Source organism: Schistocerca gregaria, chromosome 2 (genome assembly GCF_023897955.1).
Source record: "Schistocerca gregaria isolate iqSchGreg1 chromosome 2, iqSchGreg1.2, whole genome shotgun sequence".
Taxonomy (NCBI): domain Eukaryota; kingdom Metazoa; phylum Arthropoda; class Insecta; order Orthoptera; family Acrididae; genus Schistocerca; species Schistocerca gregaria.
The window spans coordinates 985243302-985315390 of record NC_064921.1 but is presented as its reverse complement, the minus strand read 5'-3'; the positions used below and the strand labels follow the sequence as shown (position 1 = coordinate 985315390).

General features: G+C 42.5%; 1 protein-coding gene across 1 annotated transcript; it reads left to right on the top strand.

Moving 5' to 3' along the window:
* Positions 1 to 28850: 28850 nt before the first annotated feature.
* On the top strand, positions 28851 to 68632 carry LOC126335467 (leukocyte elastase inhibitor-like). Its single transcript, XM_049998779.1, has 8 exons — positions 28851 to 29102; positions 44721 to 44810; positions 48489 to 48668; positions 51837 to 52044; positions 56565 to 56779; positions 58654 to 58839; positions 60176 to 60314; positions 68239 to 68632. The coding sequence occupies exons 2-8, from the start codon at positions 44733 to 44735 to the stop codon at positions 68382 to 68384; spliced, it is 1152 nt and encodes a 383-aa protein (XP_049854736.1). The 5' UTR covers positions 28851 to 29102; positions 44721 to 44732; the 3' UTR covers positions 68385 to 68632.
* Positions 68633 to 72089: the final 3457 nt, after the last annotated feature.

Genomic DNA, 72089 nt, shown 5'->3' with positions numbered 1-72089 from the left:
TCTATATAAACGATTTGGGGGACAATCTGAGCAGCCGTCTTAGGTTGTTTGCAGATGACGCTGTCGTTTATTGACTAATAAAGTTATCAGAAGATCAAAACAAATTGCAAAAAGATTTAGAAAAGATATCTGAATGGTGCGAAAATTGGCAGTTGACCCTAAATAAGGAGAAGTGTAAGGTCATCCACATGAGTGCTAAAAGAATTAGTTAAACTTCGGTTACACGATAAATCAGACTAATCTGAAGGCCGTAAATTCAACTAAATACCTAGCTATTACAATTACGAACAACTTAAATTGGAAGGAACACATAGAAAATGTGGGGAAGGCTAACCAAAGACTGCGTTTTATTGGCAGGACACTTGGAAAATGTGACAGATCTACTAAGGAGAGTGCGTACGCTACACTTGTCCGTCCTCTTTTAGAATACTGCTGCGCGGTGTGGAATCCTTACCAGATAGTACTGACGGAGTACATCGAAAAAGTTCAAAGAACGGCAGCACGTTTTGTATTATCGCTAAATATGGGAGAGAGTGTCACAAAAATGATACAGGATTTGGGCTGGACATCATTAAAAGATATGGGATTTCGTTGCGACGGAATCTTCTCGCGAAATTCCAATCACCAAAGTTCTCCTTCGAATGCGAAAATGTTTTTTTGACACCGAGCTACATACGGAGGAACGATCAGCACGATAAAATTAGGAATACCAGAGCTCGCACGGAAAGATATAGGTGTTCGTTCTTTCCACATGCTATAAGAGATACGAATAATAGAGAATTGTGAAGGTGGTTCCATGAACCCTCTGCCAGGCACTTAAATGTGATTTGCAGCGTATCCATGTAGATGTAGATGTAGAATGGCCTACGTACGGCAGAATATCGTCCACACCGGTAGAATATCATCCATACCAACCCACAGATACCAAAGACAGATAAATACGCGAACTATCGCTCCATCAGCTTCATAGCTAACGCATCTCAGTTAAAAAGTAGAGGATTTGTTGACACTGAAAAAATGTTCGATCCCCTAAAATATAGCCAGATATTTGAAATGCTCAACAAAATAGGTACACTCTATGGCAAAATACGGGTGATATGTAATACGTAGAACAACAAAAAGTCACCAATACGAATGGAAGGGCAAGAGAAATTACAAGGATTAAAAATGGCAGAGATGCAGTCTTTGTTCTACAACGTTAAACCCGTACATGTAATAAGAAATGACGGAAATAAAAGAAGGATTTCGAAGTGTATGAAGATTCTCGATGGAAAGTTATCAATGATATGATTCCCAGAGGATTATGTTATAGTGGGGAATAGTTACAGACGTGTTGCGTGGAATGAAATCCAACGAACACAGAAAATGGACTCAGAGAGAACAAAGAAAGTCGAAGAAAATGAGGAATGGCAAATTACAAATAAGTGAAGAACCTGAGATCTATACTGAGGGCCATTTGGGAGACAAAGTGAAGGATTTTGGGAACTTGGGAACTTAAATAACCCATTAAGCACAAAACAAGCAGACTAGCATAGGCAATCTCCACTAAAAGATGTTGTTGTTGTTGTTGTGGTCTCCAATCCTGAGACTGGTTTGATGCAGCTCTCCATGCTACTCTATTCTGTGCAAGCTTCTTCACCTCCCAGTGCTTACTGCAACCGACATCCTTCTAAATCTGTTTAGTGTATTCATCTCTTGGTCACCCTCTACGATTTTTGCCCTCCACGCTGCCCTCTAATGCTAAATTGGTGATCCCTTGACACCTCAGAACATGTCCTACCAACCGATCCTTCTTCTAGTCTAGTTGTGCCACAAACTTCTAATCTCCCCAACCCTATTCAATACCTCCTCATTAGTTATGTGATCTACCCATCTAATCTTCAGCATTCTTCTGTAGCACCACATTTCGAAAGCTTCTATTCTCTTCTTGTCCAAACTAGTTGTCGTCCACGTTTCACTTTCATACATGGCTACGCTCCATACAAATACTTTCAGAAACGACTTCCTGACATTTAAGTCTATACTCGATGTTAAAATATTTCTCTCCTTCAGAAACACTTTCCTTGCCATAGCCAGTCTACATTTTATCTCCTTTCCACTTCGACCATCATCAGTTATTTTGCTCCCCAAATGGCAAAACTCCTTTACTACTTTGAGTGTCTCATTTCCTAATCTAATTCCCTTAGCATCACCCAACTTAATTCGACTACATTCCATTATCCTCGTTTTGCTTTTGTGGATGTTCATCTTATACCCTCCTTTCATGACACTGTCCATTCCGTTCAACTACTCTTCCAAGTCATTTGCTACTCGCATTCGGGAGGACGACGTTTCAATCCCGTCTCCGGCCATCTTGATTTAGGTTTTCCGTGATTTCCCTAAATCGCTTCAGGCAAATGCCGGGATGGTTCCTTTGTAAGAGCACGGCCGATTTCCTTCCCAATCCTTCCCTAACCCGAGCTTGCGCTCCGTCTCTAATGACCTCGTTGTCGACGGGACGTTAAACACTAACCACCACCACCACCACCACCACCACGACCAAGTCCTTTGCTCTCTCTGACAGAATTACAATGTCATCGGCAAACCTCAAAGTTTTTATTTCTTCTCCATGGATTTCAATACCTACTCCGAATTTTTCTTTTGTTTCCTTCACTGCTTGTTCAATATACAGATTGAATAACATCGGGGATAGCCTACAACCCTGTTTCACTCCCTTCCCAACCACTACTTCCCTTTCATGCCCCTCGACTGTTATAACTGCCGTCTGGTTTCTGTACAAATTGTAAATAGCCCTTCGCTTCCTGTATTTTGTCCCTGCCAACTTCAGAATTTGAAAGAGAGTATACCAGTCAACATTGTCAAAAGCTTTCTCCAAGTCTAGAAATGCTAGAAACGTAGGTTTGCCTTTCCTTAATCTAGCACCTAAGATAAGTCGTAGGGTCAGTATCGCCTCACGTGTTCCAATATTTCTACGGAATCCAAACTGATCTTCCCCGAGGTCGGCTTCTACCAGTTTTTCCATTCGTCTGTAAAGAATTCGCGTTAGTATTTTGCATCCGTAATTTTCACATCTGTCAGCACCTGCTTTCATTGGGATTGGAATTATTATATTCTTCTTGAAGTCTGAGTGTATTTCGCCTGTCTCCTACATCTTGGTCACCAGATGGTAGAGTTTTAATAGGACTAGCTCTCCCAAGGCTGTCAGTAGTTCAAATGGAATTTTGTCTACTCCTGGGGCCTTGTTTCGACTCAGGTCTTCCAGTGCTCTGTCAAACTCTTCACGCAGTATCATATCTGCCATTTCATCTTCATCTTCATCTTCATCTACATCCTCTTCTGTTTCCATAATTTTGTCCTAAAGTACATCACCCTTTTATATACCCTCTATATACTCCTTCCACCTTTCTGCTTTCCCTCCTTTGCTTAGAACTGGGTTTCCACCTGAGCTCTTGATGTTCATACAAGTGGTTCTCTTATCTCCAAAGGTCTCTTTAATTTTCCTGCAGGCAGTATCTATCTTGCCCCTTGTGAGATAAGCCTCTACACCCTTACATTTGTCCTCTAGCCATCCCTGCTTAGCCATTTTGCACTTCCTGTCGATCTAATGTTTGAGACGTTTGTATTCCTTTTTGCCTGCTTCATTCACTGCATTTTTATATTTTATCCTTTCATCAATTAAATTCAATATTTCTTCTGTTACCGAAGGATTTCTAATAGCCCTAGTCTTTTTACCTACTAGATCCTCTGCTGCCTTCAGTACTTCATCTCTCAAAACTACCCATTCTTCTTCTACTGTATTTCTTTCCCTCATTCCTGTCAATTGTTCCCTTATGCTCTCCCTGAAACTCTGTTCAACCTCTGGTTTAGTGAGTTTATCCAGGTCCCATCTCCTTAAAATCCCACCTTTTTGTAGTTTCTTCAGTTTTAATCTACAGTTCATAACCAATAGAGTGTGGTCAGAGTCCACATCTGCCACTGGAAATGTCTTACAATTTAAAACCTGGTTCCTAAATCTCTGTCTTACCATTATATAATCTGTCTGAAACCGGTTAGTATCTCCAGACTTCTTCCATGTATACAACCTTCTTTTGTGATTCTTGAACCAAGTGTTAGGTATGATTAAGTTGTGCTCTGTGCAAAATTCTACCAGGCGGCTTCCTCTTTCATTTCTAGCCTCATATTCACCTACTGCGTTTCCTTCTCTCCCTTTTCCTATTACCGAAATCCAGTCACCCATGGCTATTAAATTTTCGTCTCCCTTCACTATCTGAATAATTTCTTTTATCTCATCATACATTCTACATCTACATCTATATCCATACTCCGCAAGCCACCTGCCGGTGTGTGGCAGAGGGTACCCTGAGTACCTCTATGGGTTCTCCCTTCTATTCCAGTCTCGTATTGTTCGTGGAAAGAAGGATTGTCGGTATGCTTTTGTGTGGGCTCTAATCTCTCTAATCTTATCCTCATGGTCTCTTCGCGAGATATACGTAGGAGGAAGCAATATACTGCTCGACTCTTCGGTGAAGGTATGTTCTCGAAACTTTAACAAAAGCCCATACCGAGCTACTGAGCGTCTCTCCTACAGGGTCTTCCACTGGAGTTTATCTATCATCTCCGTACCGTGTTCGCGATTACTAAATGATCCCGTAACGAAATGCGCTGCTCTCCGTTGGATCCTCTCTATCTCTTCTATCAACCCTATCTGGTACAGATCCCACACTGCTGAGCAGTATTCAAGCAGTGGGCGAACAAGCGTACTGTAACCTACTTCCTTTGTTTTCGGATTGCATTTCCTTAGGATTCTTCCAATGAATCTCAGTCTGGCATCTGCTTTACCGACGATCAACTTTATATGATCATTCCATTTTAAATCACTCCTAAAGCGTACTCCCAGATAATTTATGGAATTAACTGCTTCCAGTTGCTGACCTGCTATTTTGTAGCTAAATGATAAGGGACCTATCTTTCTATGTATTCGCATCACATTACACTTCTCTACATTGAGATTCAATTGCCATTCCGTGCACCATGCGTCAATTCGCTGCAGATCCTCCTGCATTTCAGTACAATTTGTCATTGTTGCAACCTCTCGATACACCACAGCATCATCTGCAAAAAGCCTCAGTGAACTTCCGATGTCATCCACAAGGTCATTTATGTATATTGTGAATAGCAACGGTCCTATGACACTCCCCTGCGGCACACCTGAAATCACTCTTACTTCGGAGGACTTCTCTTCATTGAGAATGACATGCTGTGTTCTGTTATCTAGGAACTCTTCAATCCAATCACACAATTAGTCTGATAGTCCATATGCTCTTACATTGTTCATTAAACGACTCTTCAATCCAATTACACAATTAGTCTGAAAGTCCATATGCTCTTACTTTGTGTTCCCTGCCGCCGTTGGATAAGCAGCTGCAGCAGCAAGTCGTATAACCCTAGCTTACTTATTTGTTAGATAGTTTAATTAATTTCTTTGCGTGTTTTTGGGTACTTTCATTGTTTAATTCATATATTTCGGGCGTATTATAGTATTTGACAGTGGTAGCATCGCGCTTTAGTGTTTACTTGGTAGATTCTTATTTAAATTGCGTGTGAGTTTCGTATAGTAGGTGCAATTTCGAGTTTTAGTTACTGTAATCGTAAATTCAGCAGATTGTAGCGCAGTCGTTAGGCATTTGTACAGGTTAGTTGATACATTCTTTGCGTGTTTCGCTTGCGTTATCTAGGCACGGACTCGTGTTTCAGTAACTGTTGTTCAACATCGATTAGAATGGACAGGGACTGCGATTGCTGTGTTCGGATGAGGGCTGACTTGGCATCCCTTCGCTCACAGCTGCAATTGGCGCTGACTTCGGTCGCGCAGCTTGAGGCTGTTGCCAATGGGCACCACTGTGGGGAGCCGGACTTGGGTATCATGGGGATGTCAACCTCGTCCCGTCTGTTCCCAGATCGGTCTGCCGCTGTGGTTGCCCCGGTTGCTGCCCGCAGTGGGGCTGAGCCCTCGCCTGTGGTTGATTGGGAGGTCGTTCCAAGGCGTGGCAGGCAGCGAAAGGCGTCCCTGGAGGCTGATCAGAAAGCCTCCCCGGTGCGTCTGACAAACTGCTTTCGGGCACTGTCTCTGGCTGAGCCAGATGCAGCTGCCTGCCCTGTTTCAGAGGATCATTCTCAGCCTTCAAGGTCCGGGCAATCGCAGAGGGTGGGCTTACTGGTAGTTGGGAGCTCCAATGTTAGGCGCGTAATGGGGCTCCTTAGGGATACGGCGACTAAGGAGGGGAAGAAATCCAGTGTGCACTCCGTGTGCATTCCGGGAGGAGTCATTCCTGATGTGGAAAGGGTCCTTCCGGATGCCATGAAGAGCACAGGATGCAGCCAGCTGCAGGTGGTGGCACATGTCGGCACTAATGACGTGTGTCGCTTTGGATCTGAGGAAATTCTCTCTGGATTCCAGCGGCTATCTGATTTGGTGAAGGCTGCCGGTCTTGCTTACGAGATGAAGGCAGAGCTCACTATCTGCAGCATCGTTGACAGAACCGACTGCGGACCTTTGGTGCAGCGCCGGTGGAGGGTCTGAATCAGAGACTCAGGCGGTTTTGAGACCGTGTTGGCTGCAGATTCCTTGACTTGCGCCATAGGGTGGTGGGGTTTCGGGTTCCGCTGAATAGGTTAGGAGTTCACTACACTCAGCTGGCGGCTACACGGGTAGCGGAGGCTGTGTGGCGTGGACTGGGCGGTTTTTTAGCTTAAAAGGCCTCGGGAAAGTACGGGGTGGGCTGCAATGTCAAAGGGTGCATGGCAGTTACAGGACGTGCTTGGATCAAGGAACAGTCGGAATTATAGTTGTAAATTGTTGTAGTTGCGCTGGAAAAGTCCCTGAGCTTCAAGCGCTAATAGAAAGCACAGAAGCTGATATCGTTATAGGTACAGAAAGCTGGCTAAAGCCTGAAATAAGTTCTGCAGTAATTTTTACGAAGTCTCAGACGGTGTTCAGGAAAGATAGATTAGGCAGAATTGGTCGTGGAGTGTTTGTGTCTGTCAGTAGTGGTTTATCTTGTAGTGAAGTCGAAGTAGATACTCCGTGCGAAATGGTATGGGTGGAGGTTATACTTAACAGCCGAATTAAGTTAATAATTGGCTCCTTCTACCGACCCCCAGACTCCGATGATACAGTTGCGAAAAAGTTCAGAGAAAGTTTGAGTCTCGTAACAAATAAATACCCCACTCATACGGTTATAGTTGGTGGGGACTTCAACCTACCCTCGGTATGTTGGCAAAAATACTTGTTCAAAACCGGTGGTAGGCAGAAAACGTCTTCCGGGATTGTTCTAAATGCTTTCTCCGAAAATTATTTCGAGCAGTTAGTCCACGAACCCACGCGAATTGTAAATGGTTGCGAAAACACACTTGACCTCTTAGCCACAAACAATCCAGAGCTGATAGAGAGCATCATGACTGATACAGGGATTAGTGATCACAAGGTCGTTGTAGCTAGGCTCAATACCAATTCTACCAAATCCATCAGAAACAAACGCAAAATAATTTTATTTAAAAAAGCGGATAAAGTGTCACTAGAAGCCTTCCTAAAAGACATTTTCCATTCCTTCCGAACTGACTATGCGAATGTAGACGAGATGTGGCTCAAATTCAAAGCTATAGTAGCAACAGCAATTGAGATATTCATACCTCATAAATTGGTAAGAGATGGAACGGATCCCCCGTGGTACATAAAACAGGTCCGAACGCTGTTGCAGAGGCAACGGAAAAAGCATGCGAAGTTCAGAAGAACGCGAAATCCCGAAGATGGGCTAAAACTTACAGACGCGCGAAGTTTGGCACGTGCTTCGATGCGAGATGCCTTTAATAGGTTCCACAACGAAACATTGTCTCGAAATTTGGTAGAAAATCCGAAGAAATACTGGTCGTATGTAAAGTACACAAGCGGCAAGACGCAGTCAATACCTTCGCTGCGCAGTGCCGATGGTACTGTTATCGACGACTGTGCCGCTAAAGCGGAGTTATTGAACGCAGTTTTCCGAAATTCCTTCACCAGGGAAGACGAATGGAATATTCCAGAATTTGAAACACGAACATCTGCTAGCATGAGTTTCTTAGAAGTAGATACCCTAGGGGTTGCGAAGCAACTCAAATCGCTTGATACGGGCAAGTCTTCAGGTCCAGATTGTATACCGATTAGGTTCCTTTCAGATTACGCTGATACTATAGCTCCCTACTTAGCACTCATATACAACCGCTCGCTCACCGATAGATCTGTGCCTACAGATTGGAAAATTGCGCAGGTCGCGCCAGTGTTCAAGAAGGGTAGTAGGAGTAATCCATTTAACTACAGACCTATATCATTGACGTCGGTTTGCAGTAGGGGTTTGGAGCATATACTGTATTCAAACATTATGAATCACCTCGAAGGGAACGATCTATTGACACGTAATCAGCATGGCTTCAGAAAACATCGCTCTTGTGCAACGCAGCTAGCTCTTTATTCGCACGAAGTAATGGCCGCTATCGACAGGGGACCTCAAGTTGATTCCGTATTTCTAGATATTCGGAAATCGTTTGACACCGTTCCTCACAAGCGAGTTCTAATCAAGTTGCGGAGCTATGGGGTATCGTCTCAGTTGTGCGACTGGATTCGTGATTTCCTGTCAGGAAGGTCGTAGTTCGTAGTAATAGACGACAAATCATCGAGTAAAACTGAAGTGATATCAGGTGTTCCCCAGGGAAGCGTCCTGGGACCTCTGATGTTCCTGATCTATATAAATGACCTGGGTGACAATCTGAGCAGTTCTCTTAGATTGTTCGCAGATGATGCTGTAATTTACCGTCTAGTAAGGTCATCCGAAGACCAGTATCAGTTGCAAAGCGATTTAGAAAAGATTGCTGTATGGTGTGTCAGGTGGCAGTTGACGCAAAATAACGAAAAGTGTGAGATGATCCACATGAGTTCCAAAAGAAATCCGTTGGAATTCGATTACTCGATAAATAGTACAATTCTCAAGGCTGCCAATTCAACTAAGTACCTGGGTGTTAAAATTACGAACAACTTCAGTTGGAAGGACCACATAGATAATATTGTCGGGAAGGCGAGCCAAAGGTTGCGTTTCATTGGCAGGACACTTAGAAGATGTAACAAGTCCACTAAAGAGACAGCTTACACTACACTCGTTCGTCCTCTGTTAGAATATTGCTGCGCGGTGTGGGATCCTTACCAGGTGGGATTGACGGAGGACATCAAAAGGGTGCAAAAAAGGGCAGCTCGTTTTGTATTATCACGTTATAGGGGAGAGAGTGTGGCAGATATGATACTCGAGTTGGGATGGAAGTTATTACAGCATAGACGTTTTTCGTCGCGGCGAGACCTTTTTACGAAATTTCAGTCACCAACTTTCTCTTCCGAATGTGAAAATATTTTGTTGAGCCCAACGTACATAGGTAGGAATGATCATCAAAATAAAATAAGAGAAATCAGAGCTCGAACAGATGTTCGTTTTTCCCGCTCGCTGTTCGGGTGGAATAGTAGAGAGATAGTACGATTGTGGTTCGATGAACCCTCTGCCAAGCACTTAAATGTGAATTGCAGAGTAGTCATGTAGATTTAGATGTAAACGACTGTGGGGAATTGTATCGAACGCCTTGCGGAAGTCAAGAAATACGGCATCTAGCTGTGGACCCGTGTTTATGGCCCTCTGAGTCTCGTGGACGAATAGCGCGAGCTGGGTTTTACACGACCGCCTTTTTCGAAACCCATGCTGATTCCTACAGAGTAGATTTCTAGTCTGCAGATAAGTCATTATACTCTAACATATTACTGTTCCAAAATTCTACAACTGATCGACGTTACAGATATAGGTCTATAGTTCTGCACATCTGTTTGACGTCCCTTCTTGAAAACGGGGATGACCTGTGCTTTTTTCCAATCCTTTGGAACGCTACGCTCTTCTAGAGACATACGGTACACCGCTTCAAGAAGGGGGGCAAGTTCCTTTGCGTACTCTGTGTAAAATCGAACTGGTGTCCCATCAGGTCCAGCGGACTTTCCTCTTTTGAGCGATTTTAATTGTTTCTCTATCCCTCTATCCCTCTGTCGTCTGAAGTTCCCTTTGCTTCCGCAGCAGTTTTCTAACTCGGTTGTTGTACCACGGTGGCTCTTTTCCATCTCTTACGATCTTGCTTGGCACATACTCATCTAACGCATATTGTACGATCGTTTTGAATTTTGTCCACTGATCCTCAACACTATCTGAACTTGAGACAAAACTTTTGTGTTCAATCGTCAGATACTCTGTAATCTGCTTTTTGTCACTTTTGCTAAACAGAAAAATCTTCCTACCTCTTTTAATATTTCTATTTACGGCTGAAATCATCGATGCAGTAACCGCTTTATGATCGCTGATTCTATGTTCTGCGTTAACTGTTTCAAATAGTTCGGGTCTGTTTGTCACCAGAAGGTCTAATATGTTATCTCCACGAGTCGGTTCTCTGTTTAACTGCTCAAGGTAGTTTTCAGATAAAGCACTTTAAAAAAAATCACTGGATTCTTTGTCCCTGCCACCCGTTATGAACGTTTGAGGCTCCCAGTCTATATCTGGCAATTTAAAATCTCCACCCAAAACTATAACATGGTAGGGAAATCTACTAGAAATATTTTCCAAATTATCCTTCAGGTGTTCAGCCACAACAGCTCCTGAGCCAGAGGGTCTATAGACACATCCAATTACCATATCTGAGCCTGCTTTAACAGTGACCTTTACCCAAATTATTTCACATTTCGGATCTCCGTCAATTTCCTTCGATACTATTGCACTTCTTATCGCTATAAACACGCCTCCCCCTTCATTGTCCAGCCTGTCTCTGCGGTATACATTCCAATCTGAGTTTAGGATTTCATTACTGTTTACGTCTGGTTTCAGCCAACTTTCTGTCCCTAGTACTATATGGGCGTTGTGACCGTTTATTAATGAGAGCAGTTCTGGAACCTTTCTATAGACGCTCATGCAGTTTACTATTAGCACATTAATACTGTTATTCCCTGTTGCATTTTGCCTACTCCTACCTTGTCGTGTATCAGGAGGCGTCTTGTCGGGCCTAGGGACGGAATTCTTGAACCTAAAAAACCCCCATGTGCACTCCACACGTACTCCGCTACCCTTCTAGCCGTTTCCCGTGTGTAGTGCACGCCTGACCTATTCAGGGGGACCCTACATTTCTCCACCCGATAGCGGAGGTCGAGAAATTTGCATCCCAGATCTCCGCAGAATCATCTGAGCCTCTGGTTTAAGCCTTCCACTCGGCTCCAAACATTTCTTCAATTTCTTCGTCATCTGCAGAGCTAGTTGACATATAAACTTGTACTACTGTAGTAGGCGTGGGCTTCGTGTCTAGCTTGGCCACAATAATGCGTTCACTGTGCTGTTTGTAGTAGCTTACCCGCACTCCTATATTTTTATTCATTATTAAACCGATTCCTGCATTACCCCTATTTGATTTTGTATTTGTAACCCTGTATTCACCTGACCAAAAGTCTTGTTCCACCTGCCACCGAACTTCACTAATTCCTACTATATCTAACTTTAACCTATCCATTTCCCTTTTTAAATATCCTAACCTACCTGTTCGATTAAGGGATCTGACATTCCACGCTCCGATCCGTAGAATGCCAGTTTTCTTTCTCCTGATAACGACGTTCTCCGGAATATTTTACCCAAGAGGACCCCATCATCAGTTAACCATACAGTAAAGCTGCATGCCCTCGGGAAAAATTACGGCTGTAGTTTCCCCTTGCTTTCAGCCGTTCGCAGTACCCGCACAGCAAGGCCGTTTTGGTTATTGTTACAAGGCCAGATCAGTCAATCATCCAGACTGTTGCCCCTGCAGCTACTGAAATGGCTCCTGCTCCTCTTCAGGAACCACACGTTTGTCTGGCCTCTCAACAGATACCCTCCGTTGTGGCTGCACCTACTATAGGGTTATCTCTACCGCTGAGGCACGCAAGCCTCTCCACTAATGGCAAGGTCCATGGTTCTTGGGGGGGGGGGGGGGGGGGGGGGGAGGTAGTATTAGATATAGGGCTTAATTTGAGGAATTAAGGTATGCGAGTGAATTATGTACTGTGGTAAAACCGAAATGAAGAGAGCTGAAGTATTTGAGATGTGTGGTTGCAGAAGGATGGTGAAAATTAAGTAGACATAATAAATGAGACGCCCCATCGTACACTAGGCGACGAAAGGAATGTGTGGAAAATACTTAATACAAACGATATTCTGTGCCTATGTTGTTAAGAAGAACGATGCAATTTTCCTTCGGACACGCAGGTATATTTGAAATTGCATCGTATTTTTTCACAACGCAGACACTGCAATATCGTATTTATCCAACGATACCAGGCAGTGACTTTCAATTAAAACGTTCTCCCCTCTACCGAAATGACACAATGCGTGTAGGAGTACAGGTAATGACGCAGGGTCGACTACATATGGAAATTTGGGTGCGGCAGTGAGTCGCTCGTTTAAACGGGGAAAACCGCGTTCGAGCCACAGTCTGGCACAAATTATCACCGTCGTCATTTCCTTATACAGCTGTCGGTTGGTCGTATTCAGAGCTGCGTTGCATGTACTTATTAGGAAGAGAAACATGGTGATTGGACACGCGTTTCTATATTAGCGAAGAGCTTCCATACTACCATAGGGAGACGTAGAGAGCAAAAACCGTAGGACAGTGAGTTTGGAATATAAAAAATAGAGAACTTTCGATGTACGTGGCACTCTGAAATTAAGAATTTGCTATCAGAATACTAGAGTAGAGAGACTATTGGGACAATGTGACATTCAGGAGATAAATTTTAGCTACAGTGCGACGAGAGGAAATTATGTCTCTAACAGTTATAAACATTATCTATCCGACAGTGAAAAACAGTGAAATAAAACAAAACGATAATAAATATTAATTATTTATATAATATTTTAAGATGTAATTGGACATATCGATGTGTATCATACAAAGACAATGATAACAGTAAATTCCTTTTATGATCTGCGTTCGTCTTCCGTTGTTTTTACCTTTCTTTGGTTGGCTTTTGTAGGTTGCGGACTCAAGGCGCATATCAAACTGAGGTCTGTTAAGAAATTGTAATTATTTGTTAATTATAACTTGAGAATAGATTTCATTATTATTATAAATATGAATGAATAATTATTTATAACTTAAATTCCTCTCTCAATGCGCATTATCTGTGTCACTTCTTTCCGCTGCAAAGAGCGCAGCCATTGATGATAACGATTTGCATCGCATTTTTACCTGTGTTTCTTACGAAAGTATCAAAGGTTTGCTTGATGAAAATTTGTCTAAATAGTGCACAACATAAAAGTAAAGTTTGATTGGCATTAGTTCAGATACTTATCCTGTTAAAAGGAAATTTGCTCTAACAACAGAAAGTCTCTGTCTATTGTCTGCCGTCATCTTAACAATTATCTCAGCGCAAATTAAAATTATGCAACTCTGCAGACACAAATGCTGAAGGCAATAAAAATGTGTAAAAATAAATGTGCACCAGTGGTCCCTAACTCATTTTAATGAAAATAATTCGAATCAGGTTGTTTCTTTAAAAACAGTGCTCATAGCACGATCCATATAACAAAATTTTTCTTGCTGATGCATGGAGCTGGAATTAATTACGCACGAGTTGCGAAGAATATTGTTTCAGATAACATATGTCAGTGTTGTGCGCGGCAGATATTCGGTGGTTTTAATGATCATTTTGCTGAAGATAACTGTTTCTATCATAATAAATAGTTGTATAGAATCTATTGTATGAACTGTGATTTAGTGACACTTACATAACTTACAGACAACACTTTAACACAACGTTAACTTGGATTTCTTTAGCAGCTTGACCAAATCTGTAGCCGGGAGAAAAAATTATTTTCTAATTACTCACTGTAATGAAATAACATTATCATTTTCATTTACAAATTAAATACCAAACCACTGAATAACACAGGGAACGCCACAAGTTACCGTATTAGGACGTTTGGTTGATAAGATACATATCAGCTGTAACTACTGAAAACTTGAGGTAAAAGAAAGAATAGTTAAATGTATCGTCACAGCTAGTAAGGAATGACGGAGGAAGTAGGGTAATATTACGTTAAATGTATGGGATTTCTTTAGCAGCTTGACCAAATCTGTAGCCGGGAGAAAAAATTATTTTCTACTTACTCACTGTAATGAAATAACATTATCATTTTCATTTACAAATTAGTTAAATACCAAACCACTGAATAACACAGCGAACGGAACAACAAGTTACCGTATTAGGACTTTCGGTTGATAAGATACATATCAGCTGTAACTACTGAAAAATTGAGGTAAAAGAATGAATAGTTAAATGTATCGTCACAGCTGGTAAGGAATGGGGGAGGAAGTAGGGTAATATTACGTTAAATGTATGCCCGGAGCAGGAAAATTTTAAGAAAACAAATAATGAACGTGTTTCACAAACCAGTCAAAATATATGGAGTTTACTAAAAAAAACTATTGTAACAGCCGGCCGGGTGGCCGAGCGGTTCTAGGCGCCACAGGGAGAGCCGCGTTGCTGCAGGTAAAGACGTGTTTACGTCGTGGCCGTTTACCGTTGCGTCAAGAGGAAGGCAGCAGACGGGCTAGGAACAAGCTCACATTCCACCGTCCTCGCGTGTCTCGCTAAGACTGCCAACCGGTAAGTGCTCTAGAATTTACAAGACAGAGCTGTTTATCATTCACTGTTCCCTTCTGTGTGGGCATTACCTTAAGCACTGACGAATAATGTGTCAAGGGTGTAGCGCTACAACATTTTGAATGATTGTCTCAGTCTCTTTTATGTTATTGTTGGTTTAATAGTCCTGTATAACTTGGCTTTTCTTGATTGTAGATCAGAAGATTACTGTAGTTTACATTCGAAAGCCATTGAATGGTTAAAAACAGTGTCGTTCGGATAACTAAACTAACGAAACGTCAGTCTTAGTTTCATTCATACTTTACAATTTCATTTTCATATGGAGACTGTGTCAGAACAAGAACATTTCTGTCTCCTGCTAAACTCATTAGCATTTATTTTTTAACAGTGTCCACATCAGGGGTTTTTCAACTTCGTAAACAAAGAAATAGCGTTTGGCGTACATGCTTCCCACTTTGGCTGCACTTAATAAATCTGCGAGCGTTTCATTTCTGTGCTTGATCTGTCCAACATGAGATACTTTGGGTATTTGTTCGTGCATTGAAAAGCTCTTAAACTTCCCGTGTTTTCAACGGCACTTGCTAGTTGTGGTTGCTGTTTTTCTGGCACCCTGTGAATTCATTCCGTAACGCGCGCGCGCGTGTGTGTGTGTGTGTGTGTGTGTGTGTGTGTGTGTGTGTGTGTGTGTGTGTGTGTGTAGCTGTACTGTACTGCACTGATGTACTGGTGGATATTGTGTGTTATGACTCCTGTAGTTGATAGTACAATTGGTATAATGTCAACTTTATTCTGATGCCACATTCCTTGACTTCCTCAGCCAGTTGGATGTATTTTTCAATTTTTTCTCCTGTTTTCTTTTGTATATTTGTTGTATTGGGTATGGATATTTCGATTAGTTGCGTTAATATCTTCCTTTTATTGGTGAGTATGATGTCAGGTTTGTTATATGGTGTTGATTTATCTGTTATAATGGTTGTTCCACTATAATTTGTATTCATCATTCTCCAGTACATTTTGTGGTGCATACTTGTATGTGGGAAAGTGTTGTTTTATAAGTTTATGTTGTAAATCAAGCTGTTGATGTATTATTTTTGCTACATTGTCATGTCTTCTGGGGTATTCTGTATTTGCTAGTATTGTACATCCGCTTGTGATGTGATCTACTGTTTCTGTTTGTTCTTTGCAAAGTCTGCATTTATCTGTTGTGGTATTGGGATCTTTAATAATATGCTTGCTGTAATAGCTGGTGTTTATCGTTTGATCCTGTATTGCAATCATGAATCCTTCCTTCTCACTGTATATATTGCCTTTTCTTAGCCATGTGTTGGATGCGTCTTCATCGATGTGTGGCTGTGTTAGATGATACGGGTGCTTGCCATGTAGTGTTTTCTTTTTCCAATTTACTTTCTTCGTATCTGTTGTTATGTGATCTAAAGTGTTGTAGAAGTGGTTATGAAATTGCAATGGTGTAGCCGATGTATCTATATGAGTGATTGCTTTGTGTATTTTGCTAGTTTCTGCTTGTTCTAGAAAGAATTTTCTTAAATTGTCTATCTGTCCATAATGTAGGTTTTTTATGTCTATAAATCCCCTTCCTCCTTTCTTTCTGCTTAATCTGAATGTTTCTGTTGCTCAATGTATGTGATGTATTCTATATTTGTGGCATTGTGATCGTGTAAGTGTATTGAGTGCTTCTAGATCTGTATTAGTCCATTTCACTACTCCAAATGAGTAGGTCAATATCGATTATTATTATTATTATTATTATTATTATTATTATGTTAGAACCTACTTTTACGACTGTTCATTCTTGTCATATTGTCTAGTATTCATTATCTCAGAGCTACGCTTTATTAGATGTCCTATCACAGGGGAAAGCCGTTCTTGGATTTCTAGTTTAATCTCTTTCTTGTAACGTGCTCTGAGATCTTCAGTTCATTAAAGATTGACTAATGTACAGCAAATCTAATATTCTTTCTCTATGGTGTCTGGGTATGGTGACGTTGAACAAGGAATGGCTGGGGAGTGGGTCTTGTTCGTGCTTGTCCCTCGTACCATTTACCATCCCAATTGTTATTTCGTGTCGGTGTGCTACTGCATATGTGCTAGTTCGGTTTTAAGTGTTGCCACTGTTTATATCCTGTGTACCAGTGTGTGCTGTAGTGTCTGTGCTACTAAGAGAGAATCTTAGCCCTGACAAGATTCGTTACTTTCTCTCTTGAGTAGTTCTCCTAATATTAGTTGAGTCACTGTAGATTGTGGGTGATTCACATGCCATATCGAATATAGCGAATCTTGGTATTGCAGGTCTTTCATAAATTTGTGTGTTTGATTTTATTTAAGCTGTCATGCATCGTAATATTGCTAGGTCATGGTTTGATGGTGGTTTAAAGTATCATGCGTTATTTTATCTGCTTATGTTGACTTCCTGTAGATGTGATTATGTTTCCCGATTTTTGTCCTCATTGTAATGTATAGAATACTTTCTGTTGTGCATTTATACGTATAGAATATGGATCTGGTCATTAACAAAGAGCAAACTTCCAGGAACGGCATTAAATGTTTAAAATAGATAACACGCAATAAATTATTCTCACGTCATCAGCAGAAATTCAATACCTAAAATTATTTTTAAGTCCACCGAAATACTGCTTCTGTACTACATTAAATAGTTGTAAATCTACGACTGGTGCCTTTATGGTCGTGTTTCACAAGTCAGGTTTCGTTGTGACGCATTCCATTGATTCTAAAAACCAGTTACCATTCGTGATGCCTTTCTTAATCTACCTTCACTACCCGATGTTCTTCCCATTTTGCGTATGTCCCACAGGCTTGAGCAATATTCTGACATGGGATGATTTGTAAGCAATATCTTTCGTAGTCTCATTGCATTTTCCTTTAATCTTTCCAATGAACCAAAGATCAGGACCAGGGGCAGTCCCGTCTGTGCTTATCTACTGCTGCTAGGTCGGCAACGCCTTAGTTTCGCGTAGCCAGCGGGAGGATTCTCTGAGATAACCAAATAGTCGAAAACAAAGGCATTGTATTTCTAGCGGCGAAATTTAAACCATTGTCTTGTTTTCTGTTAAGCGTATAGTGAGTTTTGAGAGAATATTTAGTTATTATGGTGCTGTAAAGTGGACTGATTTAAGTGATTTAGTTTTGCACGCCGGAGTCATCCATTGTGCATGTCTCACGAATTAGTTGCAGACACACAAAAATGTATGAAATCTAATGGTGAAATGACTTTTAAAAGGAATCAAAGGTTAGTGTGGATGGAATCTGAAAGTTCCGCATGAGCGCCCTCTTTTTTTAAAAATAAAAAATAAAAAATTAGATCATGGAGAAGGTAGGTGAATCAATGTTTCTTAATACTCGCACGTTCGATATATTGATATAGCTTGAGCTACTACCTTCTCCCATAATTTAATTAAAAATATTGATAGTGTTCTCGCGCAGGTAGATTGCATAACAACGCAGAACAGAAAAATATTTGACTGCTTTTTGGAATAGGTCGTGGGTTGTTACGCAGTATGCAGATACTAGCACAGTTAAAGTAGGTGCGACTCAGGCAAGGGGGAATTAAATTTATAATCTTCGTTTACAGCAATGTTTCATCTTTTCGAATGTATTAGTTCGAAGCACCGTAGTTTGGCTGGTGCTCTCATTTGGTGCATAACATACAGCGGACATACTTTTTTTTTTTTTTTCCTTCGCATCATACCTCACAGCAAGCGTTGAAAACGATCCTGCGCGGAACACGTAAGTACCCCACTGGCTCTGTTCTAGACTGTCACCGAAGTCAGCCACCTACCTAACCTAGATTGAGCCTATGTGATCATTTCATGTCATCTACAAAGAAGTTGATACATAGTTATTTCATCTAGTTAAATCATGCTTTTTTTTTTACTCACTGATATAGCCGTAGACATTGCGTTCCTGAGTATTGCGAGGTGTTCAGATTTACAGTCTCTAACATTTAAAACGGGGAAGTAATCTCTGCTTCGTATGAAATCTTATCACGACCAAACTATGTTTCTGCGCTTTTTTGCGGGAAGTCGTCAATAGATGTCAACGGGTGGCGGATAGCAGTAATGTACAGAATACAGCGGAGGAATCTTGTAGATGCGTGCGGTCCACTGTGCCTGATCACGTTGTTGTTGTGGTGGTGGTGGTGTTGGTGGTGGTGGTGGTGGTGGTGGTATACCTGCATCTGCGAAAAATAAGAGGTCATAAATGTATGTGAACAAGGATCCAAAAACACACCAGGGACAAGCCTGATGTTATCTATCAGATAAATGATTACCAATCGTCTTTGTTCTTGACCAACACAAGAGGGAAACATGCACTAATTTGGCGCCTATCTTTACAATGTTGGGGGAAATGGAGGTTTCGTAATACGACAAATTCATTCATTTCACGGGAACAGAGGATGTTACAGCATAGACATCGCTTATGGGAGGAATTAATTTAGACTAAGCGATAAACATTGGTATTAGTGGTATTGTTTTTGCCCTTGTTCTCAATGTATTCGTGGAACGCAGTTTAATACTAACTATACAGCGAAACTGTAGGTGAGAGGAATGTAAATTCTTCCAGTTGAGCATTAAGCGTATAATACCATCGTCGTATTTTCATGTTACTTTTTCTAATAAGGTTATCATTAACCGTGTGTTAAACGATACGTAATACTGCCATTGTACTCGTAGTTGGCATCGGTTGCATGGAGAGTTGTTGAAGAAATATCATGTGAAATATTTGATTCGAAAATGGTCTCTAATTGGGTTTTGGAAATCTTAAATTTACAAGCCTCACTACAGTGCAAGGAGGAGGTTACTTCATAGTAGTATAAAAGATACCCTGTCAAATTTCATTTACGTCACAGTTAGTAGCGAAAGAAGGTAGCAATATCTGGACTTCCCCAAGGGAGTGTTAAAGCCGTCTGATGTTTCTGATTTGTATAAAACTATTTAGGAGACCAACTGGGCATTCATTTTAGCTTGTTTGTGGGTCATACTGTGATTTACCGTCATCTAAAGTCATCAGATGATACACAAACTGCAAAATATCTTAGATATCTATATGGTGCGAAAAGTGTAGAGATATCCACACGAGTAATAAAACAAAGCCTCTAATTTATGTATACACGGTAAATCACACAAACCTTAAGGCTGTAAAATCAACCAAAACCTTACAGATTGCAACTACGAATGGCTTAAACTGGAACGATCACTTAGACAACGTTGTGGGGAAATTAAATCAAAGACTGCGATTTACTGGCAGAACACAGAAAATGCAAAACGTTTGCTAAGGAGACTGCATATACTGCGCTTGTGTCCCCTCTTCTGGAGTTTTCTGTGCTGTGTGAGATCCGCGTCAGTTAGGTTTGACGGAGAATAGAAAGTTGGTTCTGTATTATCGCGAAATAGTGTGACACGGATATGATACATGAATTGGGGTGGCAGTCTTTACAGCAAAGCCGCTGTTTCGTTGTGGCAGGTTCTTCGCATGAAATTTCGTACGCTTACTTTCTCCTCAGAGTGAGAAAATATTTTGCTGGCGCACGCCTAAATAGGGAGAAATGATCATCACAATAATATGAATCAGAGCTCGCACGGAAAGGTTTAATCGTTAGTTTTTCCTGTACCCTACTAGAGTGGAACGGTAGAGAAATAGCTTGAAGGTGGTTGGTTGAACGCTCTACCAGACACTTAACTGTGAATTGCAGAGCACTCGCGTAGGTGTAGCTAGATATTTCGAAACGATAAAACTGCTGCTATGCGCTTGTGCGCGCCCAAACTTTCCTTTTCTTCTCATGATTCCTACGCAAAATATGTACACGAAGGTTGTGCAAAACTGCTGTCATCGAATACAGTTCTCCAAATTTGCCCACCAGTATTTTGTGAACAATGTCTTTCTTCATAAGAGTGCCAGGTAGGCTCTCCAACTGTTACAGTTCCTTATGGTCATACCAGTCGGAATCCCTAGCAGCACGCGTCTGAATATGTTAGATATTTTCTGTCATGTACACACAAGGCATCCAAACGTTACAACAGTTCTCTATAACTGCTTGCACTAGCGTCTTGCATGCGATATCCGTAGCTGATACATCGGACTGAATCATAAACTTTCTTTTTATGTTGAATGGCAGTACACTATTTTTGTTCAACCAAAACCTTACTAAAAATGTCTTCCATTCACCTGATTACTACTATTTTACGCGTCAGTCCCATTTCATGTGCAATGTATAAAAACAGATGTGAATACCACTGCTGTGGGATGAAAAACGTAAATGTGCACTTTGATAATTGACAGTATACAGTGGAAACTCGTCGGTGACAGAAATTCGAAAAATTAACTTTTACAGTTCATTATTTACTGCACAATGTTAAATGAACTTCGTTTACAATTCAGAATATTTATATATCTGAAAATCTGTTGCTCGTCGTGTTTATAGTTCTCTATAAACTTACTGGCTACTGAATAAATCAAACCAAACAGAAAAGAAACGTTTATTAAGGAGATGAAGAAACACATCTGGTTAACCCTGTGATGCACCGTGTCTACTGCAGTGGTCGCTTCTTTGATATGTTCAGTCATGAGACTGCAAATGTATTCAGGACACAGCACCAGTGGGACTGTGTGCATTTGAAGCCTCAGAACTGATTTGAAAATGCCGAAGAAGCGATCATTAGCTGCTGTCCACTGCAGTCGACACGGCGCACCATAGGGTTAAAATGTGGACACTGTGGAAGTAGGCTGTTTAGGTTGCTATATTGGTGAGGCCACGTAGCGCTCTGCATGAAAATCACTGGCTGTGCTGTGTGCAGTCTGTGGCTGGGTGGCATTGTTGTAATATTCGCTATTGTAGCGTTGAGCAGTTGGCTGTTAACGCGTAGCGTTGCGCAGTTGGATGTGAGCCGCCGGCAGTGGTAGTTTATGGACTTGCTATATTGTCTGCAAGACTTCTCAGGACGTTTCAACTGCACAAAGAATCATTTTCAAGTTGTGAACGAAATTGAACAGCGCAAAGAGTTAAATTTCTGGGAACTACGACTGAATTTACACTATCAACAGCTAAGCTATGGGACACTGTTAAGTCGATGTCAGTATACTGCTGGATGTGTAAAACAATGCTAAAGCCCCCCCGCGAGAGTTCACCAGGATTAATTCTAAGATTCCATAGCACCGAAACTGATTGATGAGGTTGAAGACAATTGGGTGGGCACAGATAGGACTGAAACTGTCATGAAACAAAGGTATTAACAAACCCAAGCTTCCAGTGTGTTCGAAACGACCAAATGGAAGACAGGCAGGCGACACCGGGAAACACGTAGGACTAAAACCTTTGCGTATAGCTGCAGACTATAATGCAGAAAAAAGTCTTCAGGAGGCAATTATCCAGCAGTGGGTATAAAGTGGATTATGATTAACAATCGCCATTGAACTTTGTTATTTGATGCCCTTCTTGCTGCCACATTCAGTTAACGTAAAGGGAGAAAGTTTTCGTATCATATGAACTGTTACCTATGTGCTGTATTATTTTGACTCCTTTAATTATTTTGACTCCTTTAATTATTTTGACTCCGTTTATTATTTTCTGAGGTAAACTGCAGTGGACCGGTCCTGCATTTACCTTAAAGAGGTGGATCGGTTTTCCAGCAAAAAAAAGTTAACGGGGCGCCGATTTGAATCAGGCATGTCTCGTGTCAGGTTCGTCAATTTGCATTGTGTGCATTAAGATATAAGTTTTGTCCTTCATTGGGTTTTGTGTGATTTACCGAAGCCGCCAAACTATTCGTTACTAAGATTATACGACCGTGTGTTTAATGAATCGGTTTTACTGCTGTGGTTTCGGGGGGTTTTCAACTGAGTGCGGCTGTTCTGAGACGGAATAGTTAATGATTGACAGTTTGCCTATTATTAAAACCCATAAAGGTCGCGATGAACAAACTGATACGTATTTTCTATTAACACACAAATTCTGAGGCAGTTGCTACCTTCGCCTTACACGTCTAATTACAGTTACATCTTTTATTGGTTGCTGATTTTAAGTACTTAGTCACACGCAATGATGATGGCTAACATTCAAAACAATCCTCACTGCCATCCAATGGTTGTTGCTGGCCGACGAGGTTGACGCGAAACACGTAATTCGGCAATTGTCACTTTTGGTTTTGTCACTCGCGAATCGGTACCGATGAAGGTCAACCCCACGACGATCAAGGGGACGCGCTCATTTGTCACACTCCGGTGAATTTACTGTTTACTACTCACTCGACCACCATTCTTGCCAGTATCTCCAGCACCACTCCTCACTCGACACTCATCTCACTGCCTCCTGCAGCACTCGACAATCAACTCCTGTCTGCTATCGAACTGTGTGTCGGATACTCATATCTATGTTCATGTGATCACGGTTCCCGTACAACTCCATCTAAAAGTTTTACTCCAGACTTCCCTCAAATACGTTTTGTTTTCTTGAGAGACTGATATTATTGCCACTGAAGGAGACAGAACGCAAGCAGACTAGTTTCATGTCAGTAACACCATACTACCACAATTTGCTGCTCCAGTTGATTTGCAAGCCCTGTTGAGTTTCGTCTGTATATCCGTCTCCTCTCACCGATTATAAAATATTTCTGATCTCAAATAATTAGAGGAAAAGGACAACGTACGTATACACTGAGTTATTGTATGGATGCAGAAATCAAAACGAACGTTCCACAATGAGATTTTCACTCTGCAGCGGAGTGTGCGCTGATATGAAACTTCCTGGCAGATTAAAACTGTGTGCCGGACCGAGACTCGAACTCGGGACCTTTGCCTTCCGCGAGCAAATGCTCTACCACTTGCCCACGGAAGTCAAAGGTCCCGAGTTCGAGTCTCGGTCCGGCACACAGTTTTAATCTGCCAGGAAGTTTCAAAACGAACGTTTCTTTACATGGAGGAATAAATCATTTTGGTGTGTTAAATAGCTGACGCGGCTGTTTTTATTCATCAATCGTTACTCTCATTTCAGTTCTTAACTGTTAACTTAACCGGATTAGGTCCTTCTAGCCCTCTCTAACATCGAATCAGGTTACTTAAGGAATGACAATTTTAGTGTGATATATAGTAGTAACGTCGCATTAATAGTTAAAAATTATTTTAATGTATGTGCGGCTGTAAGGGACACAGCGAAATGCATACTCCGTAAAAATCGTAGATACACCTTGGCGTAATTAGTCTCGTTTATCCGTTTGTAGTTTCCATTGTAACTGTTCCGTTATGTGAATTCCCGTTAGTTTGCTTTGTGTGGTGCGAAATAATTATTTTTACTAGAACCTGCAACTGGTGGCCGTGAAGTAATAGTGAGTACACAAGAATCTCTCCAAACATCATGGCTCATCCTTTTTTTCTAAGAGGCTAGCCAGTCACATTTCCCTATGCTGTTATTTTAGCGTCTGTCGTTGTACTTAAGTTGTAGTCACAGGTGTAGCACCATTCACCCTGACTGACGGTGTAAGAGTGCGATTGTGTGGGTCAACACATTTCTTTTAATATTGGTAAGGGCGCTGGTAACGCCAGTAGTTGAGCACCCGTAAATTACACACGCGCACATCGTTATTTCTACTGCGGCAGATTTAATACTTTCACGGTAATTTCAGCATCGTAAGACACCGGTATGGAAATATCGCATGCAACAGTGAAAATACCTCTCTGGCGGAAAAAAGAATGTTCTTGAAAGTGAAGCCTCAATTCATTGTCGCAAGTATTAGCAGCGAGATGACGAAATATTTTGGAAATCTTGGGTCGCTTGACAGCGAATTTGCTGAGACGATATCGGATGTAATGTCCAAACCCTATTCAGTTTCCCCACAAACCGACTTAAAAACACGTTTTACCCCAGAACTTCAGGAATGTCAAGCAATGTTAAAATTTTTTTGTACTAAGTAGAACTAGAGAAAATAAGACATCTGCTTTGCTCAAGGGGTGCCTCCTCTTGCAGGAACACAAGATTCGGTTTTTTGAAGAACTGTATTTCCTGAACAAGCAACCAATACGTGTTCTATCCTGGCAGGTAGCCAGGATTTGAACCTCAAAGATTTGGTTTCTAAGGTGGGAAAAGTTGTAGAAATTAATACGGCCAGTCAGTTCGTGTGCAGTACGGGAACTGTTCAGTCTCCACGTGAGGGTAACAGACTTTACCATACGGAAAGACAGTATTTCATACGAAGACATTGCAAAGGCACACAGCAGTAAACCAAAACTGTAACAATATTGTTACCTGATGGAACACAACTACTGTGTGATAATTGTTCAGGTAAACTCAGGCTATATATTCTTCCAACTCAACGATAGCAAATCTTCCCTATATAAAGATGTGGACAAAACCGTGTATCCGGTGGCAAGGAGCGAATATTTCAAAACCTGGAACGAGTACTCGTGGAGCATACAGTGAAGTTGATATTCGCTTCTCGCATATACCTGTTGAGCCAGTGGGACCATTGCATTGTCCTCAAGGCTTCAGCAATCTTCCAACAATGAGAAAAATGTTGTCACGTTGGCCAGTGGCGGTTCCATTGAAGGACATACGGGCGTGAGATACAGACGACGCTTGAGTGGTTGCTGGTGACTCAGTACGTTCATGGATTGTTTCACCACAGTGCAAATCCAATATTTACTATTGAGCGCGGTTTTGGAAATTTAAATAAGAATTGCTATACCTATTGGGGAAGCTGGAAAATTTCTAAGGCGAAATTTTATAGAGAAACAGTAATAAAATCCAATGGTAAGCTCGAGGCCCGTATTTATTACCTCGGAAAAGCTTTAAAAAACTTGTTATTTAGGTTTAGTTTATGATACGCCTCGCAAACGCAAGGCTGATTTACCGCAAAGTTAGTTACTCGTACCCAACAAACCTCAGAGCGTCAACAAATCCACCGGAACTAGGAGGGGCACGTCATGCGACCTTCTTAGAATAACATTAGAATGCTCAAAAGTCCGTCGCTTCTCAAATGCTGTGTATCACGCGTCTCTTTACTTGATTAACGTTTTAACTAAAATACGACATACGGAAAATAATACATTCATTATCTACTTACATATCGGTACTACATACAGGGTGAGTAACTATTGCCGCCTAGAATAACTCCTAAAGTATGATAGTTCCTGAAAAGTTTGTGGGACAAATGGTCCATGGGATAGTGGGGGCCATAATATGACGTTGGTTTTTTGTTGCTGTGTGGGGTCGCGACAGACGTAATGGTCAACTTTCTTTTTTTTTTAAATGAGTTGCTATTCTTTGGTACTTATTTTCTGAGAGTGGCTATTCAGACGAATGCAAGAATGTGTAACAGTAAGGTCTTACAAGGTCAACGAAGGTCAAAAAGGTGGTATGAACGTCCATTTGCAGAAGGTGTTCGAAGTGATGACCATTGGTATCAATACAGTGTTGCAATCTTCTTATGGTTTGAGTGGTATTCCTTATCACTTCGGCACTTACCGAAGCACATGCTCTGATAATTCGCTCTTGCATATCGTGCAAATAGTAAATATTTGTTGAATACGGCGTATCCAACTAACATGCCATTGACATGTAAACACCATTCGAAGGTTTCGCAATCAACGCTAATACGAATGGTAGGACTAGTGTCATCGAACCAAGCGAATGTGAATGAAGTATTCGCTCGAAGAACAAGTCGATATGATTCTCATTTACGGAGAATGCCAACGAAATTCAGTGAGCTACGGGCTCTCACGCTGAAAGATATCCTCAACGTACTCACCCTACATGTCATGCATTTAAATATGATGAATTGAGAACTAGAGTCTTAAAGCATCAGAAACATAACCAGCAAAGCGAAGTTACTAACGAGGAAACGGAAATCGGTACTCTTGGCACTGTGGTTTGAGTTCCTTCTTTATTCGCGTCAAATCGCAAGGGAATCTGGCACGAGCCAGAGTAGTATTGTTCGTGTTCTGCATCGCCATGAATATTATCCTTATCATACAGGGTGTTAAAAAATGACCGGTATATTTGAAACGGCAATAAAAACTAAACGAGCAGCGATAGAAATACACCGTTTGTTGCAATATGCTTGGGACAACAGTACATTTTCAGGCGGACAAACTTTCGAAATTACAGTAGTTACAATTTTCAACAACAGATGGCGCTGCAAGTGATGTGAAAGATATAGAAGACAACGCAGTCTGTGGGTGCGCCATTCTGTACGTCGTCTTTCTGCTGTAAGCGTGTGCTATTCACAACGTGCAAGTGTGCTGTGGACAACAAGGTTTATTCCTTAGAACAGAGGATTTTTCTGGTGTTGGAATTCCACCGCCTAGAACACAGTGTTGTTGCAACAAGACGAAGTTTTCAACGGAGGTTTAATGTAACCAAAGGACCGAAAAGCGATACAATAAAGGATCTGTTTGAAAAATTTCAAGGGACTGGGAACGTGACGGATGAACGTGCTGGAAAGGTAGGGCGACCGCGTATGGCAACCACAGAGGGCAACGCGCAGCTAGTGCAGCAGGTGATCCAACAGCGGCCTCGGGTTTCCGTTCGCCGTATTGCAGCTGCGGTCCAAATGACGCCAACGTTCACGTATCGTCTCATGCGCCAGAGTTTACACCTCTATCCATACAAAATTCAAACGCGGCAACCCCTCACCGCCGCTACCATTGCTGCACGAGAGACATTCGCTAACGATATAGTGCACAGGATTGACGACGGCGATATGCATCTGGGCGGCATTTGGTTTACTGACGAAGCTTATTTCTACCTGGACGGCTTCGTCAGTAAACAGAACTGGCGCATATGGGGAACCGACAAGCCCCATGTTGCAGTCCCATCATCCCTGCATCCTCAAAAAGTACTGGTCTTGGCCGCCATTTCTTCCAAAGGAATCATTTGCCAATTTTTCAGATCCGAAACGATTACTACATCACGCTATCTGGACATTCTTCGTGAATTTGCGGCGGTACAAACTGCCTTAGACGACACTGCGAACACCTTGTGGTTTATGCAAGATGGTGCCCAGCCACATCGCACGGCCGACGTCTTTAATTTCCTGAATGAATATTTCGATGATCGTGTGATTGCTTTGGGTTATCCGAAACATACAGGAGGCGGCGTGGATTGGCCTCCCTATTCGCCAGACATGAACCCCTGTGACTTCCTTCTGTGGGGACACTTGAAAGACCAGGTGTACCGCCAGAATCCAGAAACAATTGAACAGCTGAAGCAGTACATGTCATCTGCATGTGAAGCCATTCCGCCAGACACGTTGTCAAAGGTTTCGGGTAATTTCATTCAGAGACTAAGACACATTTGTGCTACGCATGGTGGATATGTGGAAAATATCGTACTATAGTGTTTCCCAGACCGCAGCGCCATGTGTTGTTGACAATTGTAACTACTGTAATTTCGAAAGTTTGTCTGCCTGAAAATGTACTGTTGTCCCAAGCATATTGCAACAAACGGTGTATTTCTATCGCTGCTCGTTTAGTTTGTATTGCCGTTTCAAATATATCGGTCATTTTTGAAACACCCTGTATGTCTCCACCAAGAATTAACTGGTACGAATAGTATGCGTCGCATTGAATTCTGCAGATTGGCTCAGATTCAGAGGGATGACACATTAATTTGATTTTATTTACTGACCCGGCTACATTCACGAACCATGGAAATATTAATCTGCATAACATACGTTACTGGGCAAGTGAAAATCCATGTAGGCTGCGGCAAGTTGGACACCAAAAACCGTGGTCGGTGAATGTATGGTGTGGGGTTCTGGAAGACACAGTTATAGGCCCCTATTTCATCGAAGGAAATCTTAATGGTAGGAAGTACACAACATTCCTGCAAGAAACATTAGGTCTGTTATTGGAAGAAATACCTTGAGGGACAAGGAACAGAATGGGGTATCAACACGATGGGTGTCCGGCTCTTTTTTCGCTGGTGGTTAGAGATGAGTTGCAGAGACAATTGCCAAATTGTTGGATTGGATACGCAGATGATGTGTCGTGGCCGGCTCGTTCGCCAGAATTGACGCCTCTGGATTTTTCTTCTGGGGATTCGTCAAAGACGTTGTTTATAAAGACGTTCCAGTTACACCTGAAGATGTATCTAGTCGAATCCGAGCAGGAGCGTTCGTGTGTAAAAGTCGCGCTGGGCGGCTCCAGTGCGACCAGCGATGCGTCACTAGCAGGGATTCCAAGGACTCTGTTGCGACACAAAGCTGCAATCTGTGGTGACCAGGAAAGAGGTCATCTGCCATCGGCGCGAAAAAATAAGACAACTAGTTGTCGCCGAAGCGTTGCGGGCGGACTGCAGTGGAGTTCCGGAGCGGCTCAGACGTGGGATCACCGTGCAGTTGTGGAGGTAAGTGGTGCAGGCACTGGGTCCCAATTGCACTAAGGACGTCGTTGGTTACAATCGATATGTGCGAATCAGATGTGATGTATGCGAACGTTGTTAGTGGACTGTTTGCAATTAGCTTATTTACAGAGAGCAAACACCCAAATCAATGCCAATGACCAGTTAAAATGAAAACCTACCAGAACGTTAACTGCTCCTTCTTAATCACTAGAACGATGAGTAAAAGACTGATACCTATTCTATAATTTCCACCTAATTTATTTTAGTTGTCTTTTATTCACAGATATTAAAAGACGACAGTATGGTTAGTAGCTTTTGTAGTTCGCAATATGCTCAAATCCTTGAGCATATTTAATAATCTGATGTACTGCAGTTCGTTTTACAAACTTAAATATTTTCTGTACGTAAGCCGCCAAAAAGACGTACTAATTTTCACGTGTGTTGATGCTCGTGAAACTGGGTGTCCACCACATAGTCTGTTGATACAGTATCACTGCACAGTGGCAGTAGTCTACATATTACAACAACCACCTCTTCCTCAATAAAAAAATTATTTTACGGTGTTTAATTTTTGATGAATTAAACTTTCTTAAAGAATACACGCTGGTTTCCAATGGAGCTTCTACTTCAGCTTCCTATCTGTTGTTCATTCGGATAATAAATGTTAATCCTCGGAGTTTTTAGTATAGATGAGGATTCACATCTCGAAATAGTTGTACCCCAAAATTTTTGAAATTATACTTCATCTATATCGCTATTATTTATATCTGTAGACAAAGAAAATGTCCCGACTGACTCAGTGATTCACCGTCGTCCAGCCCAAACGGCTAAGTATCACAACTTAAATTTGGAGAGGGTAAGGACCATATACTGTCGCCAGGGATTGTTGAAAATTAAACTCTCGAGGGGGTGGAACAGGGGAGGAAAGGCTTTTTTGAAAAAATGTCGCTATTACCGCAAGTTTGAAGCTGCAACTACGAAACTTAGTGTTTCGTTTCTGTCGGTAATATAGACGTGTTTCTGCATTTTTGGAAAATCATCCACTAACAGGGATTACAGGGGATGGAAAATCGTTAAGGAAATATTTAGTTACATTAATTTTCTGAAGGTAAATCTATGAAAATTGATATCCCACTGGTCGATTAGATGTTGACAGATCTGTGTGAAGAAATAAAGTTTACCCTTGGACTCCAGTAACCAGAATCATTTTTGTTCAGAAGTACATTCGGCAAAGACCTTGCTTCTATGACCTTACACAGTCTGAAAAGGTTAAGTGGTGTCGTAGTTTACGAGCAACATAAAAATTTGATTAAAGATAAAGAAAAAAGAAAATGCAGACCATACAGTGTACGTGAGCAAAGCGGCGGGTGCTAAGCTAGTATAATTATAAAAATAGCGAACGTACATTCCATATCTTCTAACTCAACAGATCGGTTTCTAGAAAACTTGGCACACTTTTCGCTTGTTATCTGAAAAAGTTACTCGGACAGTAAGACACCCATTACACCCCAACGGCCGAGTGGCGCGTTGAAAAAGGGTGATGTGAAAGCATTTAGGAAAGGATGAAGGAATCTCAAACTAGTCTTGTATATTTGTGACTCATTACGTGTAAAATAATTACCGTGGTAGTAAGATACGCCAATTACCGCTAAGGGTGGTGGTGGGTTGCAGGCAAAGTTGAAAACGAACTGTTGCTATTTCGTATAGTTAGATGACGTAATTTTTGAAGCACTAAATGTCTCCTATTTGTGTTACTGCGTCAATAAAGTGTCGATAATGAGCGAGACAGTTTATTAGTAAACTATCGGAAACATGGATACTTTTTGCAGGATATACCCTGACAGCAATGTAGGGTGACAGTCTTCTTTGAATTTTATGTTTGGAATATCTGTTCTAATTTTATTTATAATATTAACCCGTGTCATGTGTTGTCGAAAAGCCATATCGTCAAAAAAAATAAAAAATTCGTACTGTCTCCAGGACTGCTTTCCTTTTTCAAAGTGTTTCTGTATACCTGAACTGTCGTCAGATATGGTTATATGGGGTACAAGAGCTTCTCGTACAACCTGTCAGCAAAATTTACGTATTACTCCACAGGTTAAAAATAAATTTTTAATTCTTTGACGTAGAATGTAAATTTTGCAGAGGGGTCGGATGGGTTAATCTTCTAAACGATACAGTCAGATACGAGGATGGATCAGAAGAACCGAAAGACGTCATTGGGATATAAAGTAAGGCGGCATAAGCAGACAAAAAACTGTCACATATTTTAATATGTTGTGATCGATTTTTATCATTTCTTATGAACATTCTACAGTCCCTTTCTGCTGTCACTGTTGAGCAGTGAGTGATCTGAATCCGTAATAGTGTTTTCGGAAACACATACCACCAACTGGAAGTATTTTCACTTTCATTTTTTGACAAAAGAATTAAGGCCATGATATTTAAATATACAGTAGAATCATGGTTTATGAAAATTTCACATTGGTCTCTTGTCATTAAATATTGACATCCAGTTCTGTCGGTATACGGCCTCGGATTGTTTCGCAGAGTTAAGTTTCCTATAACGACAAGAAATTGGTACTGCCACTATAAATTTGTCCTACATTCGCTTATGAAACAGTTCGTGGATTACTCGATGTGAAGATGGTGGCTGTATTGAACTTAAAATGTTCGCTCTGCCACACACAGTACAACAATACTAATTTATTGCGTTCCAACCGAATGCGCTATCATCATCACAAATATGTACACACAAGAATCTTACATACATTTAACAAGTTAATCGAATCTGCATTGTATTATGTAGACGCAAATCATGGGCGCAGTTAATATTTTCATTTCACAGTTTCTAAGGAAAGCTGTATCCATCATACATTTCTACAATACGTTTCAGAAACATTCCATAATTTCAACTGGAAAGGAGTAGCTTTAGTTACTGATAATTTAGTACGAGGCTAGCCATCATAAACGCTTAACTACTGTGAAACTAGAGCAGTCTCGTGATAGGTTTTCCTTCCTTGGGAGTTAATAGTAATTTCTGAGTGTAACACATACATCTTAATCTTTGATTTTATGATAATTCTGTTTGTTTTCCTCAAACACAAATTTAATTTGTTACTCCAATGTGAACAATGTCCACTCCTCTTACTGCTTTATTCTTCACCTTTTCTCTGTACTGAAAAATATTTTGTAGTTTTATTGTTCTGATTTAAATCCAGAAGCTGTTCTCGTAGATTTCCATTAGTTTCTACTTCAGTATTCGTCTGTCTACAACGTAAAATTAAAGTATATAGCCAAAAGTAGAAAGGACCTTGAGCTTCATAATGCATCCACGGTAAATAAAACGAAACATAAAGTACAGCTTTTGTTTGCACTAGTCTTCACTTACTTCCTGGCGCAACCACATCACAATATTTCACAGTACTTTATATGTGATGCGTGCCTTTGAAAATGTTATCAAAAGCTGTGTCCTGTATTTTTAAGCGAATGCACACAGTGTTCGGTGTCTCCTTAAGAGATATTACGGTTCTGTTGAAGAGTCATATGGCATTTTAGACTGGGAGATGTAAAGCTACTGAGTCTTTTGCCACTACTAGCCGCAAATAATTGTGATTGGAGAAAAAGCTCGCTGAAGGAAAATATACGACGAAATATTTCCACATGCCTCGCTGAATCAGCATGGGACGGACATAAAAGGTTTCTTTTAAGCTCTAATCGCATTCCAAACAAATCCTGAAGACCTTTTTACTACTATGGAAGTCAGTTTACACTTTCGACCATTCGTTTATTCATACGAAGCACATAAATACATGTGAATAGTGACCTCACATCAAACTGATAAGTCAACTGAACCGTAATTCAAAGCAGATCATTGACACAGTAATGCATGAAACCTCGCAAAAAACTACGAAAGCCTGTACCCTATTCATTAAGTTCGAGCGTATCAAACCTGGCAAACGCTCTGGGCGAAATAAAAAGTTTATCATCGCTGTCATCGCGACTAAACTCGTAAAAGTCGTACCACAGTTAAAATTAAATGTTGTTGTTGTTATCAGTCCTGACTCTGGTTTGATGCAGCTCTCCATGCTACTCTATCCTGTGCAAGCTGCTTCATCTCCCAGTACCTACTGCAACCTACATCCTTCTGAATCTGCTTAGTGTATTCGTCTCTTGGTCTCCCTCTACGATTTTTACCCTCCACGCTGCCCTCCAATGCTAAATTTGTGATCCCTTGATGCCTCAAAACATGTCCTACCAACCGATCCCTTCTTCTAGTCAAGTTGTGCCACAAACTTCTCTTCTCCCCAATCCTATTCAATACCTCCTCATTAGTTATGTGATCTACCCACCTAATCTTCAACATTCTTCTGTAGCACCACATTTCGAAAGCTTCTATTCTCTTCTTCTATTTATTGTCCATGTTTCACTTCCATACATGGCTACACTCCAAACAAATACTTTCATAAACGACTTCCTGATACATAAATCTATATTCGATGTTAACAAATTTCTCTTCTTGAGAAACGCTTTCCTTGCCATTGCCAGTCTACATTTTATATCCTCTCTACGTCGACCATCATCAGTTATTTTACTTCCTAAATAGCAAAACTCCTTTACTACTTTAAGTGTCTCATTTCCTAATCTAATTCCCTCAGCATCACCCGATTTAATTTGACTACATTCCATTATCTTCGTTTTGCTTTTGTTGATGTTCATCTTATACCCTCTTTTCAAGACACTGTCCATTCCGTTCAACTGCTCTTCCAAGTCCTTTGCCGTCTCTGACAGAATTACAATGTCATCGGCGAACCTCAAAGTTTTTATTTCTTCTCCATGACTTTTAATATGTACTCCAAATTTTTCTTTTGTTTCCTTTACTGCTTGCTCAATATACACATTGAATAACATCGGGGATAGGCTACAACCCTGCCTCACTTTCTTCCCAACCACTGCTTCCCTTTCATACCCCTCGACCCTTATAACGTCCTCCTGAGTAGTCCCCGCCCGGAGATCAGAATGGGGGACTATTTTACCTCCGGAATATTTTACCCAAGAGGACGTCATCATCATTTAATCATACAGTAAAGCTGCATGTCCTCGGGATAAATTACGGCTGTAGTTTCCCCTTGCTTTCAGCCGTTCGCAGTACCAGCCCAGCTAGGCCGTTTTGGTTAATGTTGCAAGGCCAGATCAGTCAATCATCCAGACTGTTGCCCCTGCAACTACTGAAAAGGCTGCTGCCCCTCTTCAGGAACCACATGTTTGTCTGGCCTCTCAACAGATATCCCTCCGTTGTGGTTGCACCTACGGTACGGCCATCTGTATCGCTGAGGCACGCAAGCCTCCCCACCAACGGCAAGGTCCATGGTTCATGGGGGTAAAATTAAATAATACAGCAAAATCTCTAGTTCACAGATTCTTACAAACAGTACAAATACAAGAAATTTTGCGTGACAGTGATAAAGTCATCTTCTATAGAGCTCCGACAGAAAGCATAGTCTAGGATTTTATAAGGTTTCAGCTCGCGATCACCAAAATATTTAAAGTGCCAGTAACACAGTGTGAATCCTAAGCACCGTTATGGCCACACACGCAGATCTTACCAAGCTGAGGACAACTCGGCGAAAGACCGTACCCCATTAAGGAACATACTACTTGCCTTTTTAAAAAATTCGTTATATGATTTCTACGCTATTAAGTACATCGGTTTACAACGTGATCAAAATTCGTCTGTCTACATATATACTCCGCTACCCACCAAGCGGTGTGTGGTGGAGGACACAATTCGCGCCAAAGTCATAACCTCTCTCCCCCCCCCCCCCCCCCCCCCCCCCCCTCCGTCAGTTATACTCGCGGATCGCGCGAGGGAAAAACGACTGTCTGAACGCCTCAGTACGTGCTCTGATTTCCCTATCTTCGAATGGTGATCATTGCGTGATTTGAAAATTGATGGTAATAATATATGCTCTGCATCCTCGGCGAAGATCGGATTTCGAAATTTAGTGAGCAGCCGCTTCCGCTTAGCGCGCCGTCTATATGCAAGTGTGTCCCAATTCAGACTTTCTGTAAGATCTGTAACGCTCTCGCGATGGCTAAATGTACCAGTCACGAATCTTGCCGCTCTTCTTTGGACCTTCTCAATCTCTTTAATCAGACCCAACTGGTAAGGGTCCCATACAGACGAACAATCCTCTAAGACTGGACGAACTAACGTATAGTAAGCTATGCCTTTGTTGAAGGAGTGTATCGCTTCAGGATTCTACCAATCAACCTCAATCTAGTGTTGCCCTTTACTTTTGTAATCTGATCACTCTATTTGAGATCATTTCAATAGTCACACCCAGATACTTGACGGATGTTGCCGCTTCCAAAGACAGAGCATTTATTTTCTATTCCTACATTAATGGGGATTTTCGCCTTGTTATACGCACTAGGTTACACTTACTAATATTGAGAGACAATTGCCACTCATTACACCACGCATTTATTTTCTGCAAATCCTCATTAATTTATTCACAACTTGCGTGTGATACTACTTTCTTGCAGACTACAGCTTCATCGGGAAACACTCTAAAGCCGCTGTCAACAGCATCAACCAGATCGTTTATGGAAATCGTAAAAAGCAGCGGACCTATTGCGCTGCACTGGGGCACTCCTGATGTTACGCTTGTTTGTGTTGAAGTCACCCCGTTCAGGACGACATACTGCTCTCTGTCTGTTAGAAAACTATCTATCCAACCGCATATGTCATCGGATAGGCCGTAAGCCCGCACTTTTTGGAGCAAGCGACAATGCGGAACTGAGTCGAACGCCTTTTGAAAGACTAGAAAAATGGTATCAACCTGGGAGCCGGTATCTAGAGCCTGTTGTATATCATGCACAAACAAAGCCAGCTGTGTCTCGCATGAGCGCTGTTTCCTAAAACTGTGCTGGTTTCTGCAGATGAGCTTCTCAGAGTCCAGGAAGATCATTATGTCTGTAAACAAAATATGTTCCATGATTCTACAACAAATCTTTGTCAGTGAAATTGGCCGGTAATTATGTGCATCCGATGTTCTACCCTTTTTATAGATTGCTATGACCGTGAAACTTTCCGCTGTTAAAATGGTCTCTGATAGATGATAGATAAGAATGGTGTTATATTTGAAGCATAGTCAACACATAACGGGGATACCATCTGGGCCAGATGCCTTCCTGGCGTCTAAGGATCTTAACCATTTCACAGTCCGAGGTACACTAAACAGTCAGCCATCCTCGGGTTTGTTCGATAATTGAAAGGCGGAATGGTGCTGCAGTCCTCTACTGTAAAGAAGTTTTTGAAAGCTAGTTTTAGATTTTCGGTCTTCTGTTTATCATCATCAGTTACATTACCCGTACTGTCAGCAAGAGAAGGTACTGAATTATTTGTAGCGTTCATAGATTTTACTTACGTACATGCGTAATTAATAATTGCACAATAATTTATTATGCGTCTAATAGTATATAGGAATATAATTCAGCAATTAAATTATTTGACTTGGCCTTCGTCAGAAATAATTGGCCACCGAGAAAGACAAGCCGCGGCCCATACGTCACAACCTGTGACACCGCAGGTCTTAAGTACCAGCAGCCGTCTCTGGCGGGGAGCGAGTAACTATTTCAGACGTGTTTAACTCTGAACTACACATTTATAGGCATGCAAGCTCTCGATAACACGTGGCAAAGTTAGCACACATAGTGCGTACCTTTTCACTGTCACATTTCCCGTGGGCCGGGCACAGAACCGGGTGTTCGCGAAGTATGGCAGGGAAGGTAATGGGAAGTCACAGGTTCGTTGCGGGACCAGTAACTGTCATGGACCACGCGGAAACGCGCGGTGACGTCACAGTAAACAAGTACAGTGGAGACTAAGGAAAACATCATAATGTGTTTCTGGGTCAGTTGCGCATATACAATCAACTCTAATTACTCGCTGACTCAGGATAAACCGACCGATTAGCCCTCACTCCCAGGTGCAACAAAACAGTGAACGGGGTTCTTCCAGCAGCGAGGACGAAGACGTGCGGCAGTTAACGGTTGCGTCACGGGGAAAGCAGGAGGCTGCCTGGAAGGGAGAAGACGCCACCCTCCCGCTCGCGCCACTAGCAGCTACGAGGTGCATTCAAGTTTTAAGGCCTATGTTTTTTTTTCTCCGGACTGGAAAGAGATAGAAACATCCGCATTGTTTTAAAATGAGGCCACGTTAATTGACAATATGTCCCAGAGATGGCAGCACCATACGGAAGATGGAATTTGACCGCCAGCGGCGAGAATAACTGTTTTAAATACTTAAAATGGCGACGTTTTCCTTACTTGAACAGAGCTCAATCATTCATTTTCTGAATTTGCCTGGTGTGAAACCCAATTGAAATTCATCTACAGTTGAAGGAGACATGTGGTGATGGAGTTACGGATGTGTCGAAAGTAGGTTCGTGGGTGCGACAGTTTAATGAAGGCAGAACATCGTGTGCCAACAAACCGAAACAACCTCGGGCTCGCACAAGCCGGTCTGACGACTTGATCGAGAAAGTGGAGAGAATTGTTTTGGGGGATCGCCGAATGACTGTTGAACAGATCGCCTCCAGAGTTGGCATTTCTATGGGTTCTGTGCACACAATCCTGCATGACGACCGGAAATTGCGAAAAGTGTCATCCAGGTGGGTGCCACGAATGCCGACGGACGACCACATGGCTGCCCGTGTGGCATGTTGCCAAGCAATGTTGACGCGCAACGACAGCAGGAATGGGACTTTCTTTTCGTCGGTTGTGACAATGGATGAGACGTGGATGCTATTTTTCAATCCAGAAACAAAGCGCCAGTCAGCTCAATGGAGGCACACATTCACCGCCACCAAAAACATTTCGGGTAACCGCCAGTGCTGAAAAAATGGTGTCCATGTTCTGGGACAGCGAGGGCGTAATCCTTACCCACTGCGTTCCAAAGGGCACTACGGTAACAGTTGCATCCTACGAAAATGTTTTGAAGAACAAATTCCTTCCTGCACTGCAACAAAAACGTCCGGGAAGGGCTGCGCGTGTGCTGTTTCACAAAGACAACGCACCCACACATCGAGCTAACGTTACGCAACAGTTTCTTCGTGATAACAAGTTTGAAGTGATTCCTCATGCTCCTTACTCACCTGACCTGGCTCCTACAGACTTTTTGGCTTTTTCCAAAAATGACACTTTCCGTGGCCGAACATTCACCAGCCGTGCTGCTATTGCCTCAGCGATATTCCAGTGGTCAAAACAGACTCCTAAAGAAGCCTTCGCCGCTGCCATGGAATCATGGCGTCCGCGTTGTGAAAAATGTGTACGTCTGCAGGGCGATTACGTCGACAAGTAACGCCAGTTTCATCGATTTCAAGTGAGTAGTTAATTAGAAAAAAAATCGGAGGCCTTAGAACTTGAATGCACTTCGTACTGCCAACCAGTTATTGGGGGGATGAATAACGTACGACTTTCTGTGCTGTAGGCTGTCGTAAATATGGAAATACTCGTCTCTCTTAAATTCATTTTATTTGGTTGACCATTATGTTTCACGCTCTTAGTTTTCACTGGATAAAAGTGCACTGAGGTGACAAAAGTCATGAGATACCTTCTAACAATCTGGCAGACCACCGTTAGCTCGGCGTAGTGCGAAACTCGACGTGGGATGGACTCGAAAAGTCGTTGAAAGTCCTCTGCAGAAATACTGAGTCTAATGGCTCTGAGCACTATGGGACTCAACTGCTGTGGTCATCAGTCCCCTAGAACTTAGAACTACTTAAACCTAACTAACCTAAGGACGTCATACACATCCATGCCCGAGGCAGGATTCGAACATGCGACCGTAGCAGTCCCACGGTTCCGGAATGAGCGCCTAGAACCGCTCGGCCACAGCGGCTGCAATTCCTTAATTGCCAAAGTGTTAAGGGTGCAGGGTTTTGTGCACGAACTGGCCTTCCGATAATGTCCCATAAATATTCGATGGAATTCATATCGGGCGATCTGGATGCCCAAACCATTCAATTAAATTATTGGTAATGTTCTCCAAACCAATCATTAACAATAATTGTCTGGTAAAATGGTGCACTGTGGTCCATAAAAATTCCATGCCCATGAAAGGCTGAAAATGGTCTCAAACTGGCCGAACATATTACGGACCCAGTCCATTCCATGTAAACACAGCCCACACCATTATGAAGCCACAACCAGCTTTGCATAGTGCCTACATCTACATCTATCTACATGGATACTCTGCAAATCACATAAAACTGCCTGAAAGAGGATTCATCGAACCATCTTCACAATTCTCTATTATTCGAATCTCGTATAGCGCGCGAACCGAATGAATATGTATATCTTTCCGTACGAGCTCTGATTTCCCTAGTTTTATTGTGGTGATCGTTCCTCCCTGTGTAGGTCGGTATCAATAAAATATTTTCGCATTCGGAGGAGAATGTTGGTGGTTAGAATTTCGTGAGAACATTCCGCCGCAACGAATAACGCCTTTCTTTTAATGATGTCCAGCCCAAATACTGTATCATTTCTGTGACACTCTCTCCCATATTTCGCCATAATACAAAACGCGCTGCCTTTCTTTGAACTTTTTCGATGTACTTCGTCCGTCCTATCCGGTAAGGATCCCACACCACGCAGCAGTATTCTAAAAGAGGACGGACAAGCGTAGTGTAGGCAGTCTCTTTAGTAAGTCTGTTACATTTCCTAAGTGTCCTGCTAATAACGCAGTCTTTGGTAAGCCTTCCCCACAACATTTTCTGTGTGTTCCTTCCAATGTAAGTTGTTCGTAATTGTAATACCCAGGTATTTAGTTGAATTTACGGCCTTTAGATTAGACTGATTTATCGTGTAACCGAAGTTTAACGAATTCGTTTTAGCACTCACGTGGATGGCCTCACACTTTTCGTTATTTAGTGTCAACTGCCACTTTTTGCACCATTCAGATATTTTTTCTAAATCGTTTCGCCGTTTATGATGTGCTGATGACTTTATTAGTCGATAAACGACAGCGTCATCTCTGAACAACTGAAAACGGCTGCTCAGATTGTCTCCCAAATGGTTTATTTAGATAAGGAACAGCATAGGGCCTATAACACTACCTTGGGGAAACCCAGAAATCACTTCTGTTTCACCCTATCCGTCAATTACCATGAACTGTGACCCCTCTGACAGGAAATCACAAAGCCAGTCACATAAATGAGACGATATTCCATAAGCACGCAATTTCACTTCAAGCCGCTTGTGTGGTAGTGTGGAAAGCCTTCGAGAAATCCAGAAATCCGGAATCGATCTGAAATCCCTTGTCAATAGCACTCAACACTTCATGTGAATAAAGTTCCAGTTGTGTTTCACAGGAACGACGTTTTCTAAACACATATTGCCTGTCTGTCAGTAGACAGTTTTCTTAGAGGTAATTCATAATGTTAGAACGCAATATATGTTCTAAAATCCTGCTGCATACCGACGTTAAAGATATGGGCCTGTAATTTAGAGGATTAATCCTACTACCTTTCTTGAATATTGGTGTGACCTGTGCAACTTCCCAGTCTTTGGGTATGGATCTCTCGTCGAGCGAACGGTTGTGTATGATTAAGTATGGAGCTAATGCGTCAGCATACTCTGAAAGGAACCTAATTGGTATGCAGTCTGTTGCCTAGTGGACAACTTGGGTCCATGGCTTCGTGGCGTGTCCAGGCCAGAATGTTCCAGTCGTCCAGGGTCAGACCAACATGGTCACGAGCCCTGGAGAGGCGCAGCAGGCGAAGGCATTAACGTCAGTAGTCTGCTGCCATTGCCCATTGACGCCATATTTTGTGCAGTGATCTAACGGATACGTTCGTCGTACGTACCGCGTTGAATTATGCATTTATATCACGTAGTGTTGCTTCTCTATTTAGCACTGACAACTCAATGCAAACGCCGCTGATCTCGGTCGTTAAGTGAAGGCCGACGGCGACTGCGTTGTCAGTGGTGGGAGATAATGCTTGCAATAGGGTATTCTCGGCACATTCTTGACATTGTGGATCTTGTAATATTGAATTCACTAACGATTTCGGAAATGAAACGTCCGAGGTATTTAGCTCCATCTACTATTGCGCGTTCATAGTTGAATTCATGCTGTGAGACCATAATAGCGTCGCATGAATCACCTGCGTCAAAGGGATGCCTCTGCTAATGCACTGCCCTTTTGTAACTTATGTACGCGGTCCTACCACCATCTTTGTAAGCGCATATCGCTGTCCCATCACTTTAGTCACATCAGTGTATAGTCTTAAAATGACAAATTGGCCAATTTGCTTTCCAGTGTTAAAAATTGGAATTTATTCACCATACGCGGCACTGTACTTTAAGTAGTCAAAAACATCTTCAAACGGATCGGCGTTGCAGACTTACGCTAATCAAAACATTAACATTGCAGGTGGCCTCAGACGAGAATTATCAGGCTGCTATTAACGAAGTGCTGTACAATAAATTGCTTATAACTGTTTACTGATTTCTTTAATAACAAATGTGACTTGCCATTTCATACATTGTAGAACGAGCTTTTAAATGAGTTATCATATTTTTACTTAGTGTGCTTGCTACAGGTTTTATTAATCTTACAAACAACAATTATTACAAATTTAATAACTTCATCAATTGTTTACAAGCAAGGTTTAATTTCCAATGAGCTCGTCTCACCGCCACGAATCTTAAGCTGTCATTAGTTTTCTCATAGTAAGCCAGTAAGGCATTGGAAGTACTTTAGGTGAATATTACTACTTTTCACTCCGTATTCTAAGTCAGTTGGGGCCGCTTCCCGAACAAGGGGTCCCGGGTTCGATTCCCGGCGCGGTCAGGGATTTTCACCTACCTGGAGATGAATGGGTGTTAGTGTTGTCCTCATGATTTCATCATCGTTCATGAAAGTGGGGAGACTGCACTGAGCAAAGGTTGGAAATTTGTACGGGCGCTGATAACCGCGCAGTTGAGAGCCCCACACTCCAATCATCGTCATAAGTCACTTGGGCCATCCCAACTAGCTCGGCGGGCAAGCAACCTCAGTTTCCACGCTATATGGATTTTCTGATGCTCACTTGTTGGTACGACCAACCGGCCAGCACCTGCCCTGCGCCAAACGCTTTCCGTGACCACCCGCCCTCTGCTTCCAGGGCCTGGCCACATGTAGCACAGCCACAAAACGACGACGAACCGCCCAACCAAATATTCAGCCATCACACAACTCGTAGCGAAATTAGACTTAAATTAATACCTTTAGCTGCTGATGGGCGTTGTTACATATCAACGGGGACAGGTGAAAATGTGTGCCCCGACCGGGACTCGAACCCGGGATCTCCTGATCACATGGCAGACGCTATACCCATCTGAGCCACCAAGGGCACAGAGGATAGCGCGACTGCAAGGACTTCTCACCCTTTTTGTCCACACACTACATTCGTAGTGTCTCACCCCAACATACTGATCACTCGCGGAAGACATTCTTACCAAGTCCCGTGAGAGTTCGGGTAATATGTGTGCATCTGCACAGGAGGAGGTCATGTCCTGTATCGCCAGAACTATATAATTAATATGGATATGGTGTCTGTTCTTTCGGACATGCCCGAAAGAACAGACGCCATATCCATATAAGTATACTACTCTTAGCGGGCTGGCCATTCGTAATTTCAGACACACCCTGAGAGGTTCTTCACCAGCCAATTCGGAAAGACATTTCTTTCTCCACCCACACTGGTCCCTTTGCTCTCGGTGTATGAGAATATTCTTCCGTGCACCTGATAAGTGTAAGAAACAGTATATAATTTATATGTGTATAGTGCGGTGTCATATTGCTGTGGTACAGTGAAGAGAAAAGGGGCAATCTCAGCGCCAACACATAGTTATCTTTCGAGTGATCAGCTCACCATCAAAAGTTTCATAAATACACTACTGGCCATTAAAATTGGTACACCAAGAAGAACTGCAGATGATAAACGGGTATTAATTCGACAAATATATTATACTAGAACTGACATGTGGTTACATATTCGCGCAATTTGGGTGCATAGATCCTGAGAAATCAGTACCCAGAACAACCACCTCTGGCCGTAATAACGGCTTTCATACGCTTGGGCATCGAGTCAGAGCTTCGATGCCGCGTACACGTACAGCTGCCTATGCAGATTCAACAGGTTACCACAGTCCATAAACCGTAGTGACTGGCTTATTGTGACGAGCCAGTTGCTCGTCCACCACCGACCAGACGTTTTGAATTGGTGAGAGATCTGGAGAATATGCTGGCCAGGGCAGCAGTCGAACATTTTCTGTATCCAGAAAGGCGCGTACAAGACCTGCAACATACGGTCGTGCATTATCCTGCTGAAATGTAGGGTTTCGCAGGGACCAAATGAAGGGTAGAGCCACGGGTCGTAACGCATCTGAAATGTAACGTCCACTGTTCAAAGTGCCGTCAATGAGAAGAAGAGGTGACGGCACCCCAAACCACCACGCCGGGTGATACGCCAGTATGGCGATGACGAATACTCTCTTCCAACTTGCGCTCACCGCGATGTCGCAAAACACTTATGCGATCATCGTGATGCTCTAAACAGAACATGAATTCATCCGAAAAAATGACGTTTTGCCATACGTGCATCCAGGTTCGTCGTTGAGTACTCCATCGCAGGCGCTCCTGTCTGTGAGGCAGCGTCAAGGGTAACCGCAGCTATGGTCTCGGAGCTGGTAGTCCATGCTGCTGCAAACTTCGTCGAACTATTAGTGCAGATGGTTGTTGTCTTGCAAACGTCCCCATCTGTTGACTCAGGGATCGAGATGTGGCTGCACGATCCGTTACTGCCATGCGGATAAGATGCCTGTCATCTCGACTGCTAGTGATCCGAGGCAGTTGGGATCCAGCATGACGTCCCGTACTGCTCTCCTGAACCCACTGATTCCATATTCTGCTAACAGTCATTGGATCTCGATGAACGCGAGCAACAATGTCGCGATACGATAAACCGCAATCGCGATAGGCTAAAATCCGACCTTTATCGAAGTCGGAAACGTGATGGTACGCATTTCTCCTCCATACACGATGCATCAAAACGTTACGCCGGTCAACTGCGATTAGTGTATGAGAAATCTGTTAGAAACTTTCCTCATGTCAGCTCGTTGTAGGTGTCGCCACCGGTGCCAACCTTGTGTGAATGCTCTGAAAAGCTAATCATTTGCATATCACAGCATCTTCTTCCTGTCGGTTAAATTTCGCGTGTGTAGCACGTCATCTTGGCTGTGTAGCAGTTCTAATGGCCAGTAGTGTACCTTCACTCAACGAGAGCCTGTGCAAAATTTAGACACTCAATGCCGGTATTTGCAACCATGTCCGGTGATCACAAGTTTTACACCCCATCTCTCCTTTCCGGCCAAATACACGTGGTGAAATTCCTTCCACCACCATGATTTGAGCAAGCTAAATCAGTGACGAGAGCTGCCACACTTGAGTGCGTTAGCGACGGCGGATACGGAGGCGGCAATAATCTTGGAAAAGTATAACTGATTTTCTGTCTGTAATCAGATAGCGGTTCGATTACATTTTAGTTGTAATAATCGTTCTCTTTGCAGATAACCGTCGATATGGTCGTTGGAGAAGCTAACTTAACGCTGGAGACGATATCTCAAGCAAACTCTTTATTTACGTTCGACATTTACAAGGTAAGAATTTGTGGCATAAAACGTTGTAGTAGGTCCATGACTAAGGAATTTATTGCTAGCGCAGTCGAGCAGATGTAATTTCGATGGACTGCTCACGCGCCGCCTGCGATATGTAAGGTATAAGAGAATCTCAGACCAGAGAGCAGTGTTGGCTGCAGTAAGAGCAATGTCAGTAGGAGTAAGTAGCAGCTAGCAGTCTGGTGTATGGAGTTGGCGGGGCCAGTAGTCTGCGGGAGCGATGGCGGTGCCTGAGCGATGTGGTATAAGGTAAAAGCAGCCGCGCGCATGTGTAGTTTGTTACAACTAAATTTGTACTGTTGTTATATCGAGTCCCACGTAAATGTTTCAAAAATCTTTCAATAATAATCTTATTTATAAAATTAACTTTTTTGATAATCATTCATCTGAATTTAAAGAATTTACTAATTTCTGCAATCCATGGTCATCCCGATTATCGTAAAGAAAAATCAGTTGTTCCCTTTTATACATGACAAATCTAGCGGCCAGCATTGCACTGCGCTGTGCCAGAAAAATTTCGTATAGGAGCAGATATATACGCGTTATCCGGCGACTTCATTGAGGTAAGAATTTTCAATTTATTCATAATGATCTTTCAGGGCCATGACGCAGCTTGCTGACGACCTAATTTACCAGTTTAAATTCACAGACAATTATTCCTGTAATGGGAAGTCTCCCAGACTTTTTCATGCATGCGTTCATTTCGCTCCAGCATATTTCCCAATATCATTTACCGACGTTTCATTACAATGTTCCCTGGTTCTTCGTTCATCTCTTTGAATTCAACAAAGAACGTACGTGTCCACTACACTCAGCTGGCGGCTACACGGGTAGCGGAGGCTGTGTGACGTGGACTGGTCGGTTTTTTAGGTTACAAGGCCTCGGGAAAGTACGTGGTGGGCTGCAATCTCAAAGGGTGCATGGCAAATACAGGACGTGCTTGGATCAAGGAACAGTCGGAATTGTAGTTGTAAATTGTTGTAGTTGTGCTGGGAAAGTCCCTGAGCTTCAAGCGCTAATAGAAAGCACATAAGTTGAAATCGTTACAGGTACAGAAAGCTGGCTAAACCCGAAATAAGTTCTGCAGAAATGTTTCCGAAGTCTGACTGTTTTCAGGAAAGATAGATTGGGCAGAATTGGTGGTGGAGTGTTTCTGTCTGTCAGTAGTGGTTTATTTTGTAGTGAAGTCGAAGTAGGTACTCCATGCGAATTGGAATGGGTGGAGGTTACACTTAACAGCCGAACTAAATTAATAATTGGCTCCTTCTACCAAACCCCAGACTCCGATGATATAGTTGCTGAACAGTTCAGAGAAAATTTGAGTCTCGTAACAAATAAATACCCCACTCATACGGTTAGAGTTGGTGGGGACTCCAATCTTCCCTCGATATATTTGCAAAAATACTTGTTCAAAACCGGTGGTAGGCAGTAAAACTTCTTCCGAGATTGTCCTAAATGCTTTCTCCGAAAATTATTTCGAGCAGTTAGTTCACAAACCCACGCGAATTGTAAATGGTTGCGAAAACACACTTGACCTCTTAGCCACAAACAATCCAGAGCTAATAGAGAGGATCATGACTGATACAGGGATTAGTGTTCACAAGGTCGTTGTAGCTAGGCTCAATACCGTTTCTTCCAAATCCGCCAGAAACAAACGCCAAATAATTTTGTTCAAAAAAGCGGATAAAGTGTCACTAGAAGCCTTACTAAGAGACAATCTCCATTCCTACCGAACTGGCTATGCAAATGTAGACGAGATATGGCTTAAATTCAAAAATACAGTAGCAACAGTATTTGAGAAATTCATACCTCATAAATTGGTAAGAGATGGAGCTGATACCCCATGGTACACAAAACAGGTCCGATCGCTGTTGCGGAGGCAACGGAAAAAGCATGCGAAGTTCAGAAGAACGCGAAATCCCAAAGATTGGCTAAAATTTACAGACGCACGAAATTTGATCCGGACTTCAATGCGAGATGCCTTTAATAGGGTTCCACAACGAAACATTGTCTCGAAATTAGGTAGAAAATCCGAAGAAATTCTGGTCGTCTGTAAAGTACACAAGCGGCAATACGCAGTCAATACCTTCGCTGCGCAGTGCCGATGGTACTGTTATCGACGACTGTGCCGCTAAAGCGGAGTTTTCCGAAATTCCTTCACCAGGGAAGACGAATGGAATATTCCAGAATTTAAACACGAGCAGCTGCTAGCATGACTTTCTTAGAACTAGATACCTTAGGGGTTGCGAAGCAACTAAGATTGATAGGCAAGTCTTCAGGTCCTGATTGTATAACGATTAGGTCCCTTTCAGATTACACTGATTCAATAGCTCCCTACTTAGCAATCATATACAACCGCTCGCTCACAGACAGATATGTACCTACAGATTGGAAAATTGCGCAGGTCGCACCAGTGTTTAAGAAGGGTAGTAGGAGTGATCCATCGAACTACAGACCTATATCATTGACGTCGGTTTGCAGTAGGGTTTTGGAGCATATATTGTATTCAGTCATTATGAATCACCTGGAAGGGAACGGTTTGTTGATATGCAGTCAGCATGGTTTCAGAAAACATCGTTCTTGTGCATCGTTCTATTCGCACGAAGTAATGGCCGCTATCGACAGGGGATCTGAAGTTGATTCCGTATTTCTAGATTCCCGGAAAGCTTTTGACACCGTTCCTCACAAGCGACTTCAAATCAAGCTGCGGGCATGTGCGGTATCGTCTCAGTTGTAACACTGGGTTCGTGATTTCCTGTCAGGAAGGTCGCAGTTCGTAGTAATAGACGGCAAATCGTCTAGTAAAACTGAAGTGATATCAGGTGTTCCCCAGGGAAGCGTCCTGGGACCTCTGCTGTTCCTGATCTATATAAATGACCTGGGTGACAATCTGAGCAGTTCTCTTAGGTTGTACGCAGATGATGCTGTAATTTACCATCTAGTAAGGTCATCCGAAGACGAGTATCAGTTGCAAAGCGATTTAGAAAAGATTGGTGTATGGTGTGGCGAGCCAAAGGTTGCGTTTCATTTGGAGGACACATAGAAGATGCACCAAGTCCACTAAAGAGACAGCTTACACTACACTCGTTCGTCCTCTGTTAGAATATTGCTGCGCGGTGTGGGATCCTTACCAGGTGGGATTGACGGAGGACATTGAAAGTGTGCAAAAAAGGCAGCTCTTTTTGTATTATCACCTAATAGGGGAGAAAGTGTGGCAGATATGATAGGCGAGTTGGGATGGAATTCATTAAAGCAAAGACGTTTCTCGTCGCGGCGAGATATATTTACGAAATTTCAGACACCAACTTTTCCTTCCGAATGCGAAATATTTTGTTGACTCCAACCTACATAGGTAGGAATGATTATCAAAATAAAATAAGAGAAATGAGAGCTCGAACAGAAAGGTTTAGGTGTTCGTTTTTCCCTTGCGCTGTTCGGGGGTGGAGTGGTAGAGAGACAGTATGATTGTGGTTCGATGAAGCCTCTGCTGAGCACTTAAATGTGAATTGGAGATTAATCATGTAGATGTAGGTGATAGATACATTACCCATTAATCTGGTTGCGTGTCTTGTTCATCATCTAATTCTTTAGTAGTAAAAGGTCTCAAGAACATTTCAGAGTGTCTGGTTAAATCATTAAGTGACCTTCATTCTGTTTCAGGATTTGGCAAATGGAACAGACAACCTGTTCTTCTCGCCTGTCAGTATACAAGTGATCCTAGCACTTGTGTTTCTGGGTGCTCGTGGAGACACAGCCAAGCAGATAGCGAGGGGTCTGCGTCTACCTGAAGACAGAAATGTGACAGAGGATGGATTCAGTGCTTTAACGAGTCGGCTACAGGTAGAAATCGCTATCAGAATTTCTAAAATTATCTCTCTTTGCATAGTGTAATACATCGTCAAAAGGTATTGCACTACCTTGATTTAAAAGGGTCAGAACAGTCATCCATCATATTTGATCCGTACAAGGATTAGTTCAAAGAAAACGCGCGGTGAAATTAATTACGTTCAGTGGGATACAAGAGCTCATTATTAGTTTCTTTCGTGGCTTCATACGTACGCTGCCACATTCCAAGGAGGTTCGTTGGTCGTAAACCACGTCAACTTCCACAGAAATGAGAAGCTGGTTATAATATTTACCACTTAGTGTAGGTTATTACATCATAGTGTTGGGGTGCAAGTTCTATCGCAATCACATGGTACTTTGTGACGATCGTGAGAATTGGTCATGGTGATACACAGGGTGGTCAGAAACAGTCTGAAAACTTGTAAGGATATTGCCGGACAGGTTGTGCTCAGAAATTGTTAAGAAAACAATTTGTTGCTCCGTTTCAGAGTTATGTGAAATTAGCCAATCAGGCCGTTGTGTGCGGAAATGAAAGCGGCCCGGCAGAGGCGGCGTCGTAGAACGTGTTCTTCGTCTTGTTTCCTAAAGCAGATGAAGAGAGCTGGAAAAATTGGACGTAGGACGGCAGCAAGGATCTAACCCGGGCCAAAGGCTGAGCAGTCTACACGCTGAGAGAACAACTGGCACTAATTGCATCTGTCAGGCTGCTTCATCCGCACGCACAGCGATCTGATTGGCTAACTTCAGTGCTAAATAACTCCGAAACGGCGCAAAGTATGAACTTGTCTCTTACACACACACACACACACACACACACACACTTGTCTCTTAACACGTCGTACAAGATAATCGGACTGTTTCTGACCATCCCGTACAACCCAAGTATCGTTTGACAGTTTACAAGGCGATATTTAATACTGTTCTGTGGAACACTTTGAAGACTCTGGTAGTCATAATTTTTCAAGGTGTTCTTCACATAATGCACAGAATTCCTCTTGTGTCCAGAACCATTCTGCTTCTGTTTTTCTGTCCTCGATACATATATTTCAGTGGGTTTAAAACCTAAGGAAGGGGCACTAAGGCGACTACAGCAGTTATTAAATGCATGAAATGTATTCGCAGTTGCGAAGACGAGCAACCATCTGTTGTATAAGGAAATAACAATGAAAAATTGTGCAAGACCGGGACTCGAGCCCGGATTATCAGCTTATCGCCAGCGGTCGCCTTACCAATTGGCTATCCGATCCCGACTCACTCGCAGTCGCAAACTTCCATACAGCATGTCACACTTGCACTGGTATTGTATAACGTGTGTACGAGTACAGCTTGGGCCGCAGGAACGACAACATTTGGAAGTTCGGGTCTGGCCGTGGGTCCTGCACAGATAGCCGAAGCGCTTAAGGCGACCGTTCGAGTAAAGCGGGAAATCCGGGTTAGTCCTTTTCTCACGCAAATTTTCCTTATGCTCATTCCCTTATACAGTTGATGATTGGTTATATTTCATTTATTAGAGCAGCATAATTAACACATGTGGCAATCTCTACTAACTCCTATTACGTTTCGATTAGGCCTATTTCGTTCATACCAGGATTTGGGTGACAAAAACATTTTGATACTGCAGGCGGCAAAAAATTGTAACCGCCTCCAGGACTTAGTTCAATGGCACCAGGGAATTACATGTGCCTGCTTACGGGTTGAGGTGTTAGTCACATTCATCGGCCTTCATATGACGCTCAGGACATCTTTGCGCCCTCTGGCTCTGCTGGCGGTAACAGCACTGAATAAAAAGGTGAACAGTATGTATAAAATTAATTCTAGGTTACAAACATCACCTGTCGCAGGTAAGTATTCGTGCTGAACAACTTCACCCATTTGAGCAGGGTCGCATTATTGACCTGCGGGAAGCTGGATGGATTGGTCGATGGGTTGATGTACGTGTTGGGCACAATGGACTGGAGTGTCGATGCTTTCAACAGTGGCCTGTGGAACACTCAGACACCAAGAAAAGGGGTCTGGCACATTGACGCATTTTGAGCGGCGGCCAACCGAACGTCATCCACAGAAGAAATCTGGGCGCACTTCACACGTGATGTGGCAGCAACGACCATTGAGAACAGTCCACTTACTGAAGTACTAATAGGACTTCTACCTTTGTCCAGGCTGTCAGTAACACCATGCACCGCCAAGAACGGCCACCCTGGTTTCGTGGAAGGGTAGACTGCAACACACGAATTACGCGTGTACTAGTGTATGGCATAGACTGACGAGACAGCACATTACCTTCTCGGCGAAGAAATGAGCAATACTGGGATAATCTCTGCAATGCAGCAGTCACTGGTTACTTGATTACTTCACCATGCAGAAACATCCCATGCCTAGACTTCATGTTCTGAGAAACCAGATGCAATTCACGATCACATTTGATGTTTCTGCATTGTGAAGTAATCAAGTAACCAGTGACCGCTGCATTGCAGAGATTATCCCAGTACTGCTCGTTTCTTCCCCAAGAAGATAATGTGCTGTCTCATCAGGACAGTTCACGTCCACATAAGGCTACCAGCGACACAACGTGCTTCCATGGTGTAAAGGAACTGCCCTGTCCAAAAAGATCACCAGCTCTCTAAACAAATGAATGCGCATGGGACATGGGTGTAGAGGGAAATTTCTCGTTCTCCAGAGCCTACAAGAACAAGTGCCGAATCTCAACACAACTTGCAAGGGGCCTGGGATAGTCTATAGCGGGATGCCGTTCTGTACGAGTACCTTCACGATCATTTGCCTTTGACAATTCACGCCTGCATTGCAGCCAGAGGGGATACAGTGTACGATGATACCACTGTTTGGGCACCTTTTACTGTGACGTGTGGCCCATTTAATCCGAAATTATCATATACGCCTACAGTGATAAACTGCCTGTAACAACCCTTGTGAATACCATGGTCTCGCTCTTGAGTGTTTTTTTATTTTTTATTTTTCCGTCAGTGGATACAAGGAAAGATAAGGCGCAGCGTCATCTGACGCACTTGATCCTGATTTAGGAAACATAAATATCTGAATTGTCGTTAACCGTATTTCATTAAAACTGACACGTCAAACGTCTCCTGAGAAATCAGTGCGAAATAAATTCTGATAATAAACTTTTTGTGTGTTTTAATATTTCAGGAAAGTAACGACGTGATGCTTAACGTAGCTAACAAGATATTTATTAAGAATGGTTTTAACATTAAGCAAGAATTCAACAATTCCGCTATTAGCTTAAAGGCTGGAACCGAAGTAGTGGATTTTTCACAAGAGGAAGCAGCACGGAAAACAATAAATGACTGGGTAGAAAATAAGACGAATCAGAAGATAAAAAGTATAATCCCTCCAGGTAAGCATTTTTTCTCGTCCAGTTACTATTTGCACGAAGCATGACGCTAAAAGATTTTCAGTTTTCTTTTACTGTGTTGATGGATACTTTCATCTTAACACCATAACTACGTTAGTATGGTTCCCAGTTGAATTCTTTTAACCCACATGAGACCTTGCGATGCATGGCAGATTGTAGTTTTATTACCACTATTATTTTTCACTTGTGACGCTGCGTTTGCGAATGGTGAGCGACAACAAACATCAGTAAGCAGGTATGTAAGTTAAAGTTTAATTCTTTTCCATTCATGATCATTTCACGATATGTATGTAGAAATAATTGTGTTGCTTGACACTAGGAAATTTTGCAAATAAAATTATTCGTGAGACTTCACACTATTTCGGCGTGTGCTCTTTGAGTGGCGTGGCGTGATGTGATTTGGCAGTAGAAGTGAATCCGTTTCTAAAGATGATAGTTTTCGATGGATCTTCTGTATCGCTAGTCCTAATTAAATCTCTTAAGATTTCTTAATACGCCAGAAATAAAGTAACACCCAAGTGAGTGTTATCGAGAATTACTAAAGCTGCCTCCTTCGTAAAATATTTATATTTCTTTAGGATGCAACTTCAAGTAATTGCCAAATTTACTCTGCGGATGTCTACCGCTGACAATATACTAGGATCCCATACATTTCAACATCATTGCAGTTATGTGACAGGCATTCGGTGATTGTCATTCATCCAGATATGTTGGAAATTCGTTTCATACGTCATATTAAGTTTCCAGATACTCAATTTAGAATCTGAACTGTTAAAAAGTAATGGAATTTGTAGAATTATCTTTGCTCGGAGTCGATAAAGTAAGATTCCTCATTCAACGTAGCGTGATTTGAATCTAACTTCTGGGTTTAATCGGTGTAATGTCTTTAATATAATGGTCGCCGGCGATTGCAGGTTCACCTGGGCAATGTAAATATCGATAAATCAAAATATATCTTAGTATCTCAGTATTCATTCTTTAAACAACTCATGAAAGACACTGACGACTGATATCCGACATGCTTATGCACAGTTGCCAACCTACATTTCGTTGGAACTCAGAAAAATTAAAGGAATTTCTGGTCTAAGTGATCTACCACAACATTAGCTCTCTCTCCAGTGACGCCTGGCTTCTCTTTAGACTCTGTTTAGATATCCCTGGCCCCCACCAGTTTAAGCGATGTGATGTCACATCAACTTAATAATCGAACCAAGGTACATTGTGTAAATGGACGTTCATGCCGACTTTATTACCTTCGTTGACCTTCAAAGCTCTTACTGTCACATATCAGTGCATTAGTCTTCATATCCGATATCAGAAAGTAAATACCAAACTATAGCATCCGTTTAAAAAAACAAAGCTGACCTTCATATCTCTGAAGCGACACCTCCTAGCAACAAAAAACCGAAGTTATATTGTGGCCCCTATTATCCCATGCAACTTTTGTCCCACAAACGTTTCAGCTCCTGTCATACTTCCGGAGTCGAAACATTCTTGTATCGTAGTCGTGTGTGAGAAACTGAAGAATGGAAAGTATAGACAATAATCATATCACTTAAGTTACCACTGTCATTGCAAATAAATTATGAAGCAAATCACCTTCCCGATCCTTCTGAGCCTTTTAGAAGGTTTCTTAGCATTGCATGTTTAATGACTCCCCCCCCCCTCCACCCCCCAGGTGGCTCACCACTCACTGGTGAGTCCCTGGTTGGCTACCATGGGGCCCCAGAATTAGTGGCACTTTACCCTTCCTTGTTGTATGTCTACCCTCCTGTTATGTTTCTTCCCCTCCTTTGGGGAACACTTCCAGTATCTTTCTGAGATCTATCGTGAATTTTCAGTAGCCTGACGTGAGAACAGTGCCCCCACTAATTTTTAGTTCTTCCTTTCTTCCTTCCTTTCTTCCTTCCTTTCTTCCTTCCTTCCTTTCTTCCTTCCTTTCTTCCTTCCTTTCTTCCTTCCTTTCTTCCTTCCTTTCTTCCTTCCTTTCTTCCTTCCTTTCTTCCTTCCTTTCTTCCTTCCTTTCTTCCTTCCTTTCTTTCTTCCTTCCTTTCTTCCTTCCTTTCTTTCTTCCTTTCTTCCTTTCTTTCTTCCTTTCTTCCTTCCTTTCTTCTTTTCTTCCTTTCTTTCTTCTTTTCTTCCTTTCTTTCTTCTTTTCTTCCTTTCTTTCTTCTTTTCTTCCTTTCTTCCTTCCCCCTTCCCTATCCTTCCTCCTGTTCGGCGTATGAGGCTCTTTTTCTTTTTCCTCCCTGTGCGCTCTCTAAGTCCAGCCCACGTTCTGACACGTAACACGTAATTTCCGGCCGCTGGTTGACAGGTAGGGTTCGCATATACCAATCGCACCTTCTTCCCAGGTACAGGCCAGGCCCAGGGAGGGGAATTGCCTCAGCTATTACCTTGACAAATGGTCTTTCTGCCACGTGTTTGGGAGGTGTGGCCTGAGGTTTGAAACATCACCAATGACAGGTTTTGGAGACCAATGAGCCAGTCACCATCTTCACAGTGAATGTCTGCTAAACGTAAACAGAATGAGGCTAACAAATCAAAGACCCTCTCAGCTGCACCTTGGTTCCTCCTGGTTCCGCATACTGAAGGCGGTAAGTCCTTTGCTGCGGTTAACACGTTTATTATACAGAAAGGCGTTGATGTAATTGACAGCGCTGTGAAATCCTTTTCTCGTTAACGCAATGGCACTTCGCTTTTGGAGACTACTTCCGATTCTCAAGCAAAACTGCTTGCATCATCGCTCATACATTGCTATCCTGTTTGTGTCGAGGCCCAGCGAACGCTGAATTCTTCACTTGGTGCTAGGTAGACTAGGTTGATAAATGGTCTGTCAGAGGCAGAAAACCAAACTTACCTCTCTGATCTAGGCGTCATTGCAGTCCATTGGGTGATGAAAAAATACATGCATCCTTAGTACCCACACGCACTCTTTTTCTCACATTTTCTAGATCAGTGCTTAGATCAAAGCAGGCTATGAAGCTATGCTTAGACCAAACATTCCGAACCCGGTGCACAGCTACAAGTGTCTTCGTTACAAACACACTCGGATATCCTGTCGAGACACAACCTCAAGTGCAACTAGTGGTAGGAATGCTAATGAGAGCGATTGTGTGCCGCCTCCTTTCGGCTGTATCAACCTCCTCCCAAGATCGTCCCGAGTATCCCAATGAGCAGTCATCCAGGAGATTATGGTGAAGGAGAAAGTGCCTTACTAAGTGGCTTAAAAGTTGTTGGCTAGTCGGAAGCCCTGAGTTTCACCATCTGACACTTAAATAACCATTCTTGCTACATCTTGCTCCACGAAGGACATGTTCACGCCGACATGAGACACCAAACTCTGCACCATGACTGTAAAATAGCCTATTGTCACAGTAGCATCTCCACCTCCCCCTCCACCTCCCCCCAACTGTGCAAATGGCCATTAAATTTTCGCCTCATATGGCGAAATTACCTGCTACACAACCAGAAGGCTGGAAAGGACAGAAGGAATACTCCGGCAAAGACTTCTTACCCCCAGCCAACATCGTTCTCTACGAACTTGAAAGGCTCCAAGAAATCGAACAAAGGCAAACATTTTCTGTTTCGCCTACTTGGAGAGCCTCCTCAACTGTGTCTCCGCATCAACCATTTTTGTGCCCTGGACTCGGCAGACTGACCGAGGGACACGGGCTTTCCAATTGAGTCGTCTGCTGACGCTCTTAGTGCCCTTCAAAGCTGCCATGTGCAGTCAGTCCACCCCCTAGTGCAACGTGTCCAGGAAAGCTGTCACTTGCTCACTGTTGATGGAGTCAGTGTGTTGCCGTCTGTTAGCAGGTGGTATCAGTTTGGCATCACCACTGTTCTTCCCTTCAAGCGAACAAACTGAGGGGAATTAAACTACTTCCAGCGGCTTGGTCGACCTCCTCCTCGGCCATTTCGCCGCGAGGAGATAATTTTAGCTCGGTTGCGTATTGGGCACTGTCTTTTTAGCTACTGCCATGGTAATCCCCCAGCACTTTGTGCTCATTGCGCTCAACCTTTCACGGTTTGAAGTTTCCTGACGGAATACCCTGCTTTTAGCCACCTACATTGTAGTTTCTGTTTCTCGTCTGAGTTACCGGCCGTTTCAGCTAACAACACGCGGGGTGTAGACTGCGCTTTACTGTTTATCCGTCGCAGCAATTTGGCGAAGGATATTTAATCTTAAGTTCAGGACCTTCGTTGTCTCTATGGCGTATTTTATATGGCCCTTTCTCCAAGAGGAAGTCCCAGTTTTTAGCTGTCTTTCCATCCGTCGATTAAGCTCATCGTGAAGTCGCTTATAACTGCTTTTTCTTCTTCGTGTTCTACGGTTCTGGCACCTATAACCTTAGTTTTTTTGCGCTCTACAACAAAACAGAAACAATTGCATGTTTAAAACTGTCCTCCGTCGAGTACTGGCATTCTGCTGCGTTATGGAACGGTATATTGTATTGCATGGTAATCTTGGTGAAGATGAAAGCCGAATTTTGTTTCAGGTGTTCTGAATGACTTAACCAGGATGGTACTGGTGAATGCCATTTACTTCAAGGGCGAGTGGCAAAAGACTTTCAATAAAGCTCTTACATCACCAACACCATTTCATGTGGCCCCAGGATCAACACAAAGTGTGAAAATGATGTACATTAAAGAAAATTTCAAGTATTCTGACGTACCTGAACTGGAATCCCAGGTGCTGCTTCTCCCATACAAGGTACTGTATTAATCATGAACCTACAGTAATTCTACGCTAAATAAGTTTGACAGAAGAAGTAACTTTATAAAGCAGTGAGATATTTAGATACAAGAAATATTTTTAAAAATTCAAGCTTCACAATGCTAACACAAAGCAAGAAATGTTTAGTTATTGTATCAGTGATGATCCTTTCACGTGTGAGAAACGAATGACAAAATACACTCCTGGAAATTGAAATAAGAACACCGTGAATTCATTGTCCCAGGAAGGGGAAACTTTATTGACACATTCCTGGGGTCAGATACATCACATGATCACACTGACAGAACCACAGGCACATAGACACAGGCAACAGAGCATGCACAATGTCGGCACTAGTACAGTGTATATCCACCTTTCGCAGCAATGCAGGCTGCTATTCTCCAATGGAGACGATCGTAGAGACGCTGGATGTAGTCCTGTGGAACGGCTTGCCATGCCATTTCCACCTGGCGCCTCAGTTGGACCAGCGTTCGTGCTGGACGTGCAGACCGCGTGAGACGACGCTTCATCCAGTCCCAAACATGCTCAATGGGGGACAGATCCGGAGATCTTGCTGGCCAGGGTAGTTGACTTACACCTTCTAGAGCACCTTGGGTGGCACGGGATACATGCGGACGTGCATTTTCCAGTTGGAACAGCAAGTTCCCTTGCCGGTCTAGGAATGGTAGAACGATGGGTTCGATGACGGTTTGGATGTACCGTGCACTATTCAATGTGCCCTCGACGATCACCAGAGGTGTACGGCCAGTGTAGGAGATCACTCCCCACACCATGATGCCGGGTGTTGGCCCTGTGTGCCTCGGTCGTATGCAGTCCTGATTGTGGCTCTCACCTGCACGGCGCCAAACACGCATACGACCATCATTGGCACCAAGGCAGAAGCGACTCTCATCGCTGAAGACGACACGTCTCCATTCGTCCCTCCATTCACGCCTATCGCGACGCCACTAGAGGCCTAACGGTGTGCGGGACCGTAGCCCAGCTTCATGGAGACGGTTGCGAATGGTCCTCGCGGATACCCCAGGAGCAACAGTGTCCCTAATTTGCTGGGAAGTGGCGGTGCGGTCCCCTACGGTACTGCGTAGGATCCTACGGTCTTGGCGTGCATCCGTGCGTCGCTGCGGTCCGGTCCCAGGTCGATGGACACGTGCACCTTCCGCCGACCACTGGCGACAACATCGATGTACTGTGGAGACCTCACGCCCCACGTGTTGAGCAATTCGGCGGTACGTCCACCCGGCCTCCCGCATGCCCACTATACGCCCTCGCTCGAAGTCCGTCAACTGCACATACGGTTCACGTCCACGCTGTCGCGGCATGCTACCAGTGTTAAAACACTGCGATGGAGCTCCGTATGCCACGGCAAACTGGCTGACACTGACGGCGGCGGTGCACAAATGCTGCGGAGCTAGCACCATTCGACGGCCAACACCGCGGTTCCTGGTGTGTCCGCTGTGCCGTGCGTGTGATCATTGCTTGTACAGCCCTCTCGCAGTGTCCGGAGCAAGTATGGTGGGTCTGACACACCGGTGTCAATGTGTTCTTTTTTCCATTTCCAGGAGTGTAGTTGTTCGAGAAGTAAATTTGGTGTCAGTGCTCCATTTTTGATGAAGATCCATAAGAACTCAGACTACAGATGTGGAAAATTTACCTTTACTGATATCCTAAAGACTTCTCGTCTACTTAATGTTTTTGACTTAACCGTCTCTATTTTGTTGATTGATTGAATGTGTTACCTGAAATGTGAAACTGTCTCTGTGACCTGTGTGAAATTGAGAGCTTTATACAATATAGAGCAGTGTTGACCAAAGTAACATACGCATTCACTGATTCTCTCTTCCACGCAACAGGGAGAAAGGGTCAGTATGTTGATAATACTGCCCAGAGAGCAAAACGGCCTTTCGAATCTCGAGAAGAAACTTACCAACATAACTCTTCAAGACATTTTAGCGAGAACGAGCAAACGAGAAGTGCGTGTGTTTTTACCAAAATTCAAACTGGAATACAAAAAGGAGCTTACAACGACGTTACAAACAGTAAGTGAAAATAACATAATTTAATGTAGTAACAGTAATTCACATCAGTTACGTAATGTAATGAAGTAAATGTTCAAAATTATCCCGCTAGTCGCCAGTAACTTGGTAAGAGTTTTGTCACATATGCATGACGTACCGTAATGAATAGCAAATACTGACACAGGTGAAAGTATATCAGAATGAAAACGAAAATTTCCGAGTAATTGTGGGTCCGCAAACAAACGTTGGCCACATAATTACGAATATGTAGTTACTAGCTACCAACTTGTTCAAATGTATCTGAAATGTAACTTCCCGGTTAAGTCGCCATCTCTTCGCTTTAAATTCGTTGGCGAAGGAGATAAAACTTCCTTGTCATATAACCAAAACGCTGTGTGACTTAGAAACTTTGAGGATCATATGTGATATTCAGTGTCAGACTGACACACATGCACTTTACAGACCTTCTCATATTTTTTACATAATTTACTGCTTTACATCCATAAACTCTGTGCCTAATCAGTTCCATTATTAATAGCGTAAGTTGTAATCCAACCTCTCAGTCGCCTCACATACTAATACAAGAAGTAGCAGATACCTGACACAAAAAAAAACAGCTATGTAAAAAATTCTTTGCACATATCATATAACGAAAGTCGGAGAGGTTGAATGAAAAAACTGTGATACACGCAGAACACATTTTTCTCATTTTAATTAAATCGCACTCATTAGATCATAAACCATAACTGATGCAATGAATAGATAACTATCTGATGGGCCTATAACCTGCGATGTCCTACACTGAATTATGAACTCCGTCAATCTCTTCGTCTGTGAAGTCAGATTTGAACGGATTTAACGCGGATCATTTTAAATTCAGTAATCCACTTATTCAGTGCTAAAAAATAGCACGGCACTATTTAGTTTCCAGAGGAGTGCAAGAATACATATACAGTTAGGGGCTAGTCCACGGACACTAACCTGATAGGTTCTGAAGGAACGTGGAATGTTTCAAGGTCAGAGAAAGATCCTGCCCTAATACTCTGTGATCCTGGTCATCTTAGTAATGCGAGTAATTTTTTGTGTGCCTGTGAGAAGTACTTCAATAAGAATATGGGGTATAGTTAAATGATTGTGAGAACTTGATTGCTTTGGCGAGTCATTTTACAAAATAATTGCGGTTTTTAGTTGTCTATTTATATTGGTGCTGACTGGCATGGAGCATTAGAGATAGAATAACGCCTAACCAATTCAGTGCTTCTTTATTTACTCGTAATTACACAAGACGTGTAGTATTTTAGAACTGTTACACTCGATTCGGAATTCGCTACTAATGTCTGCCTAATTTAATTTTCAGCTTGGTATCACTGACGTGTTCGATGCCAGCAGGGCAAATTTGACTGGTATTAGTGATGAGCCACTAGCAATTTCCAAAGTTTTGCACAAGGCTTTCATAGAAGTCAACGAAGAAGGCACAGAAGCAGCAGCAGCTACTGGTAAGTAATTTAGGAATTAACTCCAACGACGCAAACTCACGGGGAGTGTTCCTTTTATACACACACGCGTGGTTCCTCTGTACCACATTGCACAGCCTAATAACCAATAATTAAACAAATACGGAACAAGTTACAGCTCTAAAAAAACCCGAACGAGCAAATTTGATTGTGGAAGTGTAATACCGGAAAGAAGTCCCTGCAAAGTCGTTCTCAACACAGCAGCAAATAATTCGTGTAGCAATCCTCGCTTGAATCGAGAAGCAGAAATTCGAGTTAAATAACGTAACAAGAGGATATGACTGACAACGATATGACACAGTTGAGCTCCCGACCAGTGCTTTCAGAGGCAGTTTGGCTCCAGCCGATGGGACCAGGTGAAACACTCGGAACGCCATCGCTTCGAAGTTGCCGGTCCCCGAAACATCTTTGACTCCACAACATCGATATCTTCGGTGATGGTATCAATGGCATAATCCGGACGAGATAGAATGATAATTTCCTCGTTGTCAGACTTCATATCACTTCTGATAAGGCGACTCGAACACACCACACTTGGATAGTATTCGGAGAGACACAAATGAATTCGCAATTACGAATATGGACAACCGTAATCTGTAGAATGGAATGACGACGGTGAAAATATGTGCCGGACCGGTACTCGAACCCGGATTTTCCGATAATCGCGAGCAGCCGCCTTACGATTCGGCTGTCCGTGCACGACTCAGGGCCACACGTCAGCTTCCATATGTCGTCAACCACGCGTCTACAACGTGTACTCCTACATCTATTATGTATATTCCCGTATAGTGAGACATTTTACTTGAAAGTTGCTTCCTCGGGGCCAACGGATAAATGAGATACTGCAGTGGCTGTGTTCTCCCGAATTACGATGCAAAGTTCCTTTGGACATGTGCACGTCCAAAGGAACTTAGTGTCGTAATTCGGAATCACACAGGCAGTGCAGTATCATCCTATTCTAAAACATTTATTGCTTACACTTTCTTACCAACTATGAAACGCCCACTTTGATTTACAAACAGCTGAGCAAAACTGAACGTGCACAAACATTTCTCTGTCTACTTATTCTGATCATCACTAAACTGACACACAACATTTTTAGCGCAACGCAATCTGACTTTAAATAATCCCTACAAAACAATGGCGCTGACTAACAATAACCTATGCCTTTCATGAATCACTTACCTCACAAAAATCTTCGTTACTCGAACTACTGCAATACAGCCAGCTAAATAAAGGATTCTAACTAATGAAGGCACCACCTACTGATAGGCATAGTTAGAAAAAAGAGAACAAACATTGTATTTACCATAATAGTGTTCAAAAGTCGTAATATATATAATCAGTTCATGACATCCAGTCTTAAAAAATTTCGTTTTTCTGACGGACACAGGTCCAGATCGTCTCGAAACTCTGCCATCTCTCTCCCCACATCCACCACTGCTGGCGGCTCACCTCTAACTGCCCAACGCTATGCGCTGTACACATCCAAAACTACACTAGCGATTAACCCAACAATGCGTCCAACCAGCCACAGATTGCACACAGCGCAGTCAGCGATTTTCATACAGAGCGCTGCGTGGCGTCACAAACATAAAAACCTAAACAGCCTACTTACACAAGGACAAATTAATTACGATTACTATGTTAAGCTACGAATTTATTTCCCTACGTGGAGATTTCGTTCTGTGATTTATGCGTTTTATACGGACAATTATGAAAGCTGCAAACATATTTGCCTACATGGCGACTGACTACTTACTACGAGAATGGACAAGTCGCAAGGAAAGTCTGGCGCAGTGTGTTTGCCTCGAACGTCTGAACTTCCAACAACAGTGGGCAGCGAGTTCGTATTTTATTCAAAACGAGTCGACAGAAACAAATATGTTACAATGATTGGAAACGTTTTAGTGGAACTAGGTACTGACTAACAAAAATCGTGAAAAGTGCCAATATATCTGTGTATCGTGTTACCTTTTCAGCATGACTCGGTCATCCTTGTCGTACTAGAAAACTGATAGGCAAATTTCACTCTCACTTCGTCAGTTTTTTGCTTAAAGTGGTTCCTTCATTTTATCCTAAGTAATTAAAATTTTTTACTATTTATGACCATCCCTTGAGGTACAGAAGCACAAGGTAGGTGTTTTCCAATCAGGGGCACACAGATTCAACACCGTTTGCACAGTGAGGTGCTAACTAGACGCATCAATATGAAGATCCGAGCATTAGCCCAAAATAAAAATTGGTAATGACACGCTGCAACTCTGTATTGTTTAAAGCCTACAGAGCAGAAGACAGGTGGTCTCCTAAGGTGTGGAATACAGTCTGGTTGGCTCTTGAACTGCTTCATTTCGCGGAAGCAATAAGTAGGGCATTTTCATTTCTGTGTGTCTAGGACACTTGGCTGAGGTTTATATTGCATTTACATCTACAGACATATTCTGCAGACCACTGTGAAGTTCATTATAGATGGTACTTGGCGTTGTATCACGATTTAGAGTTTTATCCCGTTCCAATCGTGTATGGATCATAGGAACAATGACTGCTTATACAGCTCTGTGCTCGCAGAAATTGTTGTTTCTAGTATCGTGATCTATAGGGGGAGTCCATATTTAAAGGACTGAAGTGCATTTCTAGATTGTTAACTTAGTGCTGGTTCGTGGAACTTCGTAAGGAGCCTTTCACGGGTTGATTGGCGTACGTCTGAAGGTGTCGGACAATTCACCTTTACCTGCATTTCCGTGACGCTCACACGTGATACAAAGCACAAGTGTGACCAGGCGTGCTTTACCTCTTTGGTTAAGTTCAGTGTTCCTTGCCCTGTTCGGAATGGGTCACATACAGTGTATCAATATTGTAGGATGAGTCGCACAATTATTGTGAGCGATCTCCATTGGAAACTGATGGCAGTTGTCCAGCATCCCATGATCGAACAGACCCCACCTTGTTGAAGAGCACAATTTTATATTTCTGTAAATTAGATACAAAGTAAAAGAGTTTTGCTATTTGGGGAGCAAAATAACTGATGAAACTTCCTGGCAGATTACAACTGTGTGCCCCACCGAGACTCGAACTCGGGACCTTTGCCTTTCGCGGGCAAGTGCTCTACAGTCTTTTTTTTTTTCGTTGTATCTGCTCGGGGCGGACGTCGTAAGACATACGATTTAGTTCGTTGATGATCGATTAACTTAGTTCTTTTATTACAGAGGGTACGTAACCCTCTGACCGAACACGCTGAGCTACCGTGCCGGCTAACCATCTGAGCTACCGAAGCACGACTCACGCCCGATCCTCACAGCTTCACTTCTGCCAGTATCTCCTATCTTCCAAACTTTAGAGAAGCTCTCATGCGAAACTTGCAGAATTAGCACTCCTGAAAGAGAGGATACTGTGGAGACATGGCTTAGCCACAGCCTCATTCTGAAAAAAACTGATGATGGTCGAAGTAGAGAGGGTATAAAATGTAGACTGGCAATGGCAGGAAAACGTTTCTGAAGAAGAGAAATTTGTTAACATCGAGTATAGATTTAAGTGTCAGGAAGTTGTTTCTGAAAGTATTTGTATGGAGTGTAGCCATGTATCGAAGTGAAACAAGGACGATAACTAGTTTGGACAAGAAGAGAATAGAAGCTTTCGAAATGTGGTGCTACAGAAGAACGCTGAAGATTAGATGGGTGGATCACATAACTAATGAGGAAGTATTGAATAGAATTGGGGAGAAGAGAAGTTTGTGTCAAAACCTGACAAGAAGGGACCGATTAGTAGGACAGGGTCTGAGGCGTCAAGGGATCACCAGTTTAGTATTGAAGGGAAGCGTGGAGGGTAAAAATCGTAGAGGGAGGCCAAGAGATGAATACACTAAGCAGATACAGAAGGATGTAGGTTGCAGTAAGTACTGGGAGATAAAGAAGCTTGCACAGGACAGAGTAGCATGGAGAGCTGCATCAAACCAGTCTCAGGGCTGAAGACTTTGCATCACACTGAAATCTTAGAGAGATCTGATTGGCTATTTGAGCAAGTTTGTCTTGATAGTAAAATTTCTTTCTAAAAGTCTGAGGTACTAATTATTGTTGTCTGCAGCATCTTTGATTAACGAAATGAGCACTAGACGTCCCGACACATTTTCCTCTGACAACTCTAAAGCCATTTCTACGTATATTGATGACTATGCATCCAAGTTAACATGGTTCGTTGGCCCTGCCAAGAATAGTGCATCTACCTAACTGCCTTATACACGATACACGAAATGTCAAGTGAGAAAAGAGAGAGTTGGGTTTAACATGACCTATGTTCGGTGGTCGGCACGGAGTAATTAATTTTATTTAAGATAATTCATTACGTTTCAGCTCAGATAATCTGCAACAGACTGACAGTCTTCTACGGCTTCCGCATTGCGTTTTCCATACAACTACTTTCATTAAACTTCACTCATTGTACAGTCCTGCACTTTTACACATGCTCTGAATCAGTTGTTTTACAAACACTGTTTGCCATATAGGGCCCCTTCCTTCTCGAACACTCCTACTAGCCACATGTGTGTACAATGGTTGACCAACTATTCTTCTAATCACAGTACCTCTACATGCACTTACCCTGGGGTAAACATGCCAGCATGGAACATCGAATGACACAGGCACTGCAATGGCGTATTTATCTGCCAACAGCAGGTAGCGATTTTCACTTACACTACTGGCCATTGAAATTTCTACACCAAGAAGAAATTCAGATGATACACGGGTATTCATTGGACAAATATATTATACTAGAACTGACATGTGATTACATTTTCACGCAATTTCGGTGCATAGATCCTGAGATGTTAGTACCCAGAACAACCACTTCTGGCCGTAATTACGGCCTTGATACGCCTGGGCATTGAGTCAAACAAGTCTTGGATGGCGTGTATCGATACAGCTGCCCATGCAGCTTCAACTTGATACCTCACTTCATCAAGAGTAGTGACTGGCGTTTTGTGACGAGCCAGTTGCTCGGCCACCATTGACCAGACGTTTTCAGTTGGTGAGAGATCTGGAGAATATGCTGGCCAGGACAGCAGTCGAACATTTTCGGTATCCAGAGAGGCCCGTACAGGACTTGCAACATGCGGTCGTGCATTATCATGCTGAAATGTAGGGTTTCGCAGGGATCGAATGAAAGGTAAAACCACGAGTCGTAACACGTGTGAAATGTAACGTCCACTGTTCAAAGTGCCGTCAATGCGAACAAGAGGTGACGGAGATTTGTAACCAATGGTACCCCATACCATCATGCCGGGTAATACGCCAGTATGGCGATGACGAATACACGCTTCCAATGTGCGTTCACCGCGATGTCGCCAAACACGGATAGGACCATCATGATCCTGTAAACAGAACGTAATTCATCCGAAAAATGACGTTTTGACATTCGTACACTCAGGTTCGTCGTTGAGTACACCATCGCAGGGGCTCCTGTCTGTGATGAAGCATCAAGGGTAACCGCAGCCATGGTCTCCGAGCTGATAGTCCATGCTGCTGCAAACGTCGTCGAACTGTTCGTGCAGATGGTTGTTGTCTTGCAAACGTCCCCATCTGTTGACTCAAGGATCGAGACGTGGCTGCACGATCCGTTACAGCCATGCGTATAAGCTGCCTGTCATCTCTAATGCAAGTGGTACGAGGCCGTTGGAATCCAGCACGGCGTTCCGTATTACCCTCCTGAACCCACCGATTCCATATCCTGCTAACAGTCATTGGATCTCGTCCAACGCGAGCAGCAATGTCGCGATACGATAAATCGCTATCGCGATAGGCTACAATCCGACCTTTATCAGAGCCGGAAACGTGATGGAACGCATTTCTCCTTCCTACACGAGGCATCACAACAACGTTTCACCAGGCAGCGCCGGTCAACTGCTGTTTGTGTACGAGAAATCGGTTGGAAACTTTCCTCATGTCAGCACGTTGTAGGTGTCGCCACCGGCGCCACCCTTTTGTGAATGCTCTGAAAAGCTAATCATTTACATATCACACCATCTTCTTCCTGTCGGTTAAATTTCTCGTCTGTAGCACGTTATCTTAGTGGTGTAGCAATTTAATGGTCAGTAGTGTAAAATGTTCTCCCTGTACGGGAATTAAATAATGTGTGTAAGAGCACAGGTTGTGGCGCAGGGACGACAGCATAAAACATACGGATGGTTAGGTTAAAGCAACCGCTCGCGTATAGCGGGAAATCTGGATTCGAATCCCGCTCCGGCACAAATTTTCATTATCGTCATTCTCTTATACAGCTGGTGTGGGTCCGTATTCGCAACTGCGAATACGTCTCGTCAATGTTTCAGTTTGCTCATTGAGATATGGCACGGCTGTTAATTTAGCCTACAGGACATACAAGTGTTTCTAAGTGTTCTATTTGCACTTTGTACTTTAATGATCAACGCTACTACAGCTTTTTCATTATTATTGTTGTCACTTTCAAAGTGGACAGCATCAAAGGTCAGTTTACCTGTACCGACTAGATATATTTTCAACACGCATGAGCTTCCGAACGAGTTGGAACTGTTTCCAGACAAGACCTTCTAGTATTATTTCGAACAATGCCATGTTTGACTCGCCACTTCCGAAATCGTAATTATTTCAATTGATATTGGATAATTGATGTCTACACAAGTAATGAGAATGTGTTTGGGCAACATCTATGCTATGAACACTGTTTTTATAAAGGTTATGGTTATTTGAGGGATGTAGGTCGGTTGGTCGATAGGACAGAATTGTATCTGGCATACCCTCACGTCACGAGATAGTGCGAAGAGGTTGCAATTTAATAAAAGATATTGGTACAAAGACTTGTGATCAGCAAGTTTACGCCACCAACATTCCTGTCCCCACTGCCGTAAAGACAAAGGAGAAAATTGGCAACAGCTTGTGGCGTGCCCGGAAGGTCACCCTTCCAAATACTGACCACGTCCGATGGAGCAGACTTCAGTGATGTGACGGGACGTGATGGGTCTACCTCGACACGGCCGTTGACTGTGACTGATGCACCACGGCCATTTCACATCAGCGTATTCTTGTCATATGAGAAGGAACACAACTTCATCAATAACACACTTACCAACAAAACGTGGAAGTTGCACAGATCAGTTTTCAGCGAGCCGCGACTGATACTTTTGATTTTAGAAACAAGATGTGACTGACCATGTGAATCGTCCCTTTAATGTTTCTGCCAATTAACTAGAGGAGAGTCCGCCCCCGGTAGCTGACTGGTCAGCGCGACGGACTGATAATCCTATGGGCCCGGGTTCGATTCCCGGCAGGGTCGGAAATTTTCTCCGCTCAGGGACTGGGTGTTGTGTTGTCCAAATCATCATCATTTCATCGACGCGCAGCTCGCCGAAGTGGCGTCAAATCGAAAGAATTGCACCAGGCGAACGGTCTACCCGACGGGAGGCTCTCGTCACACGCCATTATTATTATTGTTGTTGTTGTTGTTGTTGTTATAAGTAGAGGAGTCGAATCACGTAGCCAGATTTAGGTTTCTTTAAGTGGAAATAAATTTGCAGCCTTCACTAGAAAATGACAAGAGGATTGTAGATTGTCTTCTGTCTGCACTGGGTTAAGTATCTAGCACATTTAGTGAATGACTGAAAACAAAAGTATTTTTGTGAAAGCCCCTCGTACGTTGTTGTTTTTAATGTGTACTGCAAAACCTTGCGGAACTGGTGGTTATGAAATTGCAGTAAAATCATTTGATTTACTTAGTCTTAACATTGTTCCCAGTGGTTTCCAGCCGCTACTATATTATTAGAACGTATTTCAAAATGAATTTTTATCGTATTGCTATTTAATGTTTCTTATAACTGTACAATACAGCTTAAAACATAAATTAGTACTGTCTATTATATTCTATTTCTCTCTCTTATTTTCAGCTGCTATTATCGGCCTCTCTCTGACCCTTCCTTTACCTGACCCACCAGTCATCTTCAAGGCAGATCATCCGTTCGTGTTCCTGATACTGGACCAGCAGACACACACTGTTCTGTTTGCAGGTCGCTACTCAACTCCTCCTTCATAAATTCTGATGGTCGAAGACTTCCGTGAAAGTTATTTTAATTTTGAAAAATATGTATTGTGTTAAAAACAAATTTGTTTGTCCACAATGTATAATTATTCCTGAACAGGAAATGGTGTACAGAACGCAGTAAATATGGTCTAAAATATGTGAATAATATATATATATATCATTGAATAATCACACTGTAAAATGTCTCTCACAATAGTATTTTAGGAACTATTAAAATGAAATCTGGATTTTAAAGTTCACAGGGTATTTTGTGTTCATTTTTCCCCTCCTCACAAGTCAGATGCCTCCACCACGATTTCCTCTCCTGCATCAACTTCATGTCAGAGTATCACTTACACCCAAAGTCGTTAATTATGAACTGAATGTATTCAGATTTCCTTCTTTCCTTACTGCCTTACGTTTGATGATATCTAAGACTTCTTCCTCCCATGGTAGTTATTTCCTGATGTCCGAACACAAATCCCAACATCGTATTTCTTCTTTTGATTTGTGTTATCCCTATATTCCTTTGGTCGCACATCCTGCGGAGAACCTCATTTCTTATCCTATATGGCGACTTGATTTTCAGCACCCTTTTGTAATATCTTATCTCAGACTCATCGATTATGTTGTCTCCCTGTTTTCTTTAGGCTACGAATGCTGCTTTTTCGCTTGTGAAAGTGTGCTTTTCATGGCCTCTTCGCTCGCCAAATATTATTGTCCTAACTTGGTAGCGGGATTCCTTTCATCTACTACACTGTCTTCCTTTTGAATTTGGATTTTCCCTTATCTTTTTTTCTACTCACTTTCTTCTTTCTTTGGTTTAATAATAATATACGTTTTTCGTTCGTCTCACTTCATTGCTTTCTTCCTTATTTCAAAGAAAATAGCAGAATAATCACTGATTATTGTCGCTGATGTCCTTTCACCATCAATTTTAATGACACCTCAGAATCTTTGTTTTATTGGCGCTATATTCCTTTCATCTACGGTTTGAATTGTGGGAAAGAGACTGTACTCATATCAGACACCCTTCTTAAACTGAATTATTCTCTCTTGCTGTTACATTCTGTCGCTTGGTTCTTTTGAATAGAGTATTTTCCCATCTTTTGCCGTAGCTTATTTCTAGCATTTAATAACTTAAACCACGTTGCGTCACATTACATTCGCAAACACCGTTTTTATGTCTACAAATCTTATGAAACCCGTTGATGTTTATTAACTCTTGCCTTCATTACCGAGGGAGACATCAGCACTGGCTCTCTGGCGCTCTTACTCCTGAAACTTTTCTTTACATTGAGTTCCACAGCTTAGGTATATTGTATTGTAGACATTTTTATACGGCCAAAATTTGCTATTAAATGTTGTTGTGGTCTTCGGTCCAGAGACTGGTTTGATGCAGCTCTCCATGCTACTCTATCCTATGCAAGCTTCATCTCCCAGAACCCACTGCAACCCACATCCTCCTGAATCTGCTTAGTGTAGTCATATCTTGGTCTCCCTCTATGATTATTACCTTCTACGCTGCCCTCCAATACTAAATTGGTGATCCCTTGATATCTCAGAACATGTCCTAGCAACCGATCCCTTCTTCTGGTCTAGTTGTGCCACACACTTCTTTTCTCCCCAATCCTATTCAATACTTCCTCATTAGTTATGTGATCTACCCATCTAATCTTCAGCATTCTTCTGTAGCATCACATTTCGAAAGCTCCTATTCACTTCTTGTCCAAACTATTTATCGTCTATGTTTCACTTCCATACATGGCTACACTCCTTACAAATACTTTCGGAAATGACTTCCTGACAATTAAATCTATACTCGGTGTTAACAATTTTTTTTCTTCATAAACGCTTTCCTTGCCATTGCCAGTCAACATTTTATATCCTCTCTACTTCGACCGTCATCAGTTATTTTGCTCCCCAAATAGCAAAACTCCTTTACTTCTTTAGGTGTCTCATTTCCTAATCTAATTCCCTCAGCATCACCCGACTTAATTCGACTACATTCCATTTTCCTCGATTTACTTTTGTTGATGTTCATCTTATATCTTCCTTTCAAGACACTGACCATTCCGTGCAACTGCTCTTCCAAGTCCTTTGCTGTCTCTGACAGAATTACCATGTCATCGGCGAACCTCAAAGTTTTTATTCCTTCTCCATGGATTTTAATACCTACTCCAAATTTTTCTTTTGTTTCCTTTACTGCTTGCTCAATATACAGATTGAATAACATCGGGGAGAGGCTACAACCCTGTCTCACTCCCTTCCCAACCACTGCTTCCCTTTCATGTCCCTCGACTCTTATAACTGCTACCTGGTTTCTGTACAAATAGCCTTTCGCTCCCTGTATTTTACCCCTGCCACCTTCAGGATTTGAAAGAGAGTATTCCACTCAACATTGTCAAAAGCTTTCTCTAAGTCCACAAATGATAGAAACATTGGTTTTCCCTTCCTTCATCTAGCTTATAAGATAAGTCGTAATGTCAGTATTGTCTCACATGTTCCAACATTTCTACGGAATCCAAACTGATCTTCCCCAAGGTCGGCTTCTACTAGTTTTTCTATTCGTCTGTAAAGAATTCGCGTTAGCATTTTGCAGCTGTGACTTATTACACAGATAGTTCGGTAATTTTCACATCTGTCAACACCTGCTTTCTTGGGGATTGGAATTATTATATTCTTCTTGAAGTCTGAGGGTATTTCGCCTGTCTCATACATCTTGCTCACCAGATGGTAGAGTTTTGTCAGGACTGGCTCTCCCAAGGCCGTCAGTAGTTCCAATGGAATGTTGTCTACTCCGGGGGCCTTGTTTCGACTCAGGTCTTTCAGTGCTCTGTCAAACTCTACACGCAGTATCGTATCTCCCATTTCATCTACATCCTCTTCCATTTCCATAATATTGTCCTCAAGTACATCGCCCTTGTATAGACCCTCTATATACTCCTTCCACCTTTCTGCCTTCCCTTCTTTGCTAAGAACTGGGTTTCCATCTGAGTTCTTGATGTTCATACAAGTGGTTCTCTTATCTCCAAAGGTTTCTTTCCCCCATTCCTGTCAATTGCTCCCTTATGATCTCCCTGAAACTCCGTACAAAGCTCTGGTTCTTTTAGTTTATCCAGGTCCCATCTCCTTAAATTCCCACCTTTTTGCAGTTTCTTCAGTTTTAATGTACAGGTCATAACCAATAGATTGTGGTCAGAGTCCACATCTGCCCCTGGAAATGTCTTAAAATTTAAAACCTGGTTCCTAAATCTCTGTCTTACCATTATATAATCTATCTGATACCTTTTAGTATCTCCAGGCTTCTTCCATGTATACAGCCTTCTTTTATGATTCTTGAACCAAGTGTTACCTATGATTAAGTTGTTCTCTGTGCAAAATTCCAGTCACCCATGACTATTAAAATTTCATCTCCCTTCACTATCTGAATAATTTCTTTTATTTGATCATACATTTCTTCAATTTCTTCGTCATCTGCAGAGCTAGTTGGCATATAAACTTGTACTACTGTAGTAGGTGTGGGCTTCGTATTAATCTTGGCCACAATAATTCGTTCACTATGCTGTTTGTAGTAGCTTACCCGCATTCCTATTTTCCTATTCATTATTAAACCTACTCCTGCATTACCCCTATTTGATTTTGTGTTTATAACCCTGTAGTCACTGTAGTCACCTGACCAGAAGTCATGTTCCTCCTGCCACCGAACTTCACTAA

What these genes read in the sequence shown, in the direction of transcription:
- LOC126335467 (XM_049998779.1), top strand. Translation starts at nt 44,733, where the DNA reads ATGGTCGTTGGAGAAGCTAACTTAACGCTGGAGACGATATCTCAAGCA. An exon ending in TTACGTTCGACATTTACAAG is followed by an intron (nt 44,811 to 48,488) that starts GTAAGAATTTGT and finishes ATTCTGTTTCAG; the next exon opens with GATTTGGCAAATGGAACAGA. An exon ending in TTACAACGACGTTACAAACA is followed by an intron (nt 58,840 to 60,175) that starts GTAAGTGAAAAT and finishes TTTAATTTTCAG; the next exon opens with CTTGGTATCACTGACGTGTT.